This window comes from Leptosomus discolor, chromosome 5, assembly GCF_034619465.1.
Source record: "Leptosomus discolor isolate bLepDis1 chromosome 5, bLepDis1.hap2, whole genome shotgun sequence".
Taxonomy (NCBI): Eukaryota; Metazoa; Chordata; class Aves; order Leptosomiformes; family Leptosomidae; genus Leptosomus; species Leptosomus discolor.
Genome location: NC_141395.1, coordinates 21,462,186 through 21,534,274, shown reverse-complemented (window position 1 = coordinate 21,534,274; position 72,089 = coordinate 21,462,186). Strand labels below are relative to the sequence as shown.

General features: G+C 39.0%; 1 protein-coding gene across 1 annotated transcript; it reads right to left on the bottom strand.

Moving 5' to 3' along the window:
* Positions 1-19,855: 19,855 nt before the first annotated feature.
* Positions 19,856-66,513, bottom strand: XIRP2 (xin actin binding repeat containing 2). The gene is made up of 7 exons (XM_086465961.1): positions 66,175-66,513; positions 29,648-29,755; positions 29,267-29,339; positions 28,474-28,607; positions 22,097-22,230; positions 20,701-21,122; positions 19,856-20,559 (listed from the first exon to the last, which is right to left on the bottom strand). Exons 1-7 carry the CDS (start codon positions 66,511-66,513, stop codon positions 19,856-19,858), a joined length of 1,914 nt encoding a protein of 637 aa, XP_086322087.1.
* Positions 66,514-72,089: the final 5,576 nt, after the last annotated feature.

The following is a 72,089-nucleotide window of genomic DNA, read 5'->3' as shown; positions in this document are numbered from 1 at the left end:
GGCTGAAGCAAGATATGATCAAACAAACCATGCAGGTGGTAAATAAACTAATATAAAATTTCTGCTTGCTAAATCCTCCAGTAACAGAACTAAGACACATTTAACAAAGGTAGTAAGACATTAGTTTATAAAAGGTTGAAGTGCTTCTTTACAAAGCTAGTAAGTAGTAAGCTTCTGGAACTTGCTACCACGAGAGGCTGTGAAGGTACCGAGCATTAGCAAGTTTGAAAAAGACAAGTTCTTGGTTGGCAGGTCCACAAACTGGCTTTAAAAACACTGAGCAGACATATACCTACTAACTCTAATATGAAAACTTAGTATGCAGGGAGAGTACAAGGGAACAGATACATAATGTGGCTAGGTTTGTGTACAGCCCCTAAATAGCATCCCTTAACATCACTGTTGGAGACCGAACCCTGAGTATGAAGGCCCACTGGTCTGACTCAATAGAGCTTTTCTGATATCCTTAACTTCAATTTTCTCTAATATCTTCTGTTACACTCTGAAAAAAACACACAGAAAAAAGGTCACACCCTGTCCTGGGTTACAGTGTAAAATGTGCCAAAAGAAAAAAAAATATTCTATTACCATCTTCAGGAGCTGTTGAGACCAGGTGGGGCGGTGCTCCCTGCCTCCCCCCTCTGGACTATCTCCTGTTACTGGGCACAACAATGCCTTATCGCCTGACCCATCGATAACTCGCTCCTGGGCTATCTCCTGTTAATGGCCCATCAAGGAACTGCCTCACGACTCCCCATCCCATTGTGAGATGCTCCGCCCGGGGGGAAGGAGCCCAGCAGTCCATGCCAAATAAAAACGGAGATTTTGAACACCCTAGCAGCCTTTCTTCCACTGGATTCCCAGAGGAGCTTTTTCCCCCCACTGGAGTTCCAGAGGACAAGAGCTACCTACCTACCACTGGACCTTCGGTGGAAGACCAGACTCTTTTACCTGATTGCTGCTTCCACAGAACTACATCCATCGCTTCAGGAGGACTGCAGCCAGCATCTTATCGGACTGCTACTGCCACCCTAACAGGGTGTCAGGTTGTATTCCTGACTCTGTCAGTGTAAACCAGTGGGTTGTTTGTTTTTTCCCTGCCTTGTGTTATATATATATATATTAGTAAAGAACTGTTATTCCTATTCCCCATATCTTTGCCTGAAGGCCTGTTAATTTCAAAATTATAATAATTTGGAGGGAAGGGGGTTGCACTTTCCATTTCAAGGGAGGCTCCTGCCTTCCTCCACAGACACCTGTCTTTCAAACCAAGACACACCCCTGCTTCTTATCCTCTGTGAAAGATACAGGTCAGATTTGAGTAACAGCGGACCTTCAGTATAAATTTTAACATATAATATCCTATGTTAAGCAATGAATTAGTACTATATCATATTTGGTTTGCATGGCAAGGTTTTGGTAGTGGAGAGGCTACAGGGGTGGCTTCTGTGAGAAGCTGCTGGAAGCTTCCCTTATGTCCGATAGAGCCAATGCCAGCCAGCTGCAAGACAGACCTGCCACTGGCTACGGCCAAGCTCATCAGCAACGGTGGTAGCGCCTCTGTGATAATGTATTTAAGAAGGGGAAAAACTTACTGTGCAGGAGCAATTGCAGCCAGAGAGTGGGAATATGTGAGAGAAACAACTCTGCAGGCACCAAGGTCAGTGAAGAAGGAGGGGAACAGGTGCTCCTGGCACCGGAGCAGAGATTCCCCTGAAACCTGTGGTGAAGACCATGGTGAGGCAGGTTGTCCCCCTGCAGCCCATGGAGGTCCACAGTGGAGCAGATATCCATCTGCAGCCCGTGGAGGACCACATGCCGGAGCAAGTGGATGCCCAAAGGAGTCTATGATGCCATGGGAAGCCTGTGCTGGAGCAGGCTCTTGCCAGGTTTACTGGCAGTACTTGTGACCCTGTGGGGGACCCACACCAGACCAGTCTGTTCCTGAGGGACTGCACCCCGTGGAAGGGACTCACACTGGAGCAGTTCATCAAGAACTGTCTGCCATAAGAAGGACTCATGTTGAAGAAGTTCATGGAGGACTGTCTCCTGTGTGAGGGACCCCACACTGGAACAGGGGAAGAGTGTGAGGAGTCCTCCCTCTGAAGAGGAAGGAGCAGCAGAGACAACGTGTGATGAACTGACCTCAACCCCCGTTCCCCATGCCCCTGCATCGCTTGGGGGAGAAGGTGGAGAATTTGGGAATGAAGTTAAGCCCAGGAAGAAGGGGCGGGGGGGGAGTTGTTTTAAGATTTAGGTTTTATTTCTTTTCATCCTTTTCGGATTTGATTGCTAAAAATTAATTTCCCCAAGTCAAGTCTGTTCTGCCCGTGATGGTAATTGCTGAGTGATTTACCAAGACCTTACCTTGACCCACGAGCCTTTTGTTATATTTTCTCTCCCCTGTGCAGCTGAGGAGGGGGAGTGATAGAGCAGTTTTGGTGGGCACCTGGCATCCAGACATGGTCAACCTACCACATGTATTTTTAAGCAAAAATAAGGGTCAGGCCCAGGAGGAACTATTTGAATTAGTCCAGCCAGTGTGACCCCCACAAAGCCACAGATGTTGTTCCACAGCAGGATCAGCTATTTCTGTGAAAAATGTAGCCACCTGCTGAGGGACAAAAGAAACAAACATCAGCCCCTCAAACAGCAGGGCTGCAGAACAGCTCAAAGGGAAGCAAGGTTAGGCATTTAAGTCATTCACATTTTTACTACAGCAAGTCTCAAAAGATAGTAAGAGTTAAAGCTTACTGGTACTGGGATGGCAGTCTTAAAAAACTGAGTGCAAAAGCCAGTACCTATGGGGCATTTTCTGCTCTCTTCTCTTCTACAGAAAGTATTTATACATGAAATAGGCATATTATAACTGAAATATTTTGAGCCTACTGATAATACAGAACACCTTCTTCAAAGGGAGAAGGTATGCTGGCAACACTCCATAGAACTTAATAAATATAGCTCAATTCATGCTAATTTTCACATGGGTTCAGTTGTACACCATAATCTTCATTCACTTCACTCTTAACCATTAGCTCCCTCTCCAGTGTTTGGTAACTTCTTATTCAGAAGGAAATATTTCATAAATACCTGTAGTGATACATTATGCTATAATAAATGTATAACAATGTATATGGATTAAATTATACATTTTAATTCTTAAGGGAATAATGAAGTACAGTTTTAATGAGTAACTATTGCAGGTATTTAGATTACTCCAAATAGTCTGGGAGGTTAAACCAAGAACTACAAAAATCAGAATGAAGGAGCAGTAAAAAAAAAGAAAGAGCCTCCGCCCCGCCCCCCCCCCATCTGCAAAACACCTAGCAATTTTACATTTTAGACAAGAGGAGGGCTGTGCTCGTAAACGAGATTTGTAATTCTTTATCACACCTTGATTCATCTCTGTATTAATACTACGCACCAGCAGGCCCAATGCTTAGAGAGACTCTTGTACATCCTTTCTTTCTCCTGGATGAACTCTAGAAAGCCAATTACAGCCACCAACACATCCGCAGCCTGCACAGCTCTGCCAAAATTTACACCAGCCTGCCTATCAAACAACAACTTGACCATCTTCACCTCTCTCCCTCTGTCACTGTTGAAGAGTTGTGTCCTCAGCATCAGTAGCCAAATTTCCATGCCCTGTTTAAGAGTATGTTTTGATACACTGCCTTGGAAAGCATTTGAAGGAGACACAGGAGCTGAAGAGCATTCTTGGTCATTCACACGTGCCTATGACAGCGTTAGGCAGCATCAGATACTATCACCATTTGGAAACATCTGAAGCCCGTAAGTGACAAAGGGAACACTTGGATGCAGAGGTGTTTTATACTTCTGTTTATCTGGAATTCTGCAGAGCTTCCATCCATCAGCATTTACAGTCACTACGGTCACTGTGTTCTCTGGAGACAACAACTAACAGCTACAAGTCAGTATTTTAACTGCAGTTCAAAACCAGCATTAGCTTTTCCAAAAGAGATCCGTGTACTGTTTGCATGATCTAAAACAACTAGGAGATACATCATTAGTTCATCTTTTTTATGACGTTCTGCAACTCTTCAGTCGTTCAACTAAATCTACCAATGTACTTATCTCTAAGAAAACATGCCACTTCTCTGCCCTAGCTGTATCAAAAGAAACAATTTTCCTACTACTCACGGCAAATTACATCAATAATATTTTAGTTTCCATCTTTATCTAAGCAACTAAATAGCAGCAGGTTGGACAACGTGACAGGTGACTATTTTAAAAAAAAATCTGAAAGCCTGTTGGGCATCATGTGATTGAACGCATCTTTATAGCTGAATTAATGTATCAGAATACTCTGAGAGAACCAAATCCATACAGTCCTAGAAAGTAAGGAAGGAAGCTTACAGCTATGAAAAACTAAATTAAATTAAATGCCCTTTATGTTTTCTGCAGACAATGCTTCTCGATGTTTAAAATGCCCAACCCATCACTTGCTAAGTAATCAAGAGGTAACAGAAACTATTTTCTCTTCAACTGTTAATTGTGGATGGTGTCTTGCTTGATTCCTACTGAATCAACATCAAAACTCCTCTTTATTTCCGTGATTGAGGATCAGGTCCATCATTGCAAAGTCTGGCAGCATCCTAATGATTTCTTCAAACGTTATATAATCAACACTCTGAATGTTTAAAATAACGTCTATAAAGAGCATCTAAATGCTATTTTTTCTAAATTAACAAGATGTGACAATACTTCAAAGCCTTCCAGTATTATCTTCTATCACTAGAAATACAGCAGGCTGAAGTACAACGAAAAAGCGGGATAAATGGGATTTCATCTTTGGAATTCCTCCGTCTCAATAGCCAGCGGTCATATACGAACCGTCGCCGTTACACTTACTTTAAAATAACTTTCCTTTGAACTAACTGTTTCAACAACTCTAAGCTCTAGTCTGCGGCCACAAGACGACCGCCACCTTCGCTGGCTTCCCCCGTGTGCGAACCGCCCAGCGGAGCAGCCGTGACCACGTTCGAGTAAAATCCTTCCTTGAAGGGAAGTTCAAACCCCTGCCGCGGACGAGCCCCGCCGCGCTGCTCGCCCCCAGGGCCGCCGGCCGACCGCCCGACTGACAGACCGACTGACCGACCGCCCGGCGGACCGACCGGCCGGGCCGCCCGGGGCCGCGCGCACGGCCGCGCTGGCGGCCGCCGCTCCCGCCGGCCGCGCGCGAGCTCCTCGCGCAGGGCAGCAGCCGCCCGCCCGGCGCGAGCCGTGCCGCGGGGCAGTCCCGCCCGCCGCCCCCCTCAGCTCCCCCTGCGGAAAGCGGGACCCACAGCTCCCCGACGGATCGGTGCGAGTCGTGCCGTCGTCTGCCTTTCCCAGCGACCAGCCCCACCTCGCCGGCAGCCCCTTGCCGCTCGGTGGCCACCACCCCCAGCGCACCGGCCGCCAGACCCCCCCCCCCTTCCTGAGGCGACGAAGGGGGGAGGGGGCAGCACCGCTGCCCCTCCGCCAGACCCAACTGGTGAGCTAGTGTCGCCCCCCGCCGCGGCACCTGCGGGCACTGCCGAGCGGCGGCACCGAAGTTCCCGCCGCGCCGCCGGTCCCGCCCAGGGACCGGGACGGGGCACGGCCGGGACCTCTGCGCCGAAGGGGATGGCGAGATGCAGCGGGAGACTGCGCCCACCCGCGACCCCTGCCCGCCGTGGCCCACCGCCGCCCACAGCTGCCGCCCGCCCCAGGCATCCTGCCCGCCCTCCACTCCGCCCGTGCCGGTACCGCTGCCCGGCGCTGCCGCCGGCCCCTTCAGCACGAGGCGTAACGGACACGCACGGAGGCAGGCATCCACCTTCCCCGCGGCCGGACCTTACCGGCCGCGTTCGCCGCCCTCGCCCGCCTGGGCGCACGCCACTCCGTGCTGGGCTCCCGCTGCCATACGCCGCCCCGCAGCCGGCATCACTGCTCCGCCCGCAGCCGCACCAGCCGCCGCGGCGCCCGGCAGCAGCGCCCGCCTCACGAGAGCGCAGCCCGGGCACCGGCGGGGCTCGCCCTCTCCGACTGACAACCGCCAGTAGCCAATCGCCGCTCGCGCAGCACGAAGGAGGCGGGAAGGCGTGACAGAAAAGAGCCAATGGCAGGTCATCCCTGCGGCAGCGCTGTTTCCGGGAGGGGGATGCTGTACTAGGCAGCGGGGGTCGTAGCGGGTGCGAGGCGGTGGGGCGCGCCCGCAGGGCCGGCGGCGGGGATGTGCGGATCACCGGGCCGAGCCCGAGCGGGGCTGGGGCTGGGGCTGGGGCTGGGGCTGGAGCTGGGGCAGGGCCTCGGCCTCTTCGTGACTCGCTCCAGCCCCAGCGGTGGCTGCCGGCGGTGATAACGCGTGCGGCGGGGCCGGGCTCGCCCTTCCCCAGCTGCCCTGGAAAACGGGAGCGGGGCTGAGGGCCGGCCTTTCAGGTGGAAAACGTGCGTCGCCCTTCGCCGGCGTGCGCAGGAGCATCGAACTTGACGCCGAGGCGCTTTGTTTGAAAAAGAAAAAAAACCCAAAACAACACAGGGGGCGAGGCTGTATCGTCTCCGGCGGAATCCCGCTGGGCTGAAAGCGTCCCCGCCGGCAACATCCCTGCAGCGGCCGCCTGCCGCCGACCTTGGCGGCGCCGCGGCAGGCAGGGGCAGCGTCCTTCGCGGCTGCTGCGCTGCGGGCTGGGTGTGCCGTGCCGTGCCGCGGCGCGGCGCCCCGCAGCTGCAACTCGCTGTGGCCGTGCCCGCAGTGCCCTGTGAGGTTGGTACCGAGTTCGGAAGGCCGCAGAACGGAGGGCTGGCGCGCTGGCTGTGCCTGGCCTGCCTCCACCGGTGCTGTACTTGGTTCAGCCGAGGCAGCGGTTTCACTGGGGGGCCAGGTGTCGCTGGCTTTGTTTATGGGGTACAGCCACAGTTTTGCATCGCTGTTACTCCATGTAGAATGAGGTCTCTGCACCCTAACCACAGCGACGTGGTGTAGGGGTATGCATGGCCTATACTGGGTAGCGGAGGCCCTGGAGAAGTGAAGACACAGGATGCACCATAGAGGAGTATTGGCACAGGGTGATAAGGGAAGGGGCACAGGCTTGGTACTGGAGACATTATAGCTATGAGCAGTTAACCCATGGTCAGTTAAAGAACTGCGGGCCTGGAGCTGGACAAAACTGGTTTTGGGGGTAACAAAGAAATAGTATCTGATGTGTCTAAAAGTAAACTCAGGTGTAGGGTTGGAGCTGCAGGCCAGTGGAGAAAGGCAGAAAAAGATAAAAATTACCTCAAGTGGATCCTAGAGGAGGAAGAAGAAATCATAAACATGAACATCATACTTCTCCCGGCCAATGTCTCTAAATGCTCACAAGACACTGTTGTCACCCCCTCACGCTCTTAACCTGGAATGAAACCGATCAGGGGATCCAGAGGAGCAGTGGAAGGGTGGATATAACAGCAGGAGAGGGGCACGTACAACAATGACTTTAACTGCATTATTGTAATTGGACTTTTTTTGTAACTAATAATTGTTAGACTCTTAAGACTTCAGTTATACTAACAATAAATATGCTGCTTCCCTCTTTTTCTAGGCTCTTTAAAAAGCCAGATGAAAAATACTTGAAAACATTTCAGAAAGATGTTTCACTGCTGGGTTCTTTTCAGTGTTGTTGGTCTTTATCCACTGTTTTGGCATTTGCTTGTGAAGAAAAGCCCCTTACCCAGCTTTGTACTTTATCTGCTGATAAGGGTGTGGAGATTTATTAATTCCTAATGGCTTACCATGGTATTTCATGCCTTTTTAGAAATGCTTCTAGAATGAAATAACCTCCCAAGTTATTCTGGTCATAAGCAAATGTTTGTTAGGTCTTAACGAAATAATCTATGGTTAATACTAATATTGGATACTACTTATGGGCAGAATTCCTTGTTCAGTTGTACCAGATGCAGGTACCCTCATCTGTGCTGAGTTCAGAACTGCTGCTACTGTTAAACGACCTGAAAGTCGTGCCCTTCCCTTTCATAGCAACCTTTTAATGCAAATTTTATTCTAGTGAGACTGATCCACTACAGCGGTAGATTTCTTTTCCTCACACTCTTCAACTGTTTACCTTTCTTTTGGTGGCAATGATAAATTTGCGTTTACTGTGTCCAGTGTCAACACTGAATACACCAACATTTGGAAGGAAATAACAAGAAATGTGTTAAGTGCTTATGGGTTTAGGCGCTGTGCAATAGCTCAGTCAGAGATGTTTTTCTTCTAGCAAATTGGTTTTATTAGTTCAGGAGCCACCTCAAGCTGTGAGAAAGTACAGTGTTAATTATAGTATTTTATACTTATCAAAAAATACAAGATTTTTAACTTTTTGTTAAAGCAAGAGGTAGGGTTTTTTTAAAATTTTATGTCAGCTGTATCTTTAGCTTAGAAAAAAACCCCTACCAAACATACATACTGTTAACAGTTTTACAAATGTTGGAAAAGTAAAGCATTGCACAGTTATAACTTTATAACTCTTGCAAAGGAGGAGGAAATATGAAAAATAATCCTTATAAGTGAAGCTCTTTCATAGTAACTAGAACATAAATGTAATTAATTTTAATATTTTAAACCTTATCTAAAAATGTAAACAAATTCAGATATCCTATCTGAACATTATTTTCATTAAATTTTAATTTCATTAAATTTAATTACATTAAAAGAATAGCCTTTAAGGTGCAACACAGCTTTTTGCAAGCATATATGCAGCTCAGTGTGTAAGGTAACTAAGTCATTACTTGCTGGGATAAACCTGCCGTTTAGCTACAAAAAAAAAAAAAAGCAATATAGCTTAACACAATTATTTTATAAGTGAAGATCTCTAAACAGAATTTGTTCCAACTAGAAAGACAATATGCCACATAACAGCTAAATATCCTGTTTATGAGACAAAACTTCTCGGAGGGAGACTTGTTCTAACAAGTGTAGAAGCACCACATAATTAAAAGCAGAAAACATGCAAGCAAGAGAAAAGCAGCACACCTGTAATATGGGCCTGTTCGTTAAAGTGCTGTACAGTACATGTAACATTTTCTAAAATCTAGCAGAGCTCTTGATACCTTGGTAAGCTGTTGGGGTTTTTTGGATCCCAGTAAAATTGTATAGATTGGTTTAGCTCACAAAACTGTAATTTAGTGTTCAGTCCCATAAGGCAGAAGAGTTTGACAGTTCTTTCTGAAAAACAATATAGTACCCTTGAAAAGTACTAGCAGGATGTACAGGAGTTGAACTACTCTTATGCACAGCAGAAACAGTGTAAGAAATATAAGTCCCATACAGCTCTGTCAGCAGGAGTCCATTCTGTCCTGGATCAACAGGCTTCTAGGGGTGACATAAGAAGTCTGAAATCACACCTATCAAATCAAAGTTTTAGCTGTTAAGACTGTCAACAAGGTATGAACTGTGGTCTGAGTGCTGGTATTGGGGACCTTCGCAGACCGTCGCAACTATGCTGAAATTCAACTCCATAAAAGAAATACAGTTGTTGTATATCCTTTGGTCTTTAATATCAAGTTTTAGGAGAGGTTCTGCTTTTTACTGACAATGTGTATGCTTTGAAAAATTACTCCGTCTGCATCCAAAAAGTCTTTGTGGCCCCAGGTAGCTCCCTGATTAAAGAAAGTGGTTTAGGCTCCCAGTTGTAAGATGTTTCCACCTGTTCTGTTCATGACTTCATGCAGGCACCCTGCTTTTTCATCTCTCTGCTATCTTTTTATACGTAAGAAATTTAATGGTTTTCGAGAGAATCGCTTACGTGGAGTTGGTATTTTGCTGATACAGGTAGCAGTAAGTGGAGTCTTAGTATTATGTTTTGATATTAACCATGCATCCACCTGGAGACTGATTATACTAAACATCAAATCTTCCGATTTTCCATGCTTCATCTAGGCTTTTTTTCATCGACTCATCTGTCGTGTTTGTCTCTTAATGCCCTGTCCCCCTTTTTTTTGGATTAAAGCCTTAGCTATAGATACACATAAATTGCATCATTGCCTATTACTGTTTTCTGATGTGAGTCATGGTTGATTACTAGGAAATAACTGTATGGGCACTAAATAGGTGAGTCTATCCCAGACCAGCTTTCAAAGAGGAGTAACTGCAGTATGGGTTTGTTGTCCAGGAGGAGTACCAGAAAACACAAAACCATTTCCAGAATGGTGGTAGGCTGACAAAACTTCCAAATTATAAACCACTGTGGATATTCCCTGCTGTGGTGGGTTGACCTTGGCCAGCTGCCAGATGCCAGCCCAGTTGCTCTCTCCTCTGCCTCCTCAACAGGGCAGGGGGAGAAAATAAGATGGACAAGCTTGGGGGTTGAGATAAAACCGATTTAATAAGAAAAGCAAAGCCCATGTGTATAAGCAAAATGAAAGAGGGAGCTGATTCACTGCTTCCCATCAGCAGGCGATGTCCAGCCACTGCCTGGGAAGCAGGACCTCACTACATGCAGCGATTGCTTTGGAAGACAAATTTTGTAACCACAAATGTGTCATGTGTCGTGTGTGTCCCCCCCCCTTCTTTTCCCCAACTTTTATTGTCAAGCATGATGTCATGTGGCATGGAATATCCCTTCCGTCGACTGGGGCCGGCTGTCCTGGCTGTGTACTGGCAGTTAGTTCACATACCCTGGTGCTAGCTTTGCAAAGGTTGGAATTGTCATCACTGGTACTGTTTTATGGTCGACACAGTGGCCTGGTGTATCACCCTTATTTTCGTTGAAGACCATCTTAAGAAAAATTACTCAACACGTTTCTGTTTCTATAGTGGCATCCATGTAGATAAGGATGTCTGCCTGGGAAGGGACCTGAGGACATTGCTGCAAAAATTTATTCAAAGTAAAGACAGAACAATTGCTTTAGGAATATTTGACTGTGTGCTTTTGCTTATCATCTGGAAGAAAAAGTCGTCCATAGTCTCAGCCCCAAAGAGCTTATAATGCAAGTAGAGGAACGATAAAAGAAAAAAACAAAGTATGTGGGTAGAAAGAATGAGGGGGAAAAAAAGCAATGCTACCACATTATGAAGCACTTTAGTGGTACTGAGCTTGCTAGTGCTATATATACTCAGCTGGTGTTACAGTAATTTGCTGATTACTTGTAGTTCTACTTATGTATACATGAGTAATTATCTATTTATATACATACAGACATATGATATTCATATATTACATTAAAAGAACATTAAGTTTGAAAGTGAGAATGCCTGAACTCAAAAGCTATCTGATAGAGTAATTTTGTGATTGCATGGTGTTTTTCTTAGGACTCTTACCTTATTCAGAGCATAGAAGGGATGAATCCTGCTACTTGCACAATTATTTAATATTTTGATTTATTGAATTATTAAAAATATGACCTCAGGCCTTATTGATTACAATCTCCGGTGTATCTTCTAGCTGCTGCAGCAATTCAGAATGAAGCCCTAATAAAATATTCTCCTGGCTATATATCACCAGGACATGATCTGTACCATAAAAAAAATAATGTGAGATGTTGAAATTGAAAACTATATTGCAAATATAGTCAAAATAGATCCATATAAAAATTGAGGCACTGGATTGATGCAAGTTTATTCAGCTGAAAGATGTTTTTTAACATGGGCAAAATTCTGTACTCTTAGGAGATGTTTTTCCTGGAAATGGAGGAAGCCTTTTTGGTAAAGCTTTAAAAAGAGAGCAGTCCGTCTGTCATTTCCTATCTGCAGAAAGCTTCAACCCAAATAGATAACATTAGACAACATTATAAGCAATTAAACCCAGCATTTTTTAAATGGCAAGTATGCAGAACTATTACTAGAATGGTATTATCTTCTCCTACAATTAAGACACATACATGACTGCGTGGGATAGAATAAAACATAGATTTTAGCATCAAGCTTATCAGGATAATATTACTTGAGAAGCAGTGTGTCATTTACAGAAGTCACCCCAGACAGGTATTGGTGTATATTTTCTGCTCCACCAAAACATTTAATGTTTGTTAAAGAAGAATCATTCTAGAAAATTCTTGAAAATTCTAGAATTTTTTATCATTCCAAGACTTGAATCAGGGGAGGAATTACTCCTAATATTATAAAACTTGAAAGTCCAGCAGTCCATAAAGCATGATATTTTGGTGCTGGGCTTTAACAGTTTTCAGAAGTTTCAAGTGGATCCAGATTTTGATTTCCAGAACTCAAACACTGTAATTGTATTTGGCACATATGTATGTATGTCTTCAGCAAATATATTAAAGGAACATTAAAGTTTCAAAATCAAGTGCTCAAATGTTAGCAAATGGCAAAATTAAGGTTGTCCATTTGACCTTAATTCATGACACTGTGAATTATGGTTGAATTAAAAAAATTATGGTCACATAACAATGAATCAATAATTTAGTAGGTATTAGTAAATATAGTAATACATGTACATACAAGTGGAACAAACTCAGTAAAGGTACAGGACATAGAGTTTCATCCATTATCCATGTTTTCTGTGTAGCCAAGTCTTCATTTGGAAAAAAACAGCATTCATAGGAAGTTCTCAATGAATGTTAATTTGAAACTACTAAAGAGGATCATGGTAGTTCTACTCTGGCACAGAGTGCAGGTTTCTTCCCATGCAGGTGGTTTATCAGTTCAGAAGGCCTTTTCTAGACAGGACACTGTATAAGCACAATACTCTTGGTCAGTATCAACAAAGAAGTTCCCCATGTTTAATTCTTTTTTCTTCCTTCCTGTTTTTGGGTTTCTAAATGGAACAAGTTCCATACTGACACCAGTTAGTGGCTGAACAGGGGTAATATGAGCACCTGAACTTCAGCTGCAAACAAATGCATACAAGGATCCGTGTTACTGAATTTCCCTTTGTCAAGGTACAGGAATAGGTTGATGACGAACATCCCCAGTGAAACAGCAGTTCCATGGTACGATACAGGAAGCTTACTGGACAGACATGAAATTATTGCAGGAATTTTTCCCAAAGAAGACAAAAACTAACCAAGCTTAGTCTTTAAGTGGTTACTATAGAAATTTTTTTTAAAAAATACAATTTGATCAGGGTGGCCATGTGCACTTACGGAATTTGTTTTGATTCATATATTATTTTTCTTAGGTGTTTGGGAGATGGTGTTAAGTCCTTCACTTTGGATAAACTTGGTGCAGAACTTACGAGTGAGCTTATAAATGAATGTATGTTTCTTCTTGGTTCTGGGGCCGGCAGAGGACTGGCAAATACAGATTGTCTTCATGTCTCCTTTCACCTTCCCTCCACAACATTTGACCATAATAATCTATTTTATCAATCAAATGGAAATAGCCAGAGCACAGAAACGTAGTGCTCTTTATTGCTATGTCATCTTTGTCTCTCAGAGGAGATGATTAAATTTGTAGCTGGTTGAAGAAAACAGTTTGGTTTCTGGAGTGCTGCAGTAGCGTTGAAGTGCCATCACAGAACATAAATGTCTGGAGACCTAATTCCAGCCTCACCAAATCTGTCGGAAGCTATTCAGAAGAATTTTATAAAGCTGAGTTTTCTTACACAGGCTTTCACAAGTAAGATAAATTATCCCTATTCATTTTTTCCTCATTTTCCTGTCTTGCCATCTATAGTGCACATACGCTTTCTTTAACAACAACAACAAAAAATTAAGATAATGGAGCTCTCTGCTGTACATTAGTTTATAACATTAGTATTTTCAAATATAGTTTGCCATATATTATTAGCCAAATGTTCATATCATGATGGCTCCGGGAACATACAAAGGTGCTCTTGATTGTTGTCATAATACTCTGTTTTGAAGAAAAAGATATAGGCTTTGCATTCTGGCGCAAGAAGCTGAATCTGTGCTGTTTCTGGTTTATGGCATGCTGTCGGGTATGGATAGCTGCCAGAGCCTGTTAAAGCAACTTTTCATTACCTTATCTCTAGGCACATAAAAACCACTGCCCATGTTGGCAAAATATTTTCCTCAGTCAAAGCCACTAAGACTCAATCTGTAGACTTCAATACAAGAGTACCGTCCCAACAAATTAGAACAGCTTATAGGAGACAATAAAGAAAAAGAGATTCTAAACAATATATGACACCGTGTACATGCTATTTCCACTCTAATACCTCTTTATGAAAAGCTGTACAAAACCTCTTAAGATTGGAACTGCAAAACTACTTTTTGCGTCCACCTATACATGCTGAATTCATAGCTTTCTGTTTCTTCCATTTTACCTAATATCCTGTAGAGCTCTTTACTGTGATCACAGAATGAAACTGGAAGCATATTCTAAGTGGTAAGAGACTATTTATTATAGTTATTCTTTTTGTTATAATATGTCCACAAGTATTACAATTAAGCTGACGTAATCTAATTTACCAAACAGTACTGAAGTACTTTCTGTACCATTCCATCCCCTCACGGTACAGCTATACCTCCATTAACCCATAAGTTTTTATCTATTTCACCTCTTGCACTGGAAAGTCATCTTCCTTTTTTGTTGAAAGGTGACTTTTTTTACTATGAAAGGAATTATTTGGTAGAATTTTTTCTACAATAAGTGTGACTGGAAACACAGCCTCCTTTTCGGTATGGAATATGCAGTTTCTGAGGGGAAGGAATGGCTCTTTCATAGGCACCTGTTGTGATAGAACATTATCCCTTGTCAGCATCTGTCACACGTATCATTACATCAGTCTGAAAGTAATTTTAAATGGATACTGATAGTGATGGTTACAGTGTCGAGAGCCAAAAGGTAAAGTGGGTTTGAAATTAGCTGTCATCACTTAGATGTCCCTCTGAGGTTTTTCTAGGAGGTTTTTTTTTTATTATTTAACCAGATGATGAGATTTTAAAAATTACCTGCTGCAAATGTGTGGTAGATTTTTCATGTCTGTTTTTAATAAAATTGTAATGTACTCAGTTAATGAAAAACACATTCATAATACATATGAAGGCTTTATTCGCTCTTACTCTCTCCCACACCCTACCCCAAGAGAGGGGAGGTAAGATATAGGAATAGGTCCATGGAGAGGTAAGACTTGGAATTTTCCTGAAGCGGTACACAACTACCTTATTTTTTGTTTAAGGACTAACTAAAAATTCATATCTTCTGTGGTTAAATTGTCATTTAATGTTTTAGAAAGCCTGAAAGTAAGGTCAGTCTGATTATGTTCCTAAGCCCATTTTAACACAGTTCCTTTCTTTAAAACATTTAAAAATGCTTTTCATGTCAAAGTCATCAAATGTAACCCACATACACGGTGAAATGCTGCTTGTGAAAGTCAGTGAAGTTCACCCAAAGGATTTAACTTAGGTGCTTCTTAATGGATGAAAGCATGAAAAGAGGCAAAGCGTTTAATCTATCTCTTTTTGACTTCATGTTTTCCTGTTTTTGTGAGTGTACCCAGGGTAGCTAATGTTTTTGCAATTATACCTAACAGCTGGAGGTGTACTTGACTGAAGTGACCCAAATCTTAGATAAGTAATTCTGATAATTATCCTGCACTTTGAAAATAAGGCCTGAACTATGGTTATTTATGGGAGGGATATTGCAAGAAATGGTCTGTTTTAGAATAAGGCAGATCCTTAGCATGGTTTTAGTGTCCATGCTGAGCACGCTGTCTTTTGAGATACTAGTGTATGTATTCCTATTAATATGTATGAAGGAGATAAACGCTTAACAGAAGACAGACAAGGCAAGTACACTTTTTGCAGTAATCATGCATTTGCTTTCAGCGAGCCTTTCACCTAGGAGTCCACTTCAGCAGTATAGTAAAAGTGTTATTAGGTGTCTCTATAGTTTTGAGGACACCTCTGACTCTACAAAGACTCCAAAGGGATCAGTTGATATGCTGCAGCTATAAAAACAATTTAAGTAGTTCTAAGTAAGTCTCCGTGCCAATTATGTTAATGAAGCTGTAAAGGGACTGCAGATTTGGAAGTCCTCTAAAGTCCAGTGCTGGCCCAGCAATTTAGAAGCTCCTTAACAAGACATTAAATCAGGCTCTTTAATCTCTGTAATTGGTGCTTTTTGAGTACAGAAGAATACATGAACCCTGCTGTGTTCTAAAAACAGCAGAAGATCTTCACTAGCCAATAATACCTAGTGAAAACAGACTTCTCGGACTGAAAGTCTGCTGTACTAAATGATGATGAGGAGAAGTTTCATTTCACTGGTACTTGTCAGTGCAGTTTTGCTGTTGAACAGTGCTTGGCTGTAGCTGTGCTGGAAATGGATCAGCTCTGCCCTCTGTGACTGTAAGTTCCTGATCCTAGGCATTGCTAGGTATCCTGTCCAGGAGCTAAGGGGTGAAGCCTTGGAGTAGCCAGAGGAAATTATTTGAGAGAATGGTGGTTTTGATACCTCGATTCCTCTCAGGAGCCATCAAGCTCCTCACAGAATGGGACTTCTACAAACTGATGTTTGGTTATTTAAACTCAGGTACTTAGAAAGCCTAGAGGTTAACTTAAAGATATTTCAACTTAGAGTAACAACTTCCACAAAAGTACAGCTCTAATGGATGCTAGTTCTTTTAAAGCTGTAATGACCAGCTCTGTGGCTGCAGTAGATCTGCATGGTTTTGCTAAAATACATGAGGCAGTTTGACATCTGAGGAGTTACTATTCATTTAGAATTTCATTTAAAGAAAATGTGTAAGGATGGTACTTTCTAGCTACAGCTTTTATCCCAATCTCACTTCCAGCTGCTGTATGCATTCTCTCCAGAGTATGACTTGTGTAGTGGTAATGTATGTATACATTAGGGTGACTCAGGCATACACAATCTCCCATCTCTTTTGCCTTCTATGGAAAAGGGAGTAAGACAAACAGACATTTCAGTGAGATTCAGCCTTATCTTGTCTCTGATTACTTACGCTCTAAGCTTTTGGCTGAAGTTCTGAAGAACTCTTCTACTTCAATATTTTTTTCAGATAATTTATGTTCTTTTACAAATTTTTATTACCCATGGCTATTAGTTTTCTAGAACAGGTTTACAGGGTGTCTGTCATCCTTATGATTTGTGTAAGACTTCCAATACAGTACGATGGGACACCTGGCTTATGTTTCAAAGAAATAATTATGCAATACAATTTAATTTTTCCTTAACATTCATCCTCACTACTGGAGGAAGAAAAAAGGCCACCCACTGAGAGAAAAGAGTGCAAAGCTAATGAATCCTCCAGAGGAAGGCTCTGCACTTCTGTGTTTGTCCCATGCTAAGCAGAATCTCTGTCATAGAATATCCAAGGAGATTTGCCCCATACAGTATGTCATTTATGTATGTTGACTTTACCTATTATTCCCCCGGGAATAAAAATTTCCCTATAGTCCTGCTTTTTTCTACTATTTCATGAAACCCTTTATTTCAGTCATCAGCTGACCAAAGGGAATTTGCTTTTTCTGTAGCTCATATTTGGTGATGTTTTTATCTTGTTTAGAGGAATCAAAAGGTCTGTATTTTGTAAGGATATTTTCAGAGGCATTAATTTCTTGGTTTAAATGAGTTTTTATTATCCTAACTTAGATTTGTAGTATACAAGTTTAAATTCATCAGAATATGCAGAAGAATGAAAGTTGGCACAGATCTGAACTTCAGGTCCGAAAGTTGCAACCATATTAGCTTTTCACTTGAATTATTAACTCGGATTTGATCACATCTATGCATGTGCACATAAACAAACACCCACCATTTCACCTTCAAGATCATTCCTCTTTCCTAACTAATAAGGTCAAAACTAATCTTAGGCCTAATAAGAAATTTTGGGGAATGAGGAGATTTAAAAGTTTAGTCTGTATAGAGCTCTAAATATTTTAGACAAATTCCCTTGATTTCCTTCAGGCTTGCATTTTCTGAGATTTTTGTTGGTTGTCTTAGCAGGAATTTTGTCAATGTTCTTTTTAGTTGTGTTATCTACTCAAAAAAGCAAAGTCATTTAGATCTGTTTACTAATCTCTTGGGTTTTTAAAAATAATTTATCATGGTTACAACCAAATGGGGGGAAAGGGCAGAATAAGAAAGAGCACTCTTGCCAAAATAATTTTTAAATGTTCAGAGTGGCCTATAGGCTAATGCTTTTTAACAAAGTTATCAAATACACTGGTATCTCAGTGCCTTGCCTGACAGCTAATTATTGTTCTGAGAACATTCATTTTAAGGGGTCTTTTCTATATTTCTGCATTTCATGAGAGTACTTCAGAGGAGTGAAGCATGATGCATAAAGAGGAGGCTTCACTGTCTTGAAGTATTCTTGTGGAAGAAATAACTATGTATGGCTTTTCTCATACATGTATACTTACTTTATAGTTGTTTCTATGTAGGTATAGAAGAACAGTCACATGTGGATATCCCACTTGCCCACAATCCCATTGCTTTGGGCAATGAGTTGTAGTGCAGCAGATAATTTTGTGCGAGAACTCTGTACAATAATTTCTTAAATGTTTTACATCAACATGTCTTTCTTGTAAACTCCTCCAAACACCTGTCTCTGTCAGATACTTCAGAAATTATTTTGAAAACTGTATTTTGATTAGTCTTCCCTTTCACTCTGCCAAACACTTTAAAGTAATTATGGGGTGAAGAATTTCACAAACTGTTTAAGGAAAATCATATGTATAAATTCATATTAAAAAAAAGTCATGAAATACTTTTTTGTAAAGTGATTTTTTATTATGCATTGTCAACAGTTAAATGGTATGTTGCAGTTTCATGCAAGCTGGAATAGTGTTAAGAGAGCAAATGTTAATCCATATACATGTTAAGGAAAAAAATGCTAAATCTGCACAAGTTTGTACAGGTTTAAGTATGAAACTGGAAAGCTGCTTCAGTTAAAATGACTTTGAATTAATTAATGAAACCACCACTAGTCTTAATTGCCCAGTGATCCCAAACCTTGTTCCAGTTCTGCCTAGAATGTTTTTTTTTTTTTATCCTGTGTTAAAATTTACACACTTTTTTTTTCCTGTCATACAACATAATGCCATAGTAGCAGCTCTAGGAATATAGCAAACCAGTACTGTTCACCAACCAGTCGTGGTTACTATTCAGTAATGAGTCCATTTCAAACTTAAGTACTGCATGATATTGAAACAAACCACCCCCCAAAAACCCAACCAAACCCCAAATCTTCTAGTATGAGCTAACACAACAAATGTACATATGTCATGGAGCAACAGCTCAGTTACAATAATAAGAATACATAAGAAAAAACTTATGGAATTACTTTTTCTTATTTTGTGCTCATCGGGTGTTTCACATCTTAATTTGATACAAATGATAAACAGTAAAATTGTATTACGTTTCTGCAGGACAGTCATGTAGTAAAATATTTCTTGCAATGTTCAGGAACATAGACAAGTTGTTTTAAATACAGACTGAAAAAATTCTATTTTATGCATCTTCATTGCCTTAAATATAATGAAATAAAGTCTGAGTAATTGACAGTATATAATACAAATTTTCTTATGTAGTCTCTGGATATTATATTCTTCAAGAAGGACTAAAATAATTGGACTGAAGAAATATGTATTTACAACATACTTTATAATGAGTGACAGATGTAGCTGATCACTTAGCTGTTTTATTCATTTTCATCATAGAATCTATTTCTTTTAATTTGTTCTTCTGCAGTGAGCTGTTTGAACTTGACTTTCTCGCCTTGGGATGATGGAACCACTGTATATCTTGAGCTCAGTAAATCTAAGCTTGTGTTTATGTCATTCTTTGACATTTTGATTATTTCACTTTCTTGATGGGCATTAATATCATTCAGTTCTGTATTGTAATTCCCACGTTCTTTTGAATATGAGCTACAGGAATTTTTAGTTAAGTCTATTAGACCACAGTCTAAAACCAGGTTGTCTTTTTTAAGAAAAGATGTTTTCAGAGTGTCAGATAAATAGTATTTAAGTTTTTGTCATATTTTGCTTCTGCAATGCGTACCAACTCAGTATCAACAGGAAATGTTGCATTAGTTGCTTCCTTTAAAACTAATGTGCTATTAATACGAGACTTCTGACAAGTGGCATTTTTATTAAATTGAGTAAGAGTATTAGAGGTAACAGCATCTTCATCTTTTGAGTTCTGTTCATCCCATGAAACAGCTACAGTATTGCTCTCATGAGATTCATACATCTCAAATATTTCTTCATTTCCAGACTGATTTTCCAGCTTTGCAAAGGCATGCTGCAATACAGTGCAAATTGCATGGCTGAATGCTGTCATTGGGTTAGACATAGCCGAGAGAGTTGTTTCCTGCCTACAAATGTTTAGATGTGAAAAGGTGTCATAATTGTTATTGTTATTGTTATTCAAGCTGAATTCCTTGTGGGTTTTTTGTACTGTTACATCATCAATGTTAGTAACCTGTACAACTTCTGAATCATCTCTTTCATTAATTCTTTCCTCTTGCTCCTTCCCCGCACTATGCACAGTCGCATTATCACCTTCATTAATAGCCTTTCCAGTCTCCTCCCTATTCTGTGATCCTCCTGTTTTATTCAGCTTATCTTGCACATTCCCGGCTTCCTCATCTTTTCCCATATTGCGTGCTTCATCTCTCGTTGCTTTACAGGTATTTGTAGCTTCTTTTTCAGACAGAGAGCTAAAGGATGAGTGTTGATTTTTTTGTGCATTTGCAGTGTTATTTGTATTTTGCTCTCTCACTGCATTTTTTTTTTGAGGATCCTTTTTATTGCCCAGAGGTTTATTGGTGTGTAAACTGGAACCTTCCTGAGCAAAACCTTCTGGGGGCCACTTTGGCTTATTTACTTTAGCCACTTCTTCAACAGAAAATGTTTTCTTAGGTGTTGCATCATCTGTTGAAGGAGGCCATGTCATCTTTAATTTACCTCTTTCTGTGGATTTTTTCAAATTATTATCCAAAACATCAGGATGAGTACCTTCAGTACCTGAGTACAAGTCTTGATCAATTTCTGTAATAGGTTTAAGATCAACAGGTATCCTATTAATGGAATTTGTTTCTTCAGTATGAATATTGCCAACTGAGCTACATTGATCTTTAGAATTCCATAATTCTTTATGCTGCTTGTGTCCAAAACCTTCATCATAATTTCCTTTTGATTTGAAAAGTTGCTTAAAATGGGGTTTACAATATATTTTTCCATGGAGAGATGCATAATTTCCCAAGCTGCCAAATGGAAGAAAATTTGTTTTATACTTTTACATATCATAAATCTACCATGAATTTTACATTCTCCTTGGTATTTCAAGTATATATACGTGACAGTATATACAGAGAAAGGAAAGGCAAAAAGAGAGCAAATTCAATGTTTTGGCCAATTCTGACCATAGACACAGACACACACACAAATAATTAAAACCTTTAATTGCAAATTCCCTTACAATTTCGAGGTCAAATTAAAGGACAAGAGTCATGCTTTGTGATTTGAGAAAGAATGTAAAATTATTCAGTTGTTGCACAGGATAAGTTTCAAATAGGAATTTTCCACAGCACTTTGGTGTTGTTGGGACCTTTTTCATCATCATATTAAAGACCAAATCCTCTATTTTTCTACAAAATGGGTGGAGAAAATACAGTACCAATTTGTGTGAATTACAGAAATTTGTGTTTAATTGTATTTGGATTCTGCTCCTAAATGAAGGAAATGTGTGTAACTAACCTCAAAGGTGTTAAGGTCAGAACTGTTAGCCTTTGCAGTCCGATAGAGCAACAAATACTGCATTTCATATAAAGGTTACAAGCGTGGTTTGCTAATGCAGAGAAACATCATCATTCATTTTATGGATAAGAAAAAGTTAGAGAAAATTTGGTCTGTGTTCAAATGTCTTAAATTCCACCCAAGTTTCTCTGTCTGCTCTTTCTGGTTGATGAGCTCTCCTGAAGGTCTGGAACAGTCAGTAGGAAGTAATACACAGAAAAATTTGGAAGGTACTGGGATGAAGCAGTTCTTTAGAGAATTTAAAGCACGTGTTCCATGTCACAGTACAGATGTCAGTAGCAGAGAAGAAAAGGAGAACCCAGGGTACCTCCCTGTCAACACAACATCCTACAGGCTGAATAGCCCAGTTGAATATAATTTCATTGGCTGTATTTGTATTCAGATGCCCAGTTCTATGACTCAACATGCAGTTACTTCTTACCTTAATTGACTGCCACAGTGATGACATCGGAAACATGATTTATGAAAATTCTGCTTGTCGGCAACCAGGCATTCCATTGGGTAAACTCTCTGTTGACAGAGTCTGCATGTTTCATTTTGCCGAATCTGCAGTTTCTAGAACCACATATTAAAAAGTTACAAGTCAGTTTAAGCCACATATTATGATTTATTTTTAACTGTATTAGTCCATATGTTTTGTTAAAACTGTAATTTTCTTTATCCATTAACTGGTATCTCAGCTGTCAATTTTAGGGCTTCATTTCTGTTTGACTAAGAGTAATACTTTGAAAGTGAAAAACTACTCACCTTTCCCTTTTCAGAAATCCATACATTTAAAAGGGCTATTCACTTCACTACACCGGGTACACTATTTCCCATTTATTTGTAATAACTATTTATTTTGTGAAATGAGATAGGATAATAAAAGGTTTACCTGTGTAAGTGGAATTGAGTGTAATTTATGTATAATCTTTGAATCTACAATGTGATTTAAAGATCAATAAACAGGGGCAGATGTTTGAAATTCTAATGAGGAAGTTTTGCTTAATCATGCGAAAAGCGCATCAGGGAGTTCCACTTCCATGGTAACCTGCAGACTGTACACTTGTATGTTCCAGATATGCTATGGGCATGATTATTTGTGATTTTTACAGTTTTCATTTTCAGACCTGATACTTTCTTCAGTTAATTTTTAAGACTGAGTTAGCTACAATTATATTAGTTAACTATATCAAATATTATCTTTTATGAAGTATAATTAATTATAAATTATACATATTTTGGACTAGATGATCTCCAGAGGTCCCTTCCAACTCCTACCATTCTGTGATTCTGTGATAAAGAAAACTAGTTCTCTGTGAAGTACAAAGCATGAATAGAAAGTTTATTTCATACCACCAAGAGGAAGAAGGAAATAATGGACAGTCTGTTGGGCTTGCAAAAATGCATGCTTCTCTTCTGTCTTGATCTCTGAATTGCTATGAAAACTGTAGTAGCAGACAAATACAAATAGGGTGGACTAAATAATTGCATGTATAAATATATCTCCATTGACAATAGTAGTGCCCCTTGATACCAGCAGAAAATTTGGCCCCTTTCAGCATTCTGTCTGGTTTTGGTTTGCCTTCTGGTTTTGATTTTGTAGCAGTTCACAAATCAAGACAGAAAGTGAGGCAGATTTTATAACTACAGCTTTAGCTGCCACATATCTCTAATGCCCATAATGACAGCTGTGAAAAATGCTGAAAATTAAATATCCTCAAAATAATGTAGAATTTGCAAAAATAATAAACCACCAGTAAAAAGAAAACAAAAAAAAAATCCCCCAAATAATTGTTGGTCATGAAATAGAAGGCCTCAGATGTACTCTCAACTTGGTCTCCAGAAGGGCTGACGAAGAGAGGTAGTGGGTGTGGAGCACAGTGTTCCGGACATGCCTACCGCCTGGCTAGGCACAGACTGCTTGCAGTTGGCGGTGTGAGCCAAACGTAAGGAATGAGGTTAATATTCTTAGGTATGCAAGTATTCTGAATGTAAAGAGGGAGAAGAGGAAAGGCACAATCTTCATGATATAGAAAGGGATAAGGAAATTGGGAGGGGGAAAAAAGATGACATGTCTCCTGGAAAACTGTCTCACTGGATGGTTATACTTCATGTAGCTGAGTAGTTGGTAGTGAGTGTTGGGCCTCAGAAGGCAACAGTCAAGAGAAGAGAAAAACAAAAAGGAAGAGGGAATTTAAGGGAAGTTTATTCCAAAGCAGCTTCCAGGACTGAATGGTGGAGCCAATATTCCTCTTTATGAAACTCAGTCATGTATTGGTTGTCAGTGGCCAGGTTTTGGCAGCTGGGGAGCTTCCGGGGCAGCCTTTGTGAGGGGAGGCCAGGCCTGCCCCATGCTGGACGCAACCAGTTCCAGCTGGCTCCAACAGACCTGCCCAGGGCACAGCAGAGCCCTCAGCCATGCTGGTGCTGCCTCTAGGAAAACTTATTCAAGAAGGGGCAAAATGCTGCACATGCAGCGAGGACTGAGGGAAAAAAGTGTGAGAAACAACCCTGCGAGCACCAAGGTCAGAGAAGAAGGAGGGGAGGAGGCAATGCACCAGACATTCCCCTGCAGCCTGTCGAGGAGACCAGGGGAGCAGCATTTTCCCTGCAGCTGGTGGAGAGGACCATGCCAGAGCAGATACCCACACTGCAGCCTGTGGAGCACACCATGCTGGAGCAGGTGGGTATTCCCAGAAAGAACTATGGCCTGTGGAGAGCCCATCCTGGACTAGGGGAAACGTGTGAGGAGGAAGGAGCAGCAGAGAGGGAACTGGGTATGGACTGATCCCAGGCCCTCATTCCCCATCCCCTCTGTGCTGCTGGGGACCAGGGGAGGAGGTAGAAGAGTCAAGAGCAAAGGAGTAAAGTTGAGCCAGGGAAAAAGGGGGCAGGAGGGGAGGTGTTCTAGTGTTTGTCTTTGTTTCTTACCATCTAAATCTATTTTAATTGGCAATAAATTAATTTTCTCTGAGTGAAGTCTATTTTGCCTGTGACAGTAATTGGTAAGTGATCTCCCCATCTATTTTGTCCCATGAGCTTTTTCATCTTATTTTCTCTCTGTCTTGTTGGGGAGGGGGGGAATGAGAGAATGTCTGGGTGGGGGTCTGGCGGGTCAACCTACCACATGTGAACTGTCCTACAAAATCGTTGGGGGAAAGGCTGGTCTACTGCTTGAGATCATCAATATCTACCAGATAGTAGAGATCTAAAATGAAATTGAGAGCCTTGACTATATAGAGAATTCAGTATTCTACTGGTGCTGAGTATTTCTACTCACATGCTTAAGTCTACTGAGTCTGTCTAGGATGCAGTTAATTTTCTTCACAGCAGCTCATATGGTGCTATGTTTTGGATCTGTGGCTAAAGTGTGGATAACACACCAATGTTTTAGCTGTTGCCGAACAGCACTTGCACAGTGTCAAGGCCTTTTCTTCCTCCCACTCTGACCCTGCTCAGCGAGTGGGTGAGTGACTGGATGTGGAGTTAGCTGCCAGCCAGGGCCAACCCACCACATTTAAGTATCTTGTTGGACCACTGCCAGACTGTGCCTCATTTTACAGGATCAGAGGCTGCTCATGTTTAATTCTACTCCTACCATGAAAAAGCACCCTTCTTTTAGTACACAGAGTTGGGGAACTCAAAGCAGAGCTTTCTGTTTAGGAGTTACTCAGGTACAGCATTATTTAGCTTTGTTCTGCCATTTTCATTGCTGTTCAAGCATCAGCATTCTGTTAATGTATTTCAAATGGCTAAAGCTATGATAACATTTGGTTTTCCTACAGGATCCCATCTATATTCAGTGCCCAAAATAGATGCACAAAAGGAGAACAGTGATGTTGATCATGCAATAGCATATGTAATATTTTCTAAGTTTCAGATGCATAACTTTGCAATCTCAATACTATTTTAATATAATTTTTAAGTAACACATGCACCATGAGAGAGAGGACATGTTTTATTTTCAATGTTTACTTCATATTCGTATATGAATATTCATATATGTATATTCACATACTTCATATATTTAAAAAGTTTACTTCAATATGAAAAAAATAATTCGGCTTTTTGAGGGGCACCGAGTGGCTCCACTCCTTAGTGATGTGAAACCTGGGCTCTGACATCAGGTAAATGGGTTTGCTGCCTTGATTCAGACTAGGGCTGTACCAACTGATAAAATTGCTCAGCAGGAAATAGCAGAAAATTTTTTAAATTGCATGTTGGTATGTGCACTGTTTCAGTAATTTTACTCAAACAGGAAACCCACTGAAATGTAGTTCACTGTCTTAAGTCACATCTTGTGCTTTAATAAACTAAAAACATATGTGCACAAAACATGATCATTATTTTATCTCTAGAGCTATGTTCTACAGGCAACATTTTACCTCCGTTAAGAAGGTGTTGCATTAATTTTAAGCATGAGAACTTAGGTGCATTCTGTGCACATTTTCTAGTTAATATTTCTCAAAAACAATGGTAATGCTATTTTAATTTTCATATCTATTTTTAGTATATTTTTATTTTGCTCTGTATAATTCTTCAGGATAGCTCTTGTAGCGTTAATCCTTATAATGGTGGAAGAGATCGTAGCTAGAGGCTTTCACAAGTTCCTGTGTCTTCAGCTTCTCAGCCTTCTGATCTTCATGGAGATCTATTTGAACTCCTACATTGTATTTTTGTACTAATAGTTGCATATCATTGCCATCAAATTCAGAATCAGAAAGTGTGCTTTGCTGTGTTGTTATAGGGGCTGCTGTATCTTGTGCGGGACTTTGATCTTGCTTGTTTGATTTTTGTGACATTGTTTTGGCTGGACTTTATTCCTCTGAATCCTCTGTGCCAAGGCTGTGTTTCAATTAACTGTTTTGCCTTGTGCACAGCACCGCTCGTGTTTTCCTCCACTGAGATTCGACATACCACTTTAATTTCCACCAGGTCTTTGCTGGTCACATGTAAAGGCTGTGTTTCAAATGTCCAGTGTGCTATTCTGACATGCCTCTTTCCAGTGTCTTCCCTATGGACGGCTTCATTCTCCAGTCTTTGACCAAAGTTGTCTCTGGTAACAGACAACGGCTGAGGTTCAAAATATTGTATGCTTCTCTTCACATTTCCTTTAAGCTCTTTCAGCTCAGGCCTCAGCTGCAACAAGTTAAGGACATCCACTGGGTTGAACTGCCCAAGTTTATCCAGGTTCTGTGCTTTCAGCACGTGCCTCAGAGTCTTTAAAGAACCGATAGAAACTTCTTGGGTGCGAGTTTCATCTGGTGTTTGTTCCTCATCATGATAATTTTTATCCTTAGAGTCCAGCGGCTGCATTTCAAATATCCACATGACTCTCTGAACATCTCCTCTAACCAACGTGAGAGCCTTATCCACAGTTCCTGCAGAGCCTGGAGCATGTCCACGCAGTGCATCAAGAGGCTGTGTCTGAAACATCCAGACTGTGTATCCAACATTTCCACCTGCAATGGTTTCCTGGTCTGCAATGCTTCTAGCTTTGTCTGGGTCTGGAGGGTCATCTTAATTGGAACGAAAGGCTGGTTCTCAAAGACCCATCTTATAGAGAGGACCTCTCCACTCTGGATTTCACACCACTTTAAACATTGGTTTTTCAGTCTTGTGAACACTGAATGCAAAGCCATATCTAGCCTGCTGCACATCTGACATCACATGCTGTGTTTCAGATTCACAAGATTAAATATTGGAGGTCTCATTCAGGTAACGTTTCTCTAAGCATTTTCTTAATTTTGGGTGGAAATGTTTGTATAAACATCTTAGTTCACATAAATTGCTTTGCTTTGGGTACAGATCTGTGGAGACAGTGGGCTTTGTTGGAGAGCTGGACGATTCAGTGTGCTGGGAAGCTGCTGTCATTTCCAATGGAGCTTTCTCATAAGTAGTGGAAAACTTTTCTGTGCTTCCATATTCATGGGATTTGGAGCTAATCATTGCAGAATTAGCAGTTCTGGCCTGTTTCTTCCTTGTTGTAGAAGTTCCCTGTAGGCTGCTTGCTGAAGTATTAGCAGTAGCAGATGAACTAACTGTTTAAGGCAATGTAATTTTCTGGTACATATTTTCCATCTTTAGGGAACAAAAGTGGTTGTGTTTTTTTTAAAGTATAGTAACGTATAAGACAATTTTTCTGTATGTTACAAAAGCTAGTTCTGCAAGGATCCAAGCAATAGGATAATAATAAGATCTGGAAAGACACAATCCATCGGCTATTGCTCAGAATGCATAAAACCAATCTTTTGAATTAAGATCTGTGCTATTTGCACCATAGAAGAGGTGTGAAAAGAAATGTGGAATTCATACAAAATGCAAAATTATGATTGAGCGGTCTTGAGTTTTTGCTGCAACAAGTGCAGACTTTGCATTATAAGCATAATGTAAAATTATGCTGTGGCTTATGCTAATTTTAATTTCTTCTGAAAGTGACACTTTCTATGCTTCTGAGAGTGACACTTTCTATGCTTCTGAGAATCTGTGGTGACAGAAAGTATACATATTTACAGATTCAGGATATTTCAGATACAGGAAAGAGACTGTTGAGCAGAGGACAGAAATGCAAAAGTTTTTATAAAGGTCTACTTTTAATTGTTTGTCACATACTGCAAGTACTTGTTGAGCCTTCTAACGTACTTTGTATTATGTTATGTGCACTTCATTTCTAAAGTCCATATATTCCCACCACTTTCATACATTTTTAATCACAATTAGTCAAAATAGAAATTCAGACTGCATGATGGACCAATGTCTTAACTTCGCTACTTCTGATTTCCATAAAGGAAGATCCCTCTTATTAAAAGCACAGACCTTTACTTCTTTTGCAGGTGTTGCAGTCTCTCTGTCAGAGTGAACAGCACTTTCCTGAGCTGTCCTTTCAATCTGCTGTTTTAAAATCTGTGTTACAGTCTTTGGGAGCTCTTCATTCTGGGCTGCATTGATTACTGCAGTGGGAAGAAGAATAAAAAAGATCATTTTTCCTTCACTCTCCATTGTATGAAATTGACTTTATCAGTGAATTATAAAACATTATTACATTAGAAAAGTTGTATTTAGCCTTACAGATGTCTAGAGGGTCACTTGATCGTGAACAGAAATCCGTAGAGAAGATGACAGAATAGTTGTTGAGGGACGTGTTGTCACCTACTGTTTTGCTGTACCCGAGTAGTGTGACAGAGCTAAAGGTTGACTGGGGTCTGTGAGAGAATATAATGCATGAATTCTAATACCAGGACTAAACTGCAGCAGCAGCAGTGGTCATATTCTGCAGGGCTATTCAGTGCAGCTACAAATTGAACCTTTCTCATCCACAATTTGTATATACATGGGCTCGTGTTTGCCTGTGTTTTCAGACAATTCTTCAAGACCCCAGTTCTTTCAAGCAATTGAGTGCATATTTAAAACCACCTCATGCAAAAGCCATCCCTCTGTACCAAATTCTAAACTCATTTCTTAAGTCCCATTGAATTTAAAGAATATGCTTTGCTGATAATTCGGAGTGATGTGCATTTTCATGTTTGTTTGCTAGGAGCAGCATATTTGTGTGAGTAGAGACATTTGCCATTGCTCATTTGTGAGCCTTTATTCTCAGGCCACTTCTTACCTGTTTCATCAGTGTGCTGAGTGAATGTAGAAGCCATTTTTATCTCATGAGTAACTTGCTCACGATGAGAAACCTGTGCACAAGACCTTCACTTTATTACAGGATTTAGTGCAATATGTAAGAATTTTCCATACTTCTGCAACTGTATTAAAAATGTTACATCAAAGCAAAATATGAATGGAAATCTAATTAATTATCACATTAAAACAATCATAAATTAAAACACCTTAAAAAAATATTATGCGCTGCCTAATGAGGGAGGCTATCAGCAGAACATCCAGATCTTCCTGTACCAAGTAGTAAAGGAGGAAGCAGCAAAGCAGATAGGTATCAGCATCAGTATAATTGTCCAATGACATGATTATTAATAGATAGAGTTACCTCTTGTCTTTGAGAGGCTTCCATTTGACTTTCTTTGGAGGTCACTTCATTGCACTCAGCTTCTCTGGTGCTGCTTGATACTGTGTGCTGGCTGCTATTTGATGTTTCCTAAAGACAAAAATAATCGCACATTAACAGCTAATAGTAAACTGTTTTTTTCTTTTTATTTTTCTTTTCCTGTGAAGGTCTTTCACAAATAAATTTTAATGTAAGTGGTGTAACTAGAACTGCCATTTTACAGCAGAGTACTGTTGTTGCTATTATTGATATTTGTTGCCATAAAAATTGTAACAGGCTTTTTTATAACACAGAAAATGTGAAGTCATTTCTGCTACTACAGCCAGACTTTGACCAGCAGATACAGAAAGCTGGAAAGGGGCAAAGGTGACTAGGAAGACTGGTTCTGGCTTTATGTGCTGTGCCATTAACTCGCTACCTATGAGCTGGCATGAGGCTAATTCAACTTTCTAAAAGGAAGAATAACAGTATGTCTATGCAAGAGATGCTGTCTTCCTGCATATGCTTTATCCAGCTCTTCCAATGCAAAATCATGCTGAATTGCAGTTGTGAAAAATATGACCCATAGGCTAACCAGAAGATCCTATAAAATATACAGGCTAGCATTGTGTCTACAAGTCTGACAACTGCAGTGTAATAAATGGAGCATATTGCTGAGAGTTTAAAGCGCTGTCCAAGATGTCCATGTAAACTAATTTCTGAGGTTATCTATGTTTAGTTTGACTCCAGATTCTGGCAATAATTTGTTTTCTTATTTAATGCCTATCACAGAACGTGTGTTACATCACATTACCTGTGTCCATGGAGTACTTTGAGATTAGAAGAAATAAATCCTAAGCAGTTCTGTGCTTCCTCTGTCTTGCTCACTAGCGTGCACGCAGAGACATCTAACAAATAATTTCACTCATGTCAAATTACATTTTCTTCTTCCTTTGTGAGAATGAAGCTTACCTATTAGTTTTTACTGATAATAAGCTTTCGAATGAAAGGAGCTTCTGGTCCCTCCAGCAAGAGCTTCCCAAGTGTTGAATGTAACGTGAATATGAATGGAGGCAGCACTGTGTTTCAGAGGTTGCTGCTGTACATCTAGTGCAACAGAGAGCTGTAAGCTTCCTGCATTTCAAATCCTGGCACCTCCTTGAAATCCAGCTAATTGTGAGGCAAGAAATTAGCTCTCTCCCTTAGTCATCCCATGAAAAAGCATATATTTATGGGATTTATTCCACCTTCAAACTAAGGAATGCTTGCTCTGCTTGCTCTCCACTAAGATTTCTGCTGAATCAATATAGGTGAGCATCCATTGCCTGGCCCATAGTTTCTGACATACAGTAGGCAGCAAGGGCTCTTAGGTTCTATGGCAGAGAAACAACGAGCATTCCCTTCATGGGCTGCAAAATCATCTGTTTCAACTATAAGATGAATTAAAATCAGATGAACAAAAGGTAGAATAAATTTTCTGATTACTGGCCCAATAAATGATTTAGTGCATTACCAGTATAAAAATTAATCCTATCTACTGCAAAGTTTGAAATGTCAAAGTGAGGTGAGGCTTGAGGAAAGCAAGTAAGAGTGTGCTTACACTCACAAGTTCTTTATGAGTAACAGTTGTGAGGGAGCTGCACAACATGAGGAGCCATGGAGCTAACCCCATACCAAGTTGAAAAGCAGCACTTCAAAGAAAATGAAGTGTAAATTTTTCCATCTATTCTCTGTTTAATGACTATGTGTAGGTGTATGTATAATACACTTTTTCGTTTTATATGGATATGCTTTTCAATATATTTATGCATATATATGCTTTTTTTCATTTAAGCTATGCTTTTCTGTTCTAATGTGCATGTTTTAGATATGTAAGTCAAGCTCTCATTACTGGAAAAGCTCGTTCATGAGACACGAAATATGTTCATGATAGTTATTATGTGTCCTTTGAATGGTGTGGGATATTAAAATAGGAATATAATTAGGCTTAATGTAGTCAGGAAGCAAATCTAATCTGAATGTCACTACTGCTTTATTGCTGTAACTTTGGTACTGCTTATGAAGTAGTTGCCATATTGCAAAAGATTATAATTGTTTAATGCGACAGCTATGGCTGTCTAAAATGCAGCCTAAACATTATGGGCCAGATTTTGACAATATAATTACACAGCCTTGCTCTGGGCATGCAGGGAGGAAGAGGGACTTGGGGGTTCTCATATATTGTGTATCTGTCAAGATAGCTGATTGAAATTCCAGTGACAGAGGGTAGAACGCTGCTTGTTTATTATTTGAAACAAGTGGAGAACAGGAAGACCTGTGGTGTCATCCCTCCTCTATAATGGCCAAATGTTGGATATAGGATAGGATATCCTGTAGGTAGGATTAATTTAGTCTACCCCATTAGAGTTTGTGGCATGTTTTGTAGACCCCATAGATTTTGGAGAATATTCTGTAGAATTACTTGATGGTCTGCATGGGATAAGGTTGCTCTTACCTTATTAAGAAGGATAAGTCATGCCTCAAATACAGGACAGTGGCTGAAGATCATGATCTTGATTTAATACTAGTTAAGGGTTATTCTTGTGGGAACTTGATCCCTTTATTTGTTCCTGTGGATTACACAATTCCTGCCATACTGTGCATTATTAAATCAGGCGAGGTTATTTAATCAACCAGATCCCGCATCGCAGTGTCAAGAGGGAATAGCTCCCCTCCAGCTGTGCAGGGGAGGAGGACAGAGAACTGAATGTCATTTTTGGTGGCAGGAGTGAAAAGACAACTATTATGGTTGCTTTTCCCGTGGCCGAAGAATCACCTTTCAAATATTTTTTGTTTGTTCTATGCCATATCATAAGTGAGCTTCAGAAAACACTGTCAGCTGATCGAGGCAATCCCAAGCACAGATACAGGCTGGGTGATAGGTGGATTGAGAGCAGTCCTGCAGAGAAGGACTTGGGGGTACTGATGGATGAAAAACTGAATATGAGCCGGCAATGTGTGCTTGCAGCTGATTTCGATGTAGCCAAATTTGATGCAGCCAATTGCATCCTGGGCTGCATCAAAAGCAGCGTGGCAAGCAGGTCGAGGGAGGTGATTCTCCCCCTCTGCCCCCGTGAGACCCCACCTGCAGTACTGCATCCAGCTCTGGGGGCCCCCAACACAAGAAAGACACGGAGCTGTTGGAGCGAGTCCAGATGAGGGCTACCAAGATGGTCAGAGGGTTGGAACACCCTTCCTATGAGGACAGGCTGAGAGAGCTGGGCTTGTTCAGCCTGGAAAAGAGAAGGCTCTGGGCAGACCTTCTAGCGGCCTTCCAGTACCTGAAGGGGACCTACGGGAAAGGTAGGGAGGGACTTTTTACAAGGGCCTGCAGTGATAGGACGAGGGGTTATGGTTGGAAGCTGGGAGAGGGCAGGTTCAGGCTAGATACAAGGGACAAGTTCTTCACCCTGAGGGTGGTGACACACTGGCACAGGTTGCCTAAGGAAGCTGTGGATGCTCCATCCCTGGAAGTGCTCAAGACGAGGCTGGATGGATCCTTGAGCAACCTGGTCTGGTGGGAAGTGCCCCTGCCATGGCAGGCGGGGTTGAAACTGGACGATCTTTGAGGACCCTTCCAACTCAAACCATTCTATGATTCTATGATTTTTGGCATGCTGCTAGTTCATGAACAGTTTCTTACAGTAATTTTATTTTTATTTCAGACTTCCATCATCCTTGATTCTCTTCTTTTTGTTTCAGGTCACCTTTATGGGGGCTGCTGGCCTTCCCGTGAATACCTGTATAGTAGTTAATACACAGGGCTATAGTGTCCTGTTGTATCTCTGGATAATAAATCATTCTAACCTAAAACAATGCTGTTCAAAAAATAAAGCTGTAAATCTGAGAATAGGTCTGTATACATTTTGTTAGAGGAGTGCATTTTCATGTAGGCATTCAGATTCTGTTACTGAAGAGAACTGTAATCGCTACACACGTTTTATATGCTAGTGGCCCATACATCAATTTTAGTGCCTCTGCGCTGCAATAATTTAGATAGAATTCTTATTGCAAAATGTGCCAAGATTTGAATTTTCAATAAGCATTCTGTCTATTTTAGAGCAAAAAGGTTTGCTTTTTTGTGTTGCCATTTTTGCAGTTTCCTTCTGTTCTGACGACAGACAAAACATAATTTCCCTTTCAGAAATAAAATTGCTTTGAGGCTCAGAATATGTATGCTATGTTATATGCATATGTACATAAAATGTATACAATTCTATGTGTGTATGTATGTATGTATTGTTCAAGGGGATCAAATGGCCCAAAAGCTTGTCCAAATACAAGAAATCCTTTTACTTGCTCACATTTGAAGCATATTTCTTTTTGTTGAACTGTACATTACGGTCATCATATAAGCTCTGTGGGAAGTTGGCAAATAAAATATTGTTCATATATTGGCAGATTTAGCGGTGTAGAAGTAAATTGTGACCCTAAAGCTTCAGTTACAAAGCAATAGAATGACTGACTGATGATTTACTTGTGGATTTTGATTTCTTCCTCAAAGCTATGCTTTTTTACCTATTTATGTTCTTATCATGGTATCATCTACACATCAGTACTGTGAGAGTCTTGCAGAGAATCCTTATAACAACTTCTCTTATCTGCACTTCATTTCTATGATTTGTCAGCCTTGCTTAATTGTATGTGTATACTTGGAGTGTTTTGGGCATTATGTGGAAGATTTTCATAAAAAAGATAAGGTTTTCACCATTCACTAACGTTGTCCCATTATTCAACCTTATCCTCTGCAATCGCTAGGAGATTGGCAATTGCTACGCTAGCAATCTTAGAAAATTTGTCTGGAATGACCCTCAGTGGAGGAGCTGTGGCTATACCTGCATCATTCCTGACACGTGATACTGTATGGTTGAGTGAATAACAGATACTTTCAATATATTCCACTCATCCTTCCTTTGTAGGAGGTTCAGCTTGCTTGCCAGAAATGGCTTGTTTCTGACACTGGGTAGTGAGACTTTGTCTGAGCAGCTAGCTAGCTGAGCTGGTGTAGCAAAGCACTCCAGTCTGGCATTTGCAGAACAGTAACACTGAAGCTTATGACCTCGTCTCAGCTTGGTGGCTGATCATAAAAGGTGGTTAAAATAAAGACCGGGTCTCTAAGAAAACTCTGGTTGAGTTTGTGAGCACATGGCAATTCTGTGATCAGTTTTTGTTGCTGCTCACTATTTTGGACAAGAGTTTAGTGCATCCTGCTGGTAACATGGCACCTTTCACAAGGAACCAATCTCCCTTTCAATGAAGAGAATTGTGAGTGATGGCTGCTATCTGAGAAAAACTGAAAGATAAATAGTTATTATTTGCATATTTGATGTCAGTATTTTGAATGAAAAGCCATGCAGTCAATATGCAATAATTGAATATGTAGTAAAATGTTCAGCTATTTAGATTACTGTTAAAAAAATTAATTGCTTCCTTATTTTAGCTTGAATTAGTAGTCTGAGTTTATCCAGATCTGGAGATGTGTTTTCAAAGTACATGGTTTCTCTGTTTTGCCCCAGGATTGATTCAGTGACCTTGAATAATCTTTCAACTACCTAAGTTATAATCCCATTTTCCATAACAGTGCAGTTATGTTAGATAGAAGTGGGATTTTATGGTCTTGCAGTAAGTTATTTAACCTAAATTTAAAGATTGTTCCATGTAGTCTGAGTGATTTTATTTCCTGTGGACGTGACTATTTCTGCTGATGATTTGAGAGACCCACCTCAGCTAGACACAGAGGACAAATACATGGATCAGTATGGTTAAAGGTCACATCTTAGTTGAAGAAATGAAACCATCATAGTGGCTTTGTAGAGAACTAGATGTTAGTGTTAGGCCAGGGAAAATGCATCTTGAAATCACAGAAATAAAATTATTTGGTTCTGTGTAAGAGAAAAAGTCATGCAATTTCTGTACACAGTTCGGCATCACTTCATCCAGATAAATGGCAGCTAGGTTGGACCATATCATCAGAAAAGTATGTGCATAACACTTCCTATTACCTATTACCTAGGATTATGCTCCAGTATGATTATGTCCAACTATGGGATTTTTCTGCTTAGTTAAAAATGCAAACTGTGTCTTCTCCCCTACAAACTGGAGTTTTGCCTGTTGTCTGTGCAAATTGTTGATACTGGTATTAATGTGTAAGAAAGGAGAGATAACTGGTAGATAAGATGATACTTATTTAACATGAAAATGAACCTGTGACAGAATGTTGATGAGTCCTGTTCTACAAAGTTGCAGAGCAATATTGCTTAAAAATTTCTCCAAAGAAGTGCAGGATGGCAAAGCAATTTACTGTGCCATTACTGTTTTTCAGAGTGCACAAGACTGATTGTGCAATGTGTTTTATTATAGGAGATTTAACATAGTCCAAAATCATTATCTCCTACAACAATTTTTCATGGTATATGCTAATGAAGTAATAAAATGTAAAGACCTTTTATCTAAAATAACACTTAGCTGCTGCTTTGTTCTACTTTTATGTAGCATCTGGGTTCTTCTGTGCAATTTTTGATCTCTTTAGGGGAGTTTATTAGATTTAATTCAATGGAAGCAGGAAACTCCTTTTGAAAGAGAATGGCTTAACAACATGTTAAATACAATAAACGCAAAATAACACCATGATACTTGCTAATGAATTACAGTCTTATAGGCAAGGTTCAGTATAAAATACTGCAATGGTGGTAATCTGCTTTACTCGTCTATTTGCTGTAAGTCTAGTATTGCCTATATTCAGTGTTTGTCTGCATCAAAAAATGTATGATTCCTGTGGTATGTCTCAGAAAGAAAATTCTTGGAGTATGAACATTAGGGAAATGTCTTAGTCATAATGAAAACTCTCCAATAAAGCAAACAATCATATTTTTTCCTCAAGCTATCTAGCAGGTCATACTTCATTTGTTAGCATTAAAAATGTTATTGTTACCTGTATAGGTTTGTGCTGGTGCTGATTCTGAGCAAAGTTCTTTTGTGAAGAGGTCTTCTGCACTTTCTCAAATTGTTTCCTCACTGCTGCCAGGCCACCATGCACAGTACAGAACTTGGTTTTCTCTGAAGTCTGGAGTGATAAAATAAGCCCAGTTGTTTTCCATTTGCAGTAAGAACATGCTTCTATGAGCTGATTTTTTTTATAAGTAGTTAATGACAGTATGCTATAAACATTTTTAAATTTCAAATGGAAAATTTTGAAACACTTGGTTACATCTGTAGTTTCTTACAGGGAACTTTTACTGACGTAATCTGTAAACCCTACTTATTTTAACAGTACACATGAACTAACATTAGCATTCAGAATAGATACAACAATAAGACAGTTATTTTTCAGGTGTTGTCATCAACATACAAAACATGTATGTGCTATTAGCATTAATTGTTGAATCTCATTGGCCCGTTTTAGAACTTTTACTTGTCAACCAAAAATTAGGACCTGCAAATTATGAAGTTCTTTTGGAATCTTGCAATCTAGAATTTATTTAACAGTAGCTACTAAATACTCCTATGTGAAATAGATCCTGCTGGTATAGCTGCATATTCATCTCTGCCTAAACTAGTGTCTGAGGACTCAGTGGTTTCCTCTGTCGTTACAGGAATCAGCCATATATTTTCAGTCATGTAATACTCTTTCTTTGCAGGAATGACTCAGACAATCATAAATACCGTTTCTGACAAGTTCATAGACTGCTACACAGGAGCCATACATTGTGCTTTGGAGAACTGAAGGCCAATATATATTTGAAAAATGGCCTGAATCTTTAGCACCAAAAGGAGTAGGTCCCATCTACTTGATTGTCAGCAGCAACCACTTTCCAGAACAATCCTTCTCTGCTGTTCCCTCTTCTACTTGTCTATTCTGAGTTCTGTTGCATTCAGAGTTGCCACCTGACCCTGTGTATTTTTTCAGTAGGTACTGTTGAAAAACATGCAAAGAGCTTCAAGCAGGCCTTTGTGAGATGATCTTTCTTCCCTAACAACAGTGCTGAAGGTCACAAGAGTGCCCTTACCCTAAGGCTCCCTGTTCTAGTTCTGTCCCTTATGTGTTACCTCTTAGATGGTACTAGAACAAAGCTTTCAGCATTTAAGCTTATTAATCAGTATGCAGAAAATAAATGCTCAATAATTAGAAATAGCCTTATAATGAAGGTTACTATGTAAACTTAGGTTTAGTGCTTACACTTGATGAGTATGTAATCAGATCATAAAAACCAGTTGGTTTTTTCTCCTTGTGATAATGGTGGCATGATTCTATACATGGATGTGTGAATGTGAAAAATAACTATTTTAGTGAATAAACATTTCAGGCGCACCTTACCATCCATCTGGAGATATTTAGAGGGGGTGAATGCAGTTACGGGTCCTTTAAGGAAATTTATTAATTCCCTTTAATGGAGCCGGATATACAGTTCCTTTTCCAGGCATCCGTACATTTCCTCAAGAAATTGCGAGGAGTTCTAGAATGTAACTGAAGTAGTTCCTGTGTGATCAATAGTTAGGTTGGGTCAGGCTTCACATGGTTCTTTTCTTTTTGAGAGAGAGTACTAACTTCAGCAATGTTTCCAATTGCAGGAGTAGGGAATTAGAACCTTCTCAGCCAGATGAACTGCAGGAGTCCACTCCAAATACACACAGGAAATTAGGAAATAAGGAAGTTAGTAGGCAGTAATTTGGTGGTCGGAAAACATCCAGACTCTGGTGAATGTGGCTGGTGGCTGTTTTCACTATGTGGACTCTGGGCTATCCAAGAATCCAGAAGGTCCCTTCAGCTGCTGCAAACCATTTCTCCTAAGACCAAAGTGCAGGTAAGACTGGGAATCCTTCTACTGCTCTTCTTGCACATGGACAAAGATGGTGGCTGGTGAGAGCTGAATTGTAGTCTTTCTTTTGCCAGATATGCCATCCGATTTACAGAAATTACTTTGGCCTAGTTTACCGTTAGAAAAAGGTGGTTTTCTCATGCGCTGGAAGTTTAGCGTAAACAAAGACCATTGTCATTCTAACATTGTAGCAAGGTAGCATAATGCCTCCATTTCCTGATACAAGGGCATTGAGCAACATCATCTAAGTAGGATTTTAAGATATGGTAAAAATACCCTTTGTAACCCTTAGTATTTCTGCAGAACTGAGGCAGACTTTCCTCGTTTTCCTGGCTGAGATCTGAAGACCCAGTTTTCAGATATTTCTGACTGATAATTAAATGTGTGGTGAAGTGGTCTTGCTCTATTTTAATAGATTATAAATTCTGTTAGGCAAATTCTTTATGTGCTGCTTGGTATTAATATTAAACTTTGCTGTAAAATACTTAGTCCCTGTTGATAGACATGTAGAGAGATGAGTAAAACAAAACGAAAAAGTTTTTTCCTAAATATTTTTTCATATAATGACCATTTAAAAATAATTTTATTATAAAACAATACTTTTTCATACAGCTTGTCTCATAGAGCTGCTATTTTAAAATGCAGCAATTTCAAATTCTTTAGTTTGAACAGCAAGAGGTCTAAACTTAATGTGTTTTGAATATGTTTTTTTTTTATTTATTTTGTTTTAGTAATGCAGAAACCCCTGGGTTTTGTCATTATGAGATGAAAGAATAACTGTCTCAAGCCTATGGTCCTAATACATGCAGTTCATGCAACAGTAAAATAAAAAGAGCAGTCACAGAATCACAGAACAGCAGGCGTTGGAAGGGACCTCTGGAGATCATCTGGTCCAACCTCCCTGCTAAAACAGGTTCACCTACAGCAGGTCACACAGGTCCTTCCAGTGAATTAAAGTGATCAAATGACCAAAGATATGTAGCATGAAAAACCTCGTTCAGCAGAGACAGAAAGTGATGCATCAATACGATTGCTAAGTAGATTTGGTAATTTAGGTTTCAAAAATTGTTTCCCATAGTGGTCCATCGTTCACCTTGTATAAGTAAATTGTGTTCCTCAAGGGTCGGTGCTGGAACTGGTGCCATTTAACATCTTTGTTGGTGACACGGACAGTGGGGTTGAGTGCACCATCAGCAAGTTTGCCAACACCACCAAGCTGCGCAGTGCAGTTGACAGCTGGAGGGAAGGGAGGCCATCCAGAGGGACCTGGATAGGCTGGAGAGGTGGGCCCATGCAACCCTCATGAAGTTCAACAAGGCCAAGTGCAAGGTCCTGCACCTGGGTTGGGGCAATCCCAAGCACAGATACAGGCTGGGCGACGAGTGGATCGAGAGCAGCTCTGGGTAGAAGGACTTGGAGGTGCTGGTAGATGAAAAACTGGGTATGAGCCGGCAACGTGCGCTTGCAGCCAATTTTGATGCAGCCAATCGCATCCTGGGCTGCATCAAAAGCAGCGTGGCCAGCAGGTTGAGGGAGGTGATTCTCCCCCTCTACTCCAATCCAGTGAGACCCCACCTGTGGTGCTGCGTTCAGCTCTGGGGCCTGCAGCATAAGATGGACATAGATGTGTTAAAGCAGTTCCAGAGGACAGCCACAAAGATGATCAGGGGGCTGGAGCACCTCCCCAGTGAGGACAGGCTGAGAGAGTTGGTGTTGTTCAGCCTGGAGAAGAGAAGACTCCGGGGAGATCTTATAGTGGCCAGTGACCTTCCAGTATTGCTTTGAGCAACCTGATCTGGTGGAAGGTGTCCCTGCCCATGGCAGGGGGGTTGGAACTAGGTGATCTTTAGGGTTCCCTCCAACCTAAACCATTCTATCATTCTGTGAATTAAAGAATGTAGGATATGTCACTATGCAAAGCAGAGACAGAGCTAAGAAGGTAAGGAACCATTGATCTTACATGAATAAAGGAGTTGCTACTTTCTCTCTTGGACACAGCAGCCTTGTACATAGCCATTCTTTCTTTCAAGGAAACAGTCTCCTGGAAATCCAGCAGTGTGTTATCAGCCCTGGGAGTGCTCTCTTTAGGTAGTCCTCTTACAAGTTTGCGAGAACCTACTGTAAGTACAAACAGACATCATATTTTCTAAAAAGGAAACAGTTACCTTTTTTCCAAACCTTGAAAGAAAAGAAGTGGAAAGGAGCAGTATTATCAACTTTTTAGTATGTTATTTTCAATTTAGAACTTACTGAGTACAGAAAAATTTAATTCAATGAAGTTTTTGAAACTGGGGAAAATTTCTCAGGTTAATAAAAAAAAGCTTTTTAAAGAAAACCCGTACAATTTTAACAGCAAATATAGTGTATTTTTCTTTGTAGTGTTACATTTGCATTATTTTATACTGTAAAAAGTCATTGTAAGTACTCCAAATAACCTATTATAATTATTCTGATTAGTTATTTTTAGCTTTATATATATAAAAGTTCCAATTAGCTTTATACATTATAATATTCATTGGCTTAACAGAGTCTGTTCTGAGTTGATTGTAGATTTCATTTGTTTACTGAAATTGCATTAGAGTATGTTTTAGTCTGTTTAGTACTACTAAAACCTTATTGAAAATTATCTAAATTACTAACTACATTTTAACCTTATTTCAGGGTGTGACGGTTATAGACTTATCTGTAAGCATCTGCAATTCAGCCACATTGAATGTAGAGGCAACAGTTCAGAGTACTCCTGAAAGACCAGCACCAAGTTACTAGCACTAGGAAGTTTTTTGTTGCTGCTTTCTACATTCATATGATTATATTAGAAGAATTCTGTATACCCAGAAAAGTGCCTTAAATTTAGCATAGAGATGTTTGTCCTTCTTGATTCAAAGGGAAAAAAAGTATGTTGTGAGCATCTCTCTTGTCTGTGATCAGAGGCAGAAGAGATTTTGCATAATCTCACAGGCTGGAAATTCCCCTTGTGCTGCCAAGGTTTTTCTACAGTGAAAAATTGGGTTGAATGGCACTGGATTTCTGTAACCAGGACACTCCCTTCCTTTTTGGGAGAGGAGGGAATTTTAAGACTTCAAGAAGATATATTTTTAGTAAAGCCACCAGAATCTAATTTATTAATACTTGTGCTTGTGCTGCAGATATCAGAGCACCCTGATCTTCCCCAAGTCCATCTATATTTCTTCTTGTCCTTACCTAATAGGACAGAATAAATTTGTTACAGCCTGCACTGCTTTTTTTTTAAACAACTTTATTTTCTGAAATTACAGAAATGTGCTGTAGCTGAACCAAATTATCTCAAAAAAAGCCACTAAAACCCACCCTGCCCCTGCCACCCAAGCATGATATATCTTGGAATTTCTTGAAGTTGAGGAAATTACTGACTTAAAAAAGCAGAGAAGGGGGCTGGAAGAAACTAGATAAGTCCTCCTCTTCAATGTATTTATTTCAAGCCAGTAGGTACCTAGACTAAAACCTTAAAATCCATTTCCAAACAGGAAAGGAAAATCAAAGAGGAAGCTTCAGATGTGTGTTTTCTGCTAGCCGTTGGCAGTTTACCTGTATTCTTCTATAGTCTGGTACTGCTAACACCTATCTTCCTCATTCTGAGTGTGCTTTTTCACTTTGTTGTAGCACAGGGTTAGTGTTTTTTTTTTCAAAATAACATATTTATGTTTACTGTGTACAAATCATTTATGCTTTTTCATCTTGCTGATGATTTGCAGACTTACTAAATTAAGCAAATCAACTTGCTTGCCATAATTTTGCTAAGAAATGAGCAACTTCTCTTTGTACAGTGTCGGGTAGCTTGTAATGTGAGTACAAAACACCAAAGACATACTGGAGTGGTACCTTTTCTACCGTTCATTGCAAACCAACACCATTTACAGAACTGGTCTTCCCTTTAGAAAAAAAAACAAACAAACAAACAAACTTCAAAATCCTCTCCTAGGGATTTTTTGGTGTATGTTTGTAAGACAAATTTCCCAGTCTCCTGAAATACACCACCCAGTGGAGATCAGCTCCACTGAATCCCTTCCTGGAGCCAGTAGAGGGGCACAACTGATTTGGGCTTATTCCCACGTGTATAGGGTGAAACTTGGTGGCTGTTTTTAGGGCCTGAGGCCTGTATAGCATATGCCAGTCAACTCCTTGTTCTGGAAGCCTAACTGTAATGTATATTGTTGTACATATATGCGTTACAAAAACATGTGCCTGGTCAATCACATTGCTTCTTACCTAAGTTGGTTCACTTTTGATTATTGTGTTGTTTTACTAAGGCAGTGGCTGAGAACACAAAAGATATAGATTCCCCATTTTCTTTCGACGTGCCCACTGTTTCCCTTCAACGTTTTGAAATGCAGCAACAAAAGAGACTATCCAAAAAGCTATCTGTTCGCCTGGCACAGAAAAGAGTGCCAGGGAAGGAGTATCCCAGCAAACAGGGAAGAATTCCAAGGCACATCTGGCCTTTCTGCCTGTTCACTGGAAAACTGTTTAGCTGGCATAGGTGTTCAAGGTCCAGATATAGCAAGCAAATATAACAAGCCACTCTAATCTTCAGTAAAAACCAGACATCGATACAGACATGCGTGGAAGAATAGTCTCAGTGTAAATGTACTCAGTTTCTTAGTATTTTTACCTGACCCTACTCATAACTTACATGAGGATAGTTTTCTTTTTTATTATGCTTATCCCGTGCAGTACCTTTGCATCTTGCATGTACTAATGATAGGCAAAAGAATTGCTACAGTTCAAGAAAGTATAACACCAGCAGTAGGAATTAGAGAAAGCTGGAAGGAAGAAAAAAGGCTTTCAGAGAAAGTAGAAATCAGAAGAGAGAGAAAATCGCTGTTCTTCAAGTAAGCAGTCTATACATTAAACCAAATCTAACTGAAACAATGAAAGGTTGAAAGTATGCTTTGGCAACTCAGAGGGATAGTCCACCATAGCCAAACAGTGTCAGTTCATTTTTAAAAGCAGATGGAATTATGCAACAGACTACTGCCAGCATGATATTTATAAGCCATTGCTTTAATTCTCAAGAATGTTTAAGGGTTTAAAAACTGTCTTGGTATTGTTCTGCTTCAACAAGGGATTCTTGGATTCTACCTAATTGTAAGCACATGAATAGTTTCATTAAGTGCAATGGGAATACCCATGTGCTTAAAGTTAGACATGTGATTTAATTCCTTGCTGATTTGGGGCCAATGAATTTAATGGACTGTTTTGTAAAACATTTTAATAGATACATATTATCAGCCACCTGAGGAGTGAAGGTAATAGAAACTACTCTCGTGTTAGATTTAAAACAGTAAATGCCCTCTCTTTAGAAGGGGGGCATTTAGAACATAATGTGAAACTCTTTGTGCTGGTATGAGAGATTACATGACCTAAGCTTTTGCTCATTCATTTTGCTCATTTTGCTCTAAGCTTTTGCTCATTCAAGAGAACTCAAAGGTGTAATATCTTCTGATTCTTTCAGATAAATGTGTGCTCGTGATGAAACAGTTGTAGGAAGAGCCTTATGTTTACCAAGGTGAGATATGCCAACAAAAAGCTGTTTGTCTTTGTCATATGGGACTCATACAACAGTATCTATTTCCGAGATTTAATTCTGTTGTTAATGATAAGTTATATCAATTCTATAAAGTAAACGGAGCTTGTCAAATCTTCCATGCATAATAGGACTGGAGAATTCTGGCTTTCTGCCATTTTTTCCAATGATATGACTACACTAGCTATCCCTTATGGGCTTCTCCAGGTTTTTATGGTAGGTTGAACAGCAATATGAGCAGTGCCTTCGTTGTTTTTCAGTGGAGACAACAGAAGTTGCTGGTGCTCAGTCATAGAGCTTGCTGTAAATGTTGCTCAATATCTCTTCTAGGAAAATAAGATTTTGGCATAATTGAAACATTTAGCAAAAAGTTCCATAGCACTTTAGTAGTTTCAGGGTATTGTTCTTGCTGAAAATTTGGAGTAAGTTGACATATATTGTCATTGGTGTCCTGGTTTGGCTGGGTTAGAATCACAGCCCAGCCACGCTAGCCAGGCCATTAGCAGTTTCAGGTCAGCCAGGGCAGCTGCCCTGAGTTAGCTACAGGTGTAGCCTGTACCATAATGTCATGGTCATTGTAAAGGGGGAAGGTTTGCTGAGGAGGTGAGGCTCCTCTGGCTTCTCCCTGCTCCTGAGGGCTGCTCTCCTGTTGATTGTGATGGCTGCATATTCATTTGGCTGAGTATAACTTTGTGTACTTTTGTTGGTATTAGTGCTATTTCACTAAATCTGTTTCACTTCAACCCAGAGATCTCTTCTCCTTTTCCCAATTCCCCTCCCTGGCTGGAGAAGGGTTGTCAGGTGATACAGCAACTGTTACAGTTTAGCCCCGGGTACAGGCTAAATGTGGACACATTGGTTAAAGAAAACTCAGATCTCATGGTGATGGGAGAAATAGTCTATGGATCAGCATTATCTTGTATTTTTCAGGACCTGAATATTTATTCAAGTGCGGAGTTGCAGATTTCAGTGCCTAACTTCAGCTATCAGAAGTTTAAGATTTTTCACCAGTGCTTTCAAACACTCAAATGAGTCTGTAGGGAATTTACTTCTCATAAGACTGTCTGAATGCAAAATGGAGTATTATGGCTCTCACAGGAGCAGAGAAAAACATTATCCCCTATGGGTCTGTCACATTTTTAGAAAAAGTTTCATTTGTAAGAGGCATGAATTGTTGACTGTGCATTTTTACATAGTTCGTATTCTTTGTTGTTCCTGGTGGACCAAAAAATGCTTCTGAAACATACGGTGCCCAATTTAAACTCTGAAGCACAGTGGGTATGGAATGGAGAATTCTGTTCTCTTGAGAGGGAAAAGAAAGGCTTTGAACTAGGAGAGTCTGAAAGAAGGGGGGGAGAAAAGTCTGTACAAACAATATAAAACAGATACCTGAAAAACTTGAGAAGATGTAGAGAAGAGCTACCAAAAAATACTCCCACATGAAGAACTGCAGCTGTATTTAGTTGATGGAAGAGAATGTTATGGGGTGATATGATCATAATGTATAATCATCCAACAAGAAATGAGCAGGAGTTAAAGATCTCTTTAGTTTGGTAGGAAAAAAAGGAAAGAAGTTAACCAATGGCTGAAAGTTAAACCTGGTAAAAGATCAGGTATTTAGTTTGAACAATGAGCATAATAAACTTAGCAGCATTAGCTGGAAAAGGTCTTGCGTACTGAATTTTCTTTTTCCCTTTGATCTGCTAGTGTCTGGAATTGCTAAACATGCAGGCTAACCACTTTCAGATTTAAAAGAAAAGAGTGGAGTCAGTAATCGGTTGATACTATGTAGATGTCTTACTAATCTTATTGGCAGAGTGGACAAGTCTTTTTAGGCTATTTATTTAGGTAATCTGTTTTACATAAAGTCGAGTCCTAGACACTCAGAAGTCAGTGATTTTTCTGTCAGAATATCGTAGCATCCATGTTCTTTCTCTGCTAAAACAAACCAAAACAGTTATATACACTCTTTGATACTATCAAGCAGTGATCTCCAAAGTAGGATGGGCACACCCGAGGGGCTGTGTAAGACAGCCCATTGGGATTCAGGAAGAAAATATATTTTGTAAATAAACACTTTTAAAGGATTTATTTATCCATCATCCTCCTTTAATATCTGTTTGTATGTTGCCTAATGTACATAATCTATTAGTAGAGTAGTACATGTATACAATTTGTAAATAAACACATATGCAAACATTGGAAGTGCACGCTCGAAAATGTTTTAATGATAGGGGTGCACCATCAAAAAGGTTTGGAGACCACTGCCTTAGAGTAAAGCAAGATATCAGATCAACATGATAATATTAACCTTCAGGGCTGTTGCTGTGGCCATTTTCCGATGACATCTTTTCAAAGATTGCTCTTCCTCTTTTTACGTTAGACTCCTTCAGAGAAATGATAGAATGGCTCTCAGGCTGATTCTTCAATGTTGATGAAAGTGAACTTCCCTCACTTTCTGTTTCCTGTTAGAAGACATCAAGTGGTTGTGTGTTAAAACCTATTGGTAGGGAACAGATATGGGGTTGTGGGGAGGAGAATATATGAAGATTCAGCAGATTAGGAGAGAATGCTCTTTTGGGGAAGACGTTCTCCAGAATGCCATAGGGTAAACTTCTGTAGCACTGCAGGCTGTGGATTCATGTGTAGTGCTGAGTTTATCATTCAACAGACAGTCATGCTTGGAAGTTTGCTTTTGCCATTTCTTGCACGTGGTTTCTTCCACAAGAGAAGAGTGGTGATGGTAAGGATCACAATAAAAGACACTGGTTGCTCATTTAAACAGTATTTGTACATAGAAAAGTTGACAGAGGGAGTTTTATTAATTTCATTTATTGGTATGTAAGAATATGTAGAAAGAACAAATGATGTCTTGGGGACCAAATGTGCATGGGTATTTGTATTTCAGAAATTTGATTTTCAATTCTACTGTGACCTATCAACTGAATTTAGCTTATCACAATAGTGGGTCAATGTTCCATACACATAGTTTACAGAATATCATTAATATCTCATAATCACACTGTGGCCTCAACCCTTCAAGGCAAGATGAGTAAGTTAACGCTAAGCAAGATTTTAATGTGTCAAAACAACTGATGTTTTGAGGTGCTTCTCCTTCCTTCCACACAATATGCTACTTGATGTGGAGTTGGACACAATGGCTGTAAAATCTCAACTACAGCTCTTTTGTTAAGTAAATAACTGAAACAGCGGGAGTAGCAAAAATATGGTTTTGTTGCAAAGGAGTGACATGAAAGGTCCATGGCGTGTCCACATCTGCTGTCCCTGAAAAAGAGTGGGTAGGTGCTTGGTCTGGTGACAGCATAAATCTCTCCAGCAAGATTTTGCAGAACTTATTTGCCAGAGCCATTAATTGCTTAAATGGCATGTTTTCGAAATGTACTGTGTTCATTAGACTACTTCCTTTTTACTGTTTGCAGACAGCTTTATTATTGCATACTAATTTAATGCTAGCTTTGTATTTGATCTCACTGAAGTAATTCCTAACTCCTTTTAGATTTAGATATTATGCATGGTGTGTAAGAAGCAGCAAAATTTGACCCCTGAATTGATTATCCTAGATTAGACAGTATTTTCCAGTAATTACTTAAAAAAAGAAAAAAAAAAAGTATTTTTAAATGCATGCAACTTAATGAATCGTCAAATAGAACTCTTACAAAGAAAATAATATAAAATAAATTGTAAAAACTGTTTCACAGTAACATAATTAATACATTTACCTGGTATTTTGTGAAACTAGTGAACAAGTATTGGAAAATACTTTTAAAATGAGTGCATCATTAGCAATCAAGGACAATTGTGCACCCGTCTAATAAATTCACGCTTTTCTCATAGCTGCTGATAGCTTTTACCTTAAATATGTGTTGTACTTAATTTCTTGACCTGTAGTTATTCTTTGCAAGAGTATTCCTTCCAGTATAAGTAGAATAGGTTGTCTTGTGGAAACACAATTTTGTAACAGTCTGTCTACTTCTGTGAGTTATGGTTGCTTTTGCTTGAGATTAGCTGGAAGATTTTTGCATGATGTGTCAGCATTGAAACAAATGACTGATTAGACCATAGAGGCTAAAGATGTTTTATTACATGAATATTGTAAACTGCTTTTTTCAGGAAAAAATGCCTACGGTATCACTGATCATCATTTATCTTGTCACATCAGTCTCTCCTCCTGCCACCCCTCCCCGAAAGAGCACTGCTGCTACTGCTTGTATGGTATTGAACTTGACAGGTATACTTGAATACAGTGGATAATTTTAGCAGATAGGCTGGGAGGTACAATTAACACACTGGAAAAACTAAACATGTCTAGATTTAAAGGTGGTACAGGGGATCTTAACCAATGCTGTGGGATTTCTTGCTTTTTATTTATCAGGTTTACAGGAGATAATTTGTTTAAAACTAATTTGAATTATTTTCTAATTGTTTTTACAGTTAGCAGCATATTTTCCTTGGCTATTATGGAAAGTATTTTTGGAGGGTAATAGCAAGAGAAAGATTTTTGGAGTCAAGAAAGTAGCTGTCTTTCTGCTTCATGACACTTCCTTGTACCCTTCCTCACTAGTCTGTTGGATACTTTCAGGTTGTACATCGCACTCAGCAATGACTTGGTGGCACAGTGCCAGTGAGATAAGCTCTGTGACCAGGCTGGGTTACAATGCAGGCATGACAGTGCAGGTGGGCAGTTGCTGCACAGGTAGGATAAAGAGCTTGGCCAGAAAGTAGGTGTGCTGAGAGGAATGAGATACATACGTGCCAAGGGTATCAGGAGACAGCAGGTGGCTGGAATGAATAGGGTATTTTGTGTGGGAAGGGCTATGGCTTCAAACTGCTATTCATTTTGTAGCCTTTTTTGGAGTTGGTTATCAGTTACAATTACAAGCCAGTGTTCTGATATTTTGGTTTAAAACAGCTGAAGAGCTGACCATTATGTCTGAAAACTGGTATGGACAGTCTGTAGTGCAGAAATGGCTATGCAGAGGAGAAACTAAGGATGAGGGAGGGAGAGGAGAAATTAAAAAAAATAAAAATGCAGCTGTATATGTTGTTAGATCAGCCTGAATGTGTCTGTCTCCTTCTCCAGTTCTGCAGCCAGCCAGTACCTCACGTAAATGAGAACAGCCTCAGGATCTTATTGCCACAGCATTGTGTGTGCTTTTCAGTAGTCAACAACAAAGAATCGCTTTAATGATGTTCTAACTTCTGCAGTATTAAACAAAATAGAAAACTCAAAATATACTGTGTTTTCAGCTACCGTTGACATGTTTGAAAACAAACTCCTCTAGGTTTTATTCTATTCTTACTACATTTTTTATATTTGCCAGTAACAGCTAAAAAACTTCAGAATTTACTGTTTCTTGTTCCTGCAACCTAGGGACCAATATAAATCTGATTTGCATTTTTCTTAACTCTTATCAATTAACTTGTAACATATTTCTATAATATTTCAAATGTTCATCTCTGCAGTAGCAATCCTGTTACCTATAAAATGTATATAAGTTAGTATTTCAGACATTTATTTTAATAGCAATTATTTTAAAAAAATAATGTATTTTTTTTGACAATTTTTAATATCAGTCACAGGATATTGGCCGTACTGAAGAGATTTTCATGTAAACTTTATTGTGGCCAACATCTCAGAAATCTGTCTCTTATGGCAGAAGTTAACTTGATTTAACTTATTTTCCTGTGTTCAGAAAAGCATACAGGTCAAAACTGGAAATCTGGGATAATATTTACAAATTGCTTAGGCATAAAGTATTACCACTCTCTTTAGTGTTTGATTTTTCCACCTGCAAACTGGTCTAAATCTCAGGTTTTAGTTTGTAGTAAACAGTAGTCCCATTTCTCAAGACTGCAGCGGGTTTTTGGTTAGGTATTTTTGTAGTTTGGAGATTTCAGTAAATAGTGTCAATTATGAATTCTAGGAATACTCTTTTCAGTTTTATGCCATGATATTAATTTGTCGTTGTGGTCTCGTGAAGCATTTTGTTATAGGTGACTGAATGCAATTTAGTGTAGCTTCATATCAGCTTCTCAGACAAGTAGTCTGAGACTGGTGTTTGTTGTTCCAAATCTCTTTGTTAATCTGTCTTTTGATTTCTGCGTACCGCTGCCTGTAATAATGTACCCAAAAAAGAGTAACTATATTTTCCTCTATAATTACACAGATATCTTGGGGGACTGCTAATATATTTGTCCACAAAATATACTTACACTGAGTGGATCTATAATTTTGTATACATTAATTCTCTTTTAGTTGTTTCTAAGTTCTCCTTATTTTCATAGCTAGTTTTAGCTTTTACCACAGTGTTCCACAGTAATCCATATTCATTAAATACCTGATATGGTGAATCCCTATATAGGTGAATTATCTGTTTAAAGGTCTCTGTGAGGATGGTGCCGTTCTGATATGCAGTGATGATGGTCTGGGACAGAGGAACTGCATGCTTAGTGCTGTGCAGAACTTTTTACTCTAAAGAAATTCTATGTTCATGTGCATTCTCTTCTGTTCCTCCCTTTCACTGTCACAGTGCCCCCCACATGACAGTCTCCAGCTGCCCTAGCCCCATTTTGCAAACAGCATCCTTGTCTTAGTGGGGCTTATGAAGGATGATTTTCTTACACTATTTCTTCAGCTGAAGTGCTAGAGCGCAGATTTATTCTCAGAAAATTATATTTCGTACTGTGAAAAAGTTATTAGAAGGTGTTACAGTTACCATAAATACCTTTTAATAGGGATAAATTTAATCTGCATACTGTTTTATTCAGGTATCTACCCAGATAACCTAATGACAGTGAATGGCAAAAAGACATCCGCTTAATAAGGATAGAATTAACATAAATGCCACTTATTGAAAAAGCACGGAGGTAGTGCCAAGAGGTGCTTAATTAGAGGCTAATATATGCAACTCTTGCAAAAGTTGCCAAATGAAAACTAAAAGAAGAATTTTATTCTTTCTGATTAATGCAGGGTTCAGTTCATGTCAAGCTTTTGTAAGTATACGTGTGTTCTTGGTGGAGGCAAGCATTCCATTGGGAGAGAATGCACTGTTGTGTGGAGCACCCTGTTTAACAGCATTTATTCCATTTTTTGTTGGACATAATTTGTTGAATTATGTCTATATTTAAGTAACTTTCTACCATATAATTACTTCAGTTTTATGTACTGGCTCTGATATTCTATTTTTGAATAGGCTTCTCAGAAGAAGGTGACCTAAGAATCTATTTTTGTGTTCTGATCTCATACTCTAGACATGATGAAAAGAATAAAGCACTGGAGCACCAAATTTCAAGGAATATGCAGTCATTACATTTAGAAATGCCAACTATAAAGATTCCAATTTCAGTGGCCTACTGAGTGACTATGCTTCATTTAGATAGTGGATTTTCCACTTGCTATCTGGTCCGGCACTAATCTAAAAGTCAGTAAGCCAGAACACATAAAGTTTTAAATAGAGGAAAACTGTTTACCAAATTGCTACTGCCTTTTCTGCATACATTGAACCACCTTGGATTGGAAGAGGAATTTGCAATCAGTATATTAAATAGATTGTCAAAAGTTACTATTAATGTTTAAAGTATTTAATCTTTTTTTTTAAAGGATACCTTTAAGTGTATTCAGAAAACTCTCATCCTCATTCTGTCATGTCTTAACTACTTTTGTTACATGTGCTACCTAAAGGAAAGTTAGCTACCATCTAACTTTCATTTTATTTATGGTCTCCACTAAAAACTCATGTATAAGAAATGACAAAGAGGGGTAGAAGGAATAGGCCCAAAGAGAAAGGGTAGAAGCATAAGCTGAAAGGAAACTAATAAATCCATAAATGGATGATGAGGTAGGACACAAGTGAGCAGCAGGATAAGTGTTCAGCCGTCAAATCTGTTGTTTTAAACATAATCACATAAAATCTTAATCCATCAAGGTATTTTATTGTGATTGTAACTTTAAATACTTGAGGGTTGCTACTCAAGTAATTGTTCTCAATAGCAGTTCAAGTTATACTTAATATCTAAGTGCTGTGCTAGACTGGCTCCTGACATTTACTATTGCCTACAAAAAGCAATTATCTCAAATTCCAATTCAAAACAAGAGACTGTTTCACTGGAGAGTACACAGGAATTATTTGAGGTTAGTTCCAGTGCTGAATAAGCTGATAGTATCTCCTGTGAATCACTCATTCTCAGTGAAATATAAAAAAATAAAAGATAAAGCAACATAATCCTGGCCTGCCTGGAAAAAGCCTTTGGAAGTGACAACATGAGACAAGCCTGTGTCTGATACATTTCTCATTTGTAATTAAAAATATGATGGAAATCCATTCTGGTGCAATTTAGAAGCAGGGAGTGCATGGAATCATGTCTACCATCTGCTGGAATGCTGATGGCATTATTAAGATGAATGACAAACTATTGTTTGTGACTATTTGTGACTATTACAGAGGGGTGTTAATAACACTTGCTGCATAAACTCTGTGAAGCCAGTAAGTAAACTGTTGAGAGAAAGCCACGATTCTTGGTTGATATTATGCAATGCACCACTTCACTAAGACAGAATTTCTCAAGAGGCATTAAAAAAAACCCCTATGGCTGCCTGGAACCTCATTCATTTTATCCCCAGACCAACTCCAGAGATGCTTACCCTTTTCAGCTGTTACAGACAGTTTTAAAATAAGACAGTATTTTCTTTGGGACGAAGGGTATAGAATAACTGCTGTATAAGAGAACAGAGGCCCTGAAAAGAGCTAGTTGTCAACCTGAGGAAAAAGATTTATTTGCAGAATTGCCATCTGTGCTGGTTTTGGCTGGGATAGTTAACTTTCTTCATAGTAGCTAGTATGGGGTTATGTTTTGGATTTGTGCTGAAAACAGTGTTGATAATGCAGAGATGTTTTCCTTACTGCTGAGCAGTGCTTACACTGAGTCAAGGCCTTTTCTGCTTCTCACACCTCTGCACCAGCAAATAGGCTGGGGATGCACAAGGAGCTGGGAGGGGACACAGCTGGGACAGCTGACCCCAAGTGACAAAAGGGATATTCCATACCATATGATGTCATGCTCGGCATATGAAGCCTGGGGGTAGAAGTAGTGGGGGACACTTTCAGAATGACAGCGTTTGTCATACCAAGTAACCGCTATGTGTGGTGGAGCCCTGCTTTCCTGGAGATGGCTGAGCACCTGCCTGCCGATGGGAAGCTGTGAACGAATTCCTCATTTTGCTTTGCTGGCGTGTGCGGCTTTTGCTTTACCTGCTAAACTGCCTTTAGCTCAGCCCATGAGTTTTCTCACATTTACTCTTCTGATTCTCTTCCTCATCCCATCAGGGGGGAGTGAGCGAGTGGCTGTGTGGGGCTGGATTGCTGGCCAGAGTTAAACCATGATACCATCTCAGAATGGGTCTCTACGCTTAGAAAAAACATTGAGGTACTAAATTCTCTCTTGAAATGCCTATGGATTTCACACTTAGTTGCCAGAACTCCCACTGAGTTGCTGTTTATCACCATAGCAAAATTGATACAGGGTCCCTGGTCTTAATACTTAAAAAGCAATGGCTAATTCTTTGAGCTAAAAAGGGAAATTATTTTCATTGTTAACAGCATTTGGCATACATTAAATTATTGAGCTGTTCAGATATTCTGGAAGGAATATCAGTCATATGCAGTTCATTGTATTATGTTGATTTGAAATGTTACAGCAGTTTTCACAGTATGATAATGAATATTTGTGCTAAATCAGCAACTGGACAACTATTGGACATACAGGAGCTACAGAAATGCCCCTTTGTAAACCAGTACTGTGCAATGGTCCATCTCTACTTGCATTTTTGGAGGAAAAATAGGTTTGTGTTTTAGAAGCACATAAGGAAACTGAGGCCACACTTTAATAATTTGACAGTGACCAAACATGTTTTAATGAGTTTTTTCCAAGCATGTGATACTCCAGTGATTGAGTTATAATGCCTAAAGTAGGCCAGCTACAGTATTTGTAAAAAAAAAAAAACAAACAAAAAAAACCAACAAAAAAACCAAAAAAAAACCAAACAAAAAACAAAAAAAACCCCAAAAACCAACAAAAAACACAAACAAACAAACAAAAAACCAAAAAACTAAATCAAGATGAAATTTATGAAAACTGCAAAATAAAAAACTTGGTAGAAGTAGATCTTACTATGGCTTTTTAAAGCAAATTGAAATAAAATCACATACAAATCAAAGAATTTATACTGAGTTTGTACTAGAAGTCTATATAAATCACTGGCAAGACATTACCAGCAAAACATGGAGAATAAGTAGTCCAGATCTGAGACACCTGTGTTTAATATGAAATATATTATAAAGAACAGCAGCAAAAGACTGGAAGAGGGTGCAGGCAGCATAGCTTTGTAACCAGCATTAACAGGCTACAGTTTTCAGGTTTAGTTCAAATCATGAAGACTGTTTTCTAATCCAATGTGATTAGTAACCAAGAATAATGTCAGAGTTCTTTTTCCAACATCATCACCTGTGGCAGCATAAAATGCTATCTTATCACATAGGAGGCACAAATTAAGATTTGAAACAGAAAAGGAAAGCTACTGTGTTTAATTTTTGCTATCTCATCTTGCTTTTTTAATATTTTTTTACATACTTATACTAAACATTTCAATCAAACATAACTTGTCCTTTCTAGTTATATAGTATTTCCGAAGTAATTGTAAAAATGTTTTACCACAACATTAAGGAAAACCCCGCTTTTTGTAAATAACCCTACTGTGCTTTAGCACAATGAAGTTTTATTTAAAGCTTCCACAATAAAATTAGTACTTTCTTTGCATTGCAATTGTAAAAAGAATACTGCTGTATACTAAATTCCCACATCAGCAGTAAGTTTATACTTTTGTTCTTTATTATCTTTTTTCCTCTTACAATGCATATTTAGTGATGTAATTTTATAACTCTGTGTTTTCAGCCTTACAGTGACAATTTAAGAACAGTTATTTTATCAGTGCTACTGTTAATTGCAGGTATGGGACTGGAAAAAAAAACGTTATTTATTTGGGGTTTCATGAGAGCATGGGTGGGCTTGGGTTGTTTTTTTGTTTTTCTTGTAAATTCACTGAGAACATACGCTTTTCTTTGCATATTCTCTTGCTGAAATTTACTTAGATTCAGAGGTGTATCAGTTTAAACCTTTTAAGGTTCTTAAAATATCTTAGTGTGTGTCTGCCTTTAAGCAAAACAAACTAATGATTTTGGATATGGTATTTTCTAACATGAACATTTTGTGCCTAATATTGCTACAGATATTTACGTTCTTTCTGTGTCATTTTCCACAGTAATTTTCTATTTCATGATTTTTGTAATAATTTTAAATAGATGGAAATTTAGAAGTATGTTGTGGTAACAGAAAAACAGAAAACAAAAATAGCAAAGCAGAAACAAAAGCACTAGCAGAGTGGGGAAGCAAATGATTACTAATATTTCTAGTTCTTAGTAGGGACTCTATTTTAGCTGCACATTCTCACATACAGCAATCTCCCTTGACCCTCCACTTTGCTTCCTTCCAAAATATTTCCTGGCTTCTAAGATTTGATAATTTTCCAGTAATACTGAACATGCTAGTTCCCAGAGTCCACTGATACCACTTTTAGAAGCAGGACAGAAGAAGCATTTTCCTTCAGTCGTTCAAGCAACTGAGGCAGATCCCTCTGTTGTAGTCAAGAGCAAAAAGAAAAATGCACAGGCTTAGTCTAACTAAAGACAATCTCTCCCTTAGTAAGAGCTCCAACTAGTTTACACATACTAAAGTCTTAAATGTGTTTATTTCCGTTAAACATATACTAATTTTAAAAACTTAAACACATGGTGTAATCTCTGATACTGCTTCCAAAACTACAGTAAGCAATACATGTTAAAGTGCCCATAATTTTTCATTTTTTCAGTAGTAACACAGGGCACATCAAGTGAACCTTCTAAGTCATTTGCTCTGCACATTGCCAGAGAGATACATGCTGTGAACGTTTGGTGAAGTCTGCAGCACTCCTGAATTTAAAATTCATTGTAAACTTTTTCTTGGTGAGCTAAATTAAGATTTACCACGCTGTGCCTTTTTTTTTATACAATGCTTATATGGTCTCAAATAATTATCTTAAGCAAAGGCTTTTTTCTTATATTCGTTGCGTGTTTTTAAATTACTTTTTTCCCGACAACATTACTATCTATAAAAGCTAATAAAATTATGTAGTATCAGCATCTGTATTTTTAAGAAATAGCATTTTCTTTGGTCAGATACTAGGCTGGTGGTTGAAAATGAGTAACATGTGAGAATGAAACATATTCTACAATGGAAGATTAACAATAAGTGTATAAAGAGGGTATTATATAAGAGATGTAGCTACAGAGAATTCAAGATGAGCTATAAATTATGGTTGATGATGCAGACTCTGAGATGGTGGGCATAACTAGGGAGATTCTTGAAACTAGTATTGCTAGACCATTTTCATACCCATAGTCCAGCAATGATGCTTATTATCTGTGACAGAACTTCATATAAACAGCTTCAGAGAAAGACTATGTGTAGGGTGAACACTCCTCGGTATACAAAGTTCATGAACTGTCTCATCTTGAGTAACATCTACTATTCCAATCTTATTAATCAAGTCTTACAGTTGAAACAAACATACCATCACACCATGACACATAAGAGAGAAAAAAGAAATGGGGTTAAAGCATGGTAATGGTATCTTCTTTTCATTTTTCTTTCCCATTTGCTAAATGCCCAGAGATTGCTCAGCTTTAAGATGATATGCCATTACTTTCAATCTAGGCAGCAAACATCTAAAAAAGGATCCCATCTTTACAGAACCTTTTTTGAGAGACAACAGAGCAAAAAGAAGAGCTGACAAAAGGGAGAAGACACAGAGCTAACGGAGCACAGAAGCAGACATGAGAGATCTTGTTTCTGAAAAGGATCCCAGAAGGATCTCTGCTATTAAGACAGCCGATTTAGCTGTTCATTTGTACCTTCTGTACTGTAACAGCTCACACTGGCATCTACCCATATACTGGTACTACCTGTGCCTTGGACAAATAAAGATGAAAGTATTCTATGCTGTACTTCTCTTTGAAAATCCAGGAATTTTTCTGCTTTCTTGAAGATTCGGAACAGTAGCATGGGCCTCCTGAATATGGTTATTTGGGACCTGTTTACTTCAACCTCATGACAAGAATTTCAGAAAACATGGTGAGTCCATTTCTCTTTCTACTAGATACTGTCAGTTAACAGTTTGTTCTCACAAACATTATATGGATTGGAGGACAGGTAACAGTAATAGACATATTGGGGATTTTATTTTACATATGACTACTGAAATAGTCATTAATTGAGAGTATGTTTTGGTGCAGGTGCTTATTTGACTGTTAACATTAAATTGTTCATTTGACATATTACACATTGTACTCTGGCAACAGCAAGTAAGGTCTCTTTCACTCCTGTTTAATTTATGGATCTGCTCTCCTCTGCATGCCATGACCTGTGAACTTCTCAGACTTTGTCACAAGCTGATGTCCTTCCTAAGCAACTTAACTCATGTTATGTTTCCCTTCAAGTCCCGTTTCCCAAGACATGTTAGTAATGGATGTATTCACTTCCCATCTTTCCGTATCACTTTAGTGCTTTGAGAATTAAGATATACAGGCTGGTAAATTGTTCCAAATACCAACAGACAGAATGACAGTGAAAATGTTTTAAGATTTGTTGCTTTCTGCCACAAGTGACAAATACTTAACACGAAGTTACCTAGGATAAGTATTGTCTATAAAATATTGTAAACTAAAATTAAACTAAATGTGAAGATGAAGTTAAAGAACATGTTGTAAATGAAACATACTTTTCCAAACGTCGTTTTCTGGCCACTGACCGTGGAAAAGATCTGTGCCTTTCCAAGGGCTTTATGGTCAGTTTCCCACAGAGGTTATCAAGCTCTAATGCCGCTGGCTAATAGGTTGGAAACCATACAACAAAAATAGACTTGGGTAAAGTGAGGTATTTACTGGCTTATATGTCTGGAGGGAGAAGAGGTAATTCTTTTGATGACCCAGAAAGCCCAATTCTTTACCCTCAAGATCAAACTGTACAAAACTCAATGGACATCACATGCAACTTCTCCAAGTTAAAAGGTTCAAACTTTATTGGTCTCTGCAGATTTTAAAATGTTGACTGTAAAATGGTTAAAATGGTTCTACAACACACAATTTCTGGGTCATTTCTAAGCAATTGTATCTTTAAAGAAGAATCCTTTCATGACTTTCTGTGTGTGTGTGCCTTTCCTAAGAAGCCCCAAGGGTCATTTTCCTTACTTCTCCATTCTCTTGGTGTGTGTGCTTAATATCACACAGTCAGATTAGAGATAGGATCCACATATGGAAGGCAGAGCGCTCTCTTGCTTTTCTCTGTCTTCTGGAGACTTGAGCCAAAGACTAGTACAGTCTGCTATAATCCTGAACTTACAAGAAGGTAATTTCTGCTAAATCAGGCCCTAAAGAAGTATTAAAAGTATCAAATCTCCTATCTGTTCAGAATAAAATTAACAGCTTAAAAAAATGAGGTTAGTCAGGTTCTTTCAAAATCTTATTTCTTCTAGTAACCACCTCAGCTTACAGTGCACCGTGAAAAGTGAAGAAAAAACAAAATCACATTCCTCTAAATCCTCCCAAAAAACAAGGAGAGAAAGCAAAATGAGACATATTTGCATTTCTTTCCATTTGTTCCAAAGAACACCTTTGTTCTTTCACTGGTGCCATTTTTAATGTTGCATAGAGAAACATACATAGACACTTCTATTCCACTACTACAAATTGCCTTATATTACAGTATTAGCACTTTGAAAGAAAAAAACAACCTGATGATTCTTTCAGTTTTTCTGACATGAATGAGATTCTCCTCTGTAGAAGTTCAGTTTGCACAAAATGAAACAGTATTTCTTTTTAGCTTCACTGGTCTTTACTGAAAGAACTAAAGGCAAAACAATGTCATATCTGCAGTGATATGGGTGGAAGTCCTGAAAAGATCTCAAAAACTGTCAGAAGCCCTGTATTACTAAAAAGACTTTTTGGCTATGCACTTTCTCACTTTCTAGACTTTTACAATACTGTTAAACTGTTGTGTTTATATGCAACTTTTTAGGGATGTTTATTACCATGTAATAATGGAAGTATGATTGTGTTCAACAGCATTAAAAAAATTTTTTACTTCATCTTGTAGAGAAAATGTGCTTTGTGGGTTTTTTTTTTAAATGCTTCCCTGTTCCAGAAAAAACTTTCAGATTTTTAGACTGCCTTCCTATGAACGTCAGTCATTCTAGGAAGTGGCATTTGATGCACTGTCAAAGTCATTTTTTCTTTTAGTTAACTGTACTCCACAAATGACTCAACTCATCATAACTGATGAAAAGTGCCTCTTTAAATTAAAAAATACAACAGCCAGAAAAACAGGCAAGAAGTCTTTTTGAGAATGGGACAGAAAGAACGTAGGGAGTAGAGCCAGGCAATAATTAGACAAAAATGAGACCTACACCTGAAATCATTGCAATTTGTTGAGGACAAGTGATCTTAAAAATAAGCCACTCTCATCTGCAGCACATGATACATGATGAATCTTTGTGGATCCTGAACAAGCAGTAAGCAACAAGAACATTGTGAAGCAAAAATTGTATCTATTAGATCACAGCACAAAGGAGACTTTCTTTGAAAGTTTAGTTGAGGGCATATGACTGTAGTCCATCCCATCCTGTTCCTTACAAAAATGCAGCCTGCTCAACAGTACTTTATATGTAAATGAGATTAAACGCAAATTTAATTTCTCTTAAGGAACTGGTGACACACAAGTTTCAATTTTGCAGCTTATCTGTCCTATTTTTTTTTTCTAGCAAGCTTCCTCATTGCCGTAACTCAAACACTAACATGTCTCACGGTGAGGAAGAGTGGATGATTCTACCCTTTTAAGGTGAGGTCCTATTACAAATTGTTTCATCTGCTGTACATCCCTCCAAATAAAGCAGAAGAAATGATAAAGCTGAATTGAGGGCAGAAGAATTAGAGTTCTTGAGAGCCTGTTAAAGGAAAATATTACAACCTGTTATTTGGAAAACGTTCAAATATTTGTCCTAAGCTTAGTTACTTAATAATTAGGAAACTAGCGAAACTAGTGGCATGGGCCACTAGAGAAACTAGTTAACAGGGACATGGTGGAGAAGGTCTGAAAAGTTGAGTTGCCACAAGTGTGAGTCCTTTGTGCTGATTTAAAATCCACCTTGGAGTAGGCAGGTGTACTCTCCAGAAAACAGTTACTTCTGGGTGTATATACAATGAAAGTGTAGCAGTATAACTAACACAGAGAAAATAGCTCAGAAGAACTGAGGAACTGCAGGTGATACACTGGGATGGATTGTGAATCACTGCCAATTCACTGATGAAACAGGAAGGAACAGCAGTACTTTATAGAAGACCCTTATTATATGTGTGTGTGTGTATCAGAGTAGTTTGGGCTGGAAGAGACCTTCAAAGGCCATCTAGTCCTACCCTCCTGCAGTAAGCAGGGACACCTTTAGCTGGATCAGGTTGCTCAGAGCCCCATCCAACCTGACCTTGAATGTTTCCAGGGACGGGGCTTCTACCACCTCTCTGGGCAGCCTGTTCCAGTGTTTCACCACGCTCACTGTAAAAAAATTTCTTCTTAAAAAAAAAAAATCTACCCTCTTTTGGTTTAAAACCATTACCCCTTGTCCTATCACAACAGGCCCTGCTAAAAAGATTGCCGCCATCTTTCTTACAGGCCCCCTTTAAGTGCTGAAAGGCCGCTATAAGGTTTCCCCAGAGCCTTCTCTTCTCCAGGCTGAACAACCCCAGCTCTCAAGCTGTCCTCACAGCAGAGGAGCTCCAATCCCCTGATCATTTTTGTGGCCCTCCTCTGGACCTGCTCCAGTAGGTCTATGTTTTTCTTGTGCTGTATATATATACACACTGTACTGCAATAGTTTGGGGGACTGTCTGTGAGCAAAGGAGCTTTGGAAAGCTCCATTCCCACCATCAGAACAGCTGCTTTCCCTGGCATAAAACTTGGTAGAGATAGTGAGAACTCTGTTAACATGTCCAATTTCTAGAAAGGCAAAAATTTAATACATCTCCCAAAATGTATTTTGGAAGTGCAGTCCAGCTCAGAGATGAGTTAATAAGAATAACCAGTGTGGGATGAGGATTGTTTCTTCAGGTGATTTGTGAGGTACCTGTAAAGCGGCAGTATATTTACTGAGAAAGTAAAAGCACAGAAGAAAAGTTTTCTTTTAAGGAGAAAAAAGAACATGGATTTTTACCAAAACTTGTTCTGCAATTCAAGTCCCATAGGCAATGTGGCCTTCCCTTGTGGAATCTTTTTCCATTAGAAAAAAGTTCATAAAAACTAAGGCGAGGAATGCATTGTGTCACAAAAAGAATGAGCCAAGAAAGAGATGAAGCCAAAATCCAGAAGGCTGACCATAAAGCACTCCATTCAATATCAAGCTTTTCAGCAAGGGTAATTGTTTGGCCATCCCATGCAATCCTCACTACTCACTTTCATTCATCCATAACAAAAATACAAATGATACGAGTGCTAACAGGGTACAGAACTGACCTACAGTTGTTATGGGGTTTCCATTCTTTTTTGTATTACATGGCTTTGCTAAATTAATATAAACGTTTCTTGGAGTGTTGAGGGAAAAAAGATGCTGCTTGTTTAAACACTTTTAATGGACATCTAACCTTTTACATTAAACATCTGTTCCCTTTATTTACTTTCTGGCAGCAGTTCATATGTTTTCTGCAAAGGACGCAGTTTAATGAACATATACCAGATTATTTAAATGCACGGTTTTAATGAGTTCTTTGAATAGGTTTCTCTAAAAGGTAAGCATGAAATTACTTTCTCAGTTGGGATGCTTTAACATCTTTCAAGAAAAACACACATAATCACTTCCCGCAAACACAGGCCTTAGTTGCTTTAACATTCCAATGCTTTTGAGTGCTAATAAACTCAGGTAGTTGTTTCATGGGAGTGATAAGTCTATACAGTAAATTGATGTTTTAATATATTATTACTTCTTAAGAAACATTTTTTTCCTATAGGAAAGTGGAAAATACTTTTCATTTTATCAGAATGGGACATCAGTTTATTTTGAAATAATGGAAAGATATGGAGATGCCTGGTAATATAGGCTTTCATTAAAAGACTCCAGCAATATAATAATTAACTTTATTAATACACCTAAGAAGGAAATACATCCAAGTTCTACTTGGATAAACTCAGGCAAAAGTAATTTGACTTCACCAAGTGATTTAGCTTTAAAATTATTAAACTCAGTCCATGACTGTTCACTCTTTTTCGTATTTTCTTATTGCAATATGAAGTGTTAATGCCATTCAAATACTTAGGATTGGGCATAGTTCATCATGTAGCCACCAGGAAGAAAAATATGCCAAAAGTCTAAATATATTTTCAGCTGCCTATAATAATGTCTTTTGAACAAGCAGAGGCTTTTTTATATGATTGATCTAATTGTTTAGAAGTCACTTCATGATTTAATATTATTTAATTGCCCTGATTTTTCTCTGTTGATTTTCTACACATACAAATAACAGCACTGCAATGGAAATGCAACCTGAATGAGAGGTTTTAGATTTTTTTAATCAGTGGTATTTTGCCTTCTTAGAATAAAATCTATTTTTTCCTTATGGAATAATGTGATAAGACGGGCCCTGGTCTTGAAAGTCTGATTAGTCAAGAGACAGTCCATTTAGGCAGGGTTACAACTCTTGGCAGTCTTTTTCTGAGCACAAGACTAATGAGCACATTCATTTATGCATAAGGTAACTGTAATATAGTTAGCTGGCACTGAGTCTTAAAAGACATTTTGTTTAAATTTTTAAAATTCCACAGTGATTTCTGTGGCTTTGACTTAGCTTTACATATAGCCATTTCTAACTTTGTTCTCTATCACTTCTGGGTGAAACCACTACAAAAAATGCAAGGCAAATGCATCGGCTCATTCCATATCCTTCACTCCTCCTGCCCATGGAAATGTACTATGGCTGAAAGAGACTGAATCTTAAGCAAACAGTTTGCTGAAACCTTTGCATAGCCTTGCATTATGTTGTGATACAAGTATTTTCTTGTGTCAACGATAACTTGATAGAACTATAGTCAAAATGTGTCTTCTGAAGGCATACCAAATTGTTGTTTTTCATTACAAGAATCTTGTCTCATGGTGTAATATTTAACTACTAAAATACTTAACTTTCATTAATATTAATAAATGCCTTTGTCATCTCTAACATCCATATCATTAACCAGATACACATCAAATGCTTAATATGCACCTTAAAATACCTTCAGTATATTAATTTAAAATATGATACGAAGTCCAGGCTTTATACATGCAAAGCCTGCAATTGCTTTGGATCATATTTATCTCACATGATTTAATTTTTTTCATGCTTTTTCACTGTTACCAGTGGAGGAACCAGTAATTTCTACATATTATTTGTGCCATCAGATCTTGAACATGGATGTTGATGCCATTGTTAGCACCAGTGTCAGTTTAGCTCCAGCTTCATGTCACTGAAATAGTCTATCCTTTTGCAGAACTCCTATGCCTATGGAGTTCACACATTTTTTTGAAACCTGTCAGTCCTGCTTCTGGTTTGTGTTGCCAAGTGCTTGACCTGAGTTTAAGCATCCATCCTTCTTCAGCATCAGAAACCCTTGGAATGAATGCCTACATTTGTTGTACAGCCACTTTCAAATTTTTCTTTTTAAGTGAAAATGTTGAAGTAATGCTTAAATTGTGAAAGTCTTCTATAATGCAGATTCCATTTTTCTACATTTCATATTGATCGTATTTTGGAAATCTCAAGATGTTTTACAATGCTGTTGAAATAAATCCTCAAAGGCATGTAAATCTTATTTCCTAAGACAGCTACCTGAACAGGATAACAGAGTTCAAGCTTTTCCACTTGAATTCTGAAAAAAGGGCCTGTTCCTCATGCTTTTCCACCCCTTGACACTTCCCACTTTATAAGCATCATCTGCTTTTCAATATTCTTTGCAAGATGCTAATCTTAACAGTTGCAATTCCTGCATGAGTTTCAGTGGCTTAGCAAGGCATGCTCCGTAGAGTGTACACCTCTTTTTTTTCACTTCTGACTGGCTGGAGAAAAAAATCAATTTTAACTAGAGCTGTACTCAAATACGTTCTGCATGCAGCACTCTTTGCAAACAAATAATAAGAGGAACGTAACACTTTCTTGACACTTTTTCTCACACCCCCCACTCCTTTTTCTGAGCCTTTGCTTCCCTTTATTATCAGAAATGATAAATTTTCACTTGGAGGAACACTTAGCAAAAAGTATATACTTGGAAAGAATTTTTTAAAAGTGTATCAGTAAAACAATAATAGTAGTAATGGTCGGATCCTAAGATGCATGTTAATTCAAAGCATTTGCAGGTGGGGCAGTAGCAAATTTTCTAAGAAACCCTAGCAAAATAATATTTAATTGGTGTAACAGTTCTGGGACTGGGAGTAAAGAGTTCTTTTACTTTCTTGGTAGTTATTGTTTAAATAATAAACCTGTTCAATGAAGAATGCTGTTTAAATCAAAAAAATTATCATTTCTCACTCAATAAGGAGCTCTTTGTATCAATAAGATTAAAAAAGAACAAATTTGCTCCAACAATAATGATCATGTCTACAATACTGAATGTACTGCTTTATAGGGAAAAAGGTTTATTTTGCTATTATTAAAAATGACTAAGATCAACCAAAAAGTCTCCAGCTTAAAATCGTTTGAATATGCCACTTAGCAGCAGTCTATGACTATTTTATGTGGTCTTTAGTGTTCAATAATCCCATAAAGTTTTAACCTTCATTTTATTGGTACCTGCTACTTCTTGTGATATGTGTCAAAAGCCAATGAAAAGATTTTTCATGAATCACATGAATTTTTATTTTACTGTTCACATAAAAAAGCTTTCTAATATCTTTTAATAGCAGAATTTTGCGTATGAATTATATCATAATCAGCATGCATTATTCTAGTTTTGGTACCAGAAAACCATGTTTAAATCACTCTGGGCATTAAATTAAATGGCCAAATGACTGACTAAATGGACTGGCAGGGTTATCCTGCAGCAGTTAGAAGGTGGTAGAACACAGAGTTGTGACATCAAATTTTAGTATATTTTTGATTGAAAAGTGGGGTTAAAACTATTCAAAGGGGATTTTTTATTTATGTTGTGGGGTTTTTTTAACCTGATAACTGCACAAGAAATGAAGTATTACAATGTGGAGGATATTAAACATTCCATCAGCAAACAAAACCTGCAGGGACATTTTAGTTTTCATGCTGAAGAGGTAAAACATGGTGAAAGACTACTTAGCCACAAAACCAAACAAAGTTGCCCTAATTAAGATCACTAATAACCTTTTCAGTATCCTATACTTCTCTGAAGCATTTTTTTTAAGCTTCAGAAAAGCCTAACTTCTCCCCAGATAGTTCAAAGAAATCACAGACAAAAATCTGATGACAAATAAAGGTTGCAATTTGGCCAGGCCTGTCATGTTATGCCAGTGAAAGCTGATGGGTGAAGTGACAGCAGGATTCTCAGTTGAAATGAAGTCAGTACTTTTCTACAAATAAGAACCATTTGTTTCAGAAAGTTTTAAAGTGTTTGTAAGTAGTTTCATTTGGGAATTCTTCTCTCAGGCCATATCTTTATTTTCTTCCCCTGCAAAAAGCACTGGCCAAGCACAATTGCACACTAACTTACCTGAGAGGTTGGCAGACAGTGCCAGTCAGCAACCATTAAAATGATGCAGACCAATAACATTATGGAGTAAGGAGAGCTATAGAACACTTAGTGCTAACACACTGATCCAAATTGTCCACAGGATATCCACAGGAGCTGTGGCCGGTGCCGCCTATCCCTGGCAGGGCACAGGGGAGGGGTGGTGTGAGGCTGGGGAAACCGCCCTGGGGCCCATCCCTATTCCCTTGAGGTGTCCACCTGGCCCAAGCACTTACCTTCTTGCCACCCAGGGCCTCGAAGTGGGTCCGCAGCTGCTCCACAGTGATGGGGAAGTGCTCAATCTGCTGAGGGCCACCTAGGCTCTCCTCATTGAGCACATCTGCCCTCATGCTGTCTGCTGGCACTTTCTCCATGGCGCTGCTACAGCTGATCTTATCTGGCACCAGGGACCGTGGGGCTGGCGAGCAGTGGAGCGTCGGGCCAGGTCTGGTAGCATTGGTGGACTCCCATCTCTGCTTCAGGAGCTCCACGGAGCCCTTCTGCAGCGGCCAGTCTGCCAGCTTCAGCGTGCCCTGCCAATGCAACATGTACCTGCAGTCAGAGACAGGCGGCATCGCACCAGCGGAGGCCACCACAGGGCAGCTCGGGAGCCATTGAGTGTAGTGGGACAGGCTGCTGGCTGGGAGAGAAGCTACTTCCCAGTGAAAAGTGAGATACAGTAAGACCAAATCCAGTAAGAGTCAGTGAAAGGGTTCACTGTGTCCATACAGCAGGAATACGTTAATTAAAGAGTGAATTAAGGGTGGCGTTCAGGCATTTTATTCTTAAGCTTGCCAGCAGACTTACTGACTATCATGAGTGGAAAAGCAGCAAGCACACAATTAGGGAGAATTTCAAACAAAGTAGGGCTAATGAATGAGTGCCTGGTAATCAGTGTGTGCTGCACTGAAAGGTGTTGTGGCAGGTGACTGCTGGTTTCTTTTATATTTGATACAGCTGTCAGTATTGTAGAGTAAGACACAGCATTTTAATGCAGCCAGGAGACAGAAGGGCTACTGCATTAGCTGTGAGAGTACTTGGATAGTCTGGAAACACATCCCAGAACAGTGCTCCTAATTACACTCTTCTGGCAGGTAAATTACTAAGTGTTGATAGCAAATCTTTCTGATCAGTTGGCTGTGTTCTCACAAAGGCTTATTCTATCTTTCTTACAGTACGCTTGGGAAGGAAAATTGCTATTCTATCATTTTGCACCAGTTGCTGAAATCTGCTACCCGTTTCCTGAAATCAGCTCCCAAGAGTTTTAATTCTGAGGTTTTCTGCCCTGTAGCAGATACTCAAATGTAAGTTTTCATCTCTCATTCAAAATGAGTTTGAGTAGAAAGAACATACATTTAAAATAGTAAAAAGAAAGAAATGTTAACAATAACTGAGACCCAGCTACTAGCTAAAAAAATCTCAATTTGTTAGCCCCTTCTTGGCGAGAGAGTTTATGTGTTTGACTGTCCTTTAACATGGTTACATTTGATTGAGGTTTAATCTGCATTGTTAGGAGTTGAGTTTGGGGTTTTTTTTGAGTCAATTTTTAGCCAGAATTTGTGTGGTCTGTAATATTTTGCTTCAGAGGAAAAAACACAGGAGAAGCACTGGGTATTAGAAGCATTTCAAGAATATTTTTAAAAGGAAACTCAAGGTGTAACCTTCCTTGAACAAAACAGGAAAGAGTTTCTTGGCTTACAGCTTTCACCTTCTTTCCAGCCAGAAATTGGCCTAAGACTTGTCTTTCCTTTAGCTTTTTGGCAGTATTAGGCTGTGACTATGGCTAACATCCTGCTAGTTCCCCTTGACTGATGCAAGCTGCCTCCCATGCTCTCCCCTACCTGCAAGCGAAAGAGTAATACCCTTCTTTCCCTATTGCATGTACCTGTTGCTCTAAGTTGTCTGGTTCCATCAAAGATCCTAAGTGAGTCTGACTTTTAACCCAAAATGAAGAACAGCTGTTAAATTCACCAGTCTCAAGAATGTTCAACCTAACTCATAGCTGTGTGTTAGAAATACTCCTGATTTACACTGAACCTAAGGATTGACTTTAGGCTGTGGAGCAGGCTTTTCCTAATCCAGGTGAGTGTGCTTATGCAATATCTACATTCTCCTATGTTTTGCTAGTGGATCTTTTTGTTGGTTTCAGTGGTTTTCAAGGTGGGTGTTATGCTGTCATTCGAAAATAGTCTGGAGTTCACTTCCTTCTCCTTTGCAGCTCTTGAAATAGATTTAACTAAGAATGGTATTCTTTTACCCTTGTCTAATGTGGACCTATAGCTGCTCGATAACAGATAAAACAAATACATTTTCTTGGTTCACATGTATGAATTGGCTTGTATGAGGTGAAGTTGTGTGGAGATTCAACAGTTTTATAAAGTTGGTGATGTGCTGCGCTTCCCCATCCACCCCACTCCGAAAGAGAGATTTCGTTGTAACATCTGCATTTGTGTCAGGTGTAACTTTGAACACAGGCCTAAACCTGACTTTAAGCCACTTCCTTAAGATATATTGAAATGAAAGTCTTTCTCAAACTTGGGGGGGGGGGGGGAGGACAAACAACCAAACCAAAAACAACCCTCCAAACACAAAAAACAACCAGAGCCCAAAACAACAACAAAAAACCCAAACTAGAATCTGGTGTGCCATAGAGGCCATTTGAGGTTTTCACATTTTATTACTGCTGTCTCTGAAACTGGTCTCTGATCTTCTAATTTCCTTCCCTACCTGTTCATGGTAGTTTAAATCACTGTAGGATGCCAATGGGAATTTATTTCAAGTAAAATACTTGATAAATACTGAATATCTAAAGTTGTCAGTTATTTTAATTTTTTTCCTGAGCTTTGTAGAGCTTTCATGAAAATGCGGTAAGAAAATAGAGGAAGTAAGAAAAGCACAGATTTGGACTTTGACCTAAATCACTATTATAATTTTGTACTGGATCTGCTGATTATAACTTTTGACTTTTACTGGCCATCTGTAAAATTATCTTATTTAAGTGAAGTGGAGAACAGATACTGCTGCTTTTATCAAGGTTTTTTGGTTTTTTTTTTTTTCTCTCTTCTCTTTTGTATCTGCTATTTTTAGCTCTCAGCTATCTGGCTATATTTGTCCTCTGGCTGATTCACTTCTCTCCTAAACTTACCTTGACTTATTCTCTCATAGTGACAATAAACTTATTGCACTACCCAGTTTGCTGACATTGCAGACAATGGAGCCTGCCCATGTGTAGGAATTGTGGCAAGGCAGAACTTAGTCTGTTATGCTCATGTTTTCAGTCCCACTGCACAAAACCCCTGCTTATAACAGTCAAATAACAGCCTATAAAAATGGTCAACATATTTAAAACAAAGAAATTACTTTTTTGCCTTCTCATTTTCCTTGGTTTGGTAGACTCAAGTATGCTTCTGTGGCCAAAAGTGATGTGTTAGAGCGAGGAAGATTACAGTTCCAAACAAATTAAGTTAGCTAGTGAGCTGTCATTCTGGCAGAAATTGATGGCGAAATTTTTGTGAAGGAACTACCTAAAATGCTATATATCCTTCAAAAGGAGTTATTTGTGAATGTTGCCTATAAACCTTTTGCATGCATATGTTTATTTCGTAAGGCCAGTGATAGTACAGCATTCAAATACTGCAATCAAACTGTAGGTTTTACTTTTTTAATGTTTCTTCTCTAGGATCTTTTGGATCTCTCTCCCACTGATTTTATAAAAGGCCTACGATAATTCTTCATTGAACATAATAAATCTGATAAATGTATAATTTTCCTTAGCAAAAAGCTATAGGAAGGCCTGTAGATATTGTAGACTCAGGAATTACAGCTATGCAGTAAATTTCAGGTTTGTTTTTTTTAAACCTGAAGTTGTTGATAAATTTGTCTTCACAGTAGGATCATTGAAATGGCATTTTTCTTCTTGCACTATGAAAGAGATAAGCCCTCTCCTACTGTTCGCAGACTATTTATTCAATTGGTAGGTGAATATATTCATGCAAGTAATTAAGAGCTGTTGAGAACAACTTTATCAGTTCTGCTCTGTGTTCCTTTGCTAAAATGGCTAGCTGTATTTTCATCATATTCTTGAAATCTTAAGTGTTTCTTATATCTAAACTCCGTCACTAGCAAAAAAGTAAATAGAAATCCTGAAAACAGTAAACTGATACAGTTTATTTGTAGAACTATTTGCGAAGAGTGTTGCTATGTTCGTTTAGCTGTATCCCCATGGGATGATATAATCATGCCTATTGTACTGGTGAGTCCTCTCCTGAGAGTAGAAAACAGTCTGTTGTCAAACAGCTGCCATTTGCCCTTGCATATTGAGCTGGATTTCCTTCTCAATTAAAAAACAAACAAAAAAAACCTCACAAAAAAACCCCAAACCAACAACAACAACAAAAAAGCAAAACCCAAACCAAAAATCTTTTGAAGACAGGATTTGAGAAGTCCTTTCCATGATCTCCCATACTGCTTCACCCAGCTCTTGCCTCTGACAACTCCCCTTCTATCCCATCCTGGATGCCTGGTTCCAGTTAATCTGCACTGTCCAGAATCCGCACTGTCCAGAATCCCTGGCACAAGGATCTATAGGCTATTTTGGGATTAATTATGAGAGGAGCACCAACATGCTGCAAATGAAGACTGTATACCATTCAACACAATGCATTGTCCAAACCACTGAAGATCCAGGATCCAGAGGAGACTGCAGAACAAAAAGTTGCTGACCCCTTAGTTTATAGCAATGCTAGGAAGAGAGGCAGGGGGATGAACGAGAGGACCAGTAGCTGCGTAAATTCTCTAAATCTAGTCAATAATAGAATAAAATAGTTCAGTTGGAAGGGATCTATAACAATCATCTAGTCCAACTGCAATACTCACTGGCCACTGTACTAAATAATCTCTTCTTCCCTAAGGACGCTTTAAGTGTACACATGATAGCTAGGTGCACACTTCTGACACAGTTGCTTGAAAAGCTTGCAATTCCTTCTGGAGGTAAGTAGAGCCTCAAGTATCTGTAACAGTTCTTCATTTACATTTCAGACACTGCTTAACAAAAGCAGCTCAGGCAAGTTTATGAAAAGAGCTAAACTAGTTCTTAATTACTACAAAATGGAAGCACTTCCAAATTCCTAGTCATATTTTGAGACAATAGATTAATTTGGGCTGCATTTAACATGCCAACCTTTATCCTTATACCAATGTGCATAGCTAAATAACAAACCTTAACAAATGTTATTTCAGCTCTAAATTATGGCAGACCCCTATTCTAGCAAATGTAACAAGGTTCCAGTATTTTGAGGTAAATCACACTGGAACACTCTCATATCTTACCAGCAAACCCAACATGTTTTCCCATCTAATAAGAGAGGACTAGAATGTGCATTATTCATATTCATGGGACCTGAGGAACGACACGCATTTTATTTTCCTTTTATCCTCTCATTCTCATTTATTACGTGAGCAATATATCAGGCCCCACACTAGACAACCTGTTTAAAAAAACAACCAAAAAAAGCATTAAATTGCATATTTGTACCGAGCTTATCTTACCGCTGTGTTCTTCTCAGTCAAGTTTTCCAGTAGTGATTCTGCTGCACTCATTGTGTGCCTGTTTAAAGGATGACAAATTTAAACATTCTCTAATTTGTTGGTCTCCTTTGACTAACGAACATGAAGCTTGATAGACACACGTCTGATAGTAGTTACAAGACACCAAATCTCTTATGTGCTTGCCTTGCCAATGTATTATTTAGTGAGGCATGGAGCTAAAGTATGCTTTCTGCCATACCTCTGTCTGTGCTGCCTGTGCTCACCTTACACTGCTTAGCAGTGGGAAAGGCTGGAGGCAACAGCTTTTGTTTCAGTGCTCTTTGGCAGGAAACAAAGCCCCTTCCAGTAAAAAATAGTTGATTCTTAAGTACTTAGGATATGTTTGGAGGAAAAGTACAATTGATAAGTTATAATTCAAATTGGTAAGAAAGTAGTATGTACATTCAGTGTCATTCAGACCATGTGGCAATACCACATTCCAATGCAGCTGGTTTTCTAAATAAGAAACATAACTGCTATTCAAGGGTTTCATTGTGGAGCAAAAGTACATATTATAAATCATACAGGGGAAAAAAGGTAGAAGGATTTTCAAAGATCTTCTTCT

Bases quoted from the DNA above. Each gene is read 5' to 3' on its own strand.
- XIRP2 (XM_086465961.1), bottom strand. From the start codon at position 66,513: ATGCCGCCTGTCTCTGACTGCAGGTACATGTTGCATTGGCAGGGCACG. The intron at 29,340-29,647 runs GTAACTCTATCT...TCTTGTGCACAG, and splicing joins AAGCCTCTCAAAGACAAGAG to GTTTCTCATCGTGAGCAAGT. The intron at 20,560-20,700 runs GTTCCAGTTTAC...TGTCTGAAAAAG, and splicing joins AGAAGGTTTTGCTCAGGAAG to AAGCTACAAATACCTGTAAA.